Raw genomic sequence first — 72,089 nt, 5'->3', positions numbered from 1 at the left:
GGATTTTGAAGGATTTCAAGCATTATTAATAACTATGCCATTTATTTTGGGATTCACTCTGTGTGATTATTGTGTTTACTTCATGATAGTTTTTTCAGCAAGAAGGTTATTTTATTTATTTATTTATTTATTTATTTATTTATTATTATTATTATTATTATTATTATTATTATTATTATTATTATTATGTTGTAGGAGGAAGAGTGAGATGGAAGTTTTAAAATCTAAACCAAAAATGGATCTTGTTTAACATGTTTTCTACACTGGTGTCTAAGATGTTAACTAACACAGTTTTGGCACAATTTTGGAACCAACTGCACTATATTTTTGCTTGCAATTATCTTAACAGTAAATGTTGGCAAAAATGTAAGATGCATTAGAAGCTTTATCATTATGCCATGGGGGCAAATAAAGTTTTTAATTGGTATTTAAATTAGGATTTTTATTTTTTTATTTTTTTTTTAAAGTTTGGCTTGGTTATTTGTGATTATGGAGATCAATTTGATTTCTTTTTTTATGAAGACAATGAGAAGTAGAGAAGGAAGAATAAGGGTTTGTCTTTTTATCACTACCGTTAATGGAGTTAGTGTTGCAATTTAGTCTAAAATCACATGGAGGGACATGTGACTATTTTTAGAAGAAAAGGGAGTAAAAGTACTCTGGGCCGCTGCCACAAGTGATAAAATGGATTTTGCCCTATATATATATATATATATAATGAGACAAAGAATGACCTCATGAATGAATAATTAATCATCTACACGTCTTTTATTTATCTAGGTGAAGGAAAGGAGGCCCAGGCTCCCAGTTTCAGCAACTGTACAAGGACATATTGGACACTACCCATGGACCATTATCTTATTGACTTATTACTGGACCAGGTGCTAAGAGGGAATAAAATTGGGCATGCATTCATAACTCAGGCTTGGAATGTAATGGTGAAGTCATTCAATTCAAAATTTGGATCTTACTATGACAAAGAGGTCTTGAAAAGTCGCTATAAACATTTGAGGGAGCAATATAATGACTTAAAGATTCTTCTTGATCACAATGGGTTTTCTTGGGATGAAACCCAAGAAATGGTTACTGCTGAAGAGTATGTTTGGGACTCTTATACCAAGGTGAACCACCATTCACATGCTTCTTGTTACTGAGTTGTGTTTTGTTTGATAGTTCATTGCTTATGTTTTACAGTGCAGGCATATCCTGATGCTCAATTGTATAAATTTAAAACTGCCCCAAGCTTCCACAAATTATGTGTCATATATGGCGAGGAAGGTTCGAATGGAAAACCTAGCAATATGGCTCACAGTGAAGACCTCGATGGTATAGACCCAGTTTTGATGGTTGTTAATTGGCATCTTGTTTTGTGCCAACCTAGGATGGGCTGTTTTGTGCCAACCTAGTTGGATGATTCAGTCCACTGTGATGCTTTCGCACTTTCCTTGCTTTATTGATGTATTTTGTCTTGTACTTTGTACTCTTTCTTCATCAATGAAGTCTCTTTGTTTTGCCGATCAAAAAAAAAAAAATTGGCATCTTGTTATTCTCTGATACTGAACATATTGCTTATATCGTCTGAATTATTAACAAATCTCACAAAAGGCATTTTTTTGCGGGGTTCAGGAAAAAGAAGGAAATGTTGCCATAGTTTTTCCATACTTCTCAAACACTGGCTCCTCAACCACATCTAATGCTGAATTACCAATTTTTTAACTAAGTTGAAAATCTATTGGCTAAATGAAGCTAATTCATGTAACTTTGGCTTGGGTCCGTTAGGCAAGTTAGTTTCGGGCTATTTTAGCCACAAAATACAAAATATGCTATTTTAGCCATAACAAACAAAACATCACATCCAACCCATAATTATTACACTCTTCTCTCACAAAAAAAGTCAAAAAGCCAAAAAGCCCTTCCCAAAAGTTTTTTAGCCTAGGCTAAAATAGCCAAAAAAGCTAAAAAGCCAACCCACTTTCCAAACGGAAGCCTTGTATGATTGGCAGTAGGTGCATGCCTGCAATCATTGTGAATTAAATTGATCTATCATTGTATTTTCATATCAAAGTCTCTGATTCAAAAAGAAAGGACATTTTTGTAACGCAGATAGTGATTGTTCAAGGACAGGTTGGACACCTTCAATGGACCGCTGTCTCATTGACCTTCTGTTAAAACAAGTGCATAAAGGAGGGCAAATCATTAATCACATATTCGACGAACAAGTATGGATAGATATTGTGGCAGCATTCAATGATAGATTTGGATCACAGCATGACAAATATGTTTTGAAGGGTCAGTATAAAAGTTTGAAGAAGTTATATCAGATGTGAAGAATCTGCTTGAACTGGGTGAATTTTCTTGGGATGAATCAAGGCAAATGGTCACAGGACCTGATGATGTTTGGGATGCTTATACCAAGGTGAATTGCTTATTCCTTTGGGTCTTACTCTTACATGTGAGTTCCAATTGCTAGTGGCTTACATATGTTGTTTATAGGAGAACCCAGATGGAACATCATTCAGAACAAAAACAATGCCAAATTATAATGATTTATGCTTGGTTTACGGAAATTTGACTTCTGAAGGAAGATGGAACCAATTAGATCCGTATGTGGGCTTCAATGGTGATGGTTAGTTTGTATTCTGATGCGATTTAAGGATTATTATTATTATTATTATTATTATTATTATTATTATTATTATTATTATTTATCACTATTGTGTCAACATGATTTAGTGAAAAATGTTCTCAGGATTGGACAACTTTGGAACCTGTGAGTAATAATTTAAATTGCATAGATTGCCCTAAATGAATGATGCATGATGCATGTAGTTTTTCTTTGTGAAATAAAAGCTCAATGGGTTTTGATGAATATATTCTATTATTGTTATCTCATGTTCTTCTTTAATTTGTTGAAGGAAGGGATTTTCAAGCATCCCAAAACGGCAGTTGTCCGAGGTCTGGTTGGACAGTGCCTATGGACCGATATTTTATTGATTTAATGCTAGAGCAGATCCGTAAAGGGAATATGATTGATCAAAATTTCAACAAACAAGCTTGGGGTGATATGGTGGCAAAGTTTGTTGCAAAATTTGGGTCTCAACACCACAAAGATGTTCTAGAAAGTCGTTTTGAGAAAATGAGAAATCTATTCCATGATATGAGAACTATTATTGATCAGAGTGGGTTTGCATGGGATGAAATGCAACAGATGGTGACGGCTAGTGATGATATCTGGGATGCTTTTATCAAGGTGCATATTTCAGTATAGTTCTCTAATAACATTCATAACATGTAAGATTTTAGTGTGCAGTAGCTTACATTCTTCATAACCAGGAGTGTCCTGATGCACAATCATTCCGAAGTAGAACTCTCCCAAACTATAATGATTTGTTTCTGATATATGGAAATACAAGCACTAATGGAAGGAGTGACCATGCAAGTCATTGTACCAATCTTGATGATGGTGCCCTAAAAGTAAACATTTGTGAGCTGTCTCTCTCTCTCTCTCTCTCCTTGCTTGATTTGTGTGAACCACAGCTGTTGTCTTTGTATTGGTGAACCATGACGAGAATGGTGGCAATGATCATAAATATGGACTATAGCTCTGTCTTTATGCTTTAAGCACAAGTGTGATTATTGTTTATTTGCCAGTATGATTGATCTAATTGTTTATCTTGGAAGCTGCATGTGAATGATATATATATATAATATTGGTATCACAATGTCTTTCTAATCTTAGTAATGTGATTGGTTATGCTGTATTTATTTGGAATTTATTACATAGTTGAGTGATGAGCAAAGCGAATTGATCTCATCTAAGCAGCACAGACACGGGGCATGGTTATTTCAAAAAAATGGAGATACGGATACGGCAACAACACGACAATAAAATAATTTTTCATATATTTTAATTTCCTATGTAAATTAATATTACATCCACAAACTATTAAAATTAACAAAAATTAATTCTTTTTTATTGATGATCTATTAAGTATTTAAATCTAAGCAAAAAAAAAAAAAAAAATCCAACATCCATCAAAAGCACTAAAGAATGGGGAGAAAAAAACTAGTTGGTGTATCCCCGGCGTAATTCATGAAAAAAAAAGAATTAAAGGGACACGCCACGTGGCGTGTTCCATACATGTCCCCACCATGTCCCCGCCGTTTCCTCATGTCGGTTATGACTATGACACTTATTTTGAAGTGTTGGTACTTCATAATATCCCATCTAGACTTTTTTGGATTTCGTAAAGAATTTGGAATCTTTTAGCTCTATAGGCGCATAGAGTTTTGTTCTATAAATTGTGTGTACTCGAGTTGTTTCATCTTTTCATGATATTCTATTTACTGATATTCCCTCCCTTTCTTTCCGTGCATGGAAAAAAAAGAGGTTAAAACGAAAATAAAGAAAGAGACAAAGAATTCCGCAGGATGTAGGAAAAATGGACTTATCTATATTGCTATATTATGCATAATGCAAATATTCATGGTATCCAAGGCACCTATATGGCGTCTTGTGACTGATTGTTTTCTCAATGTGTAGATCAGGAAAATGACCAATCCTCTTCTGGTAGTGATACTTCGAGCATTGCTTGGACAAAGCCAGTGGACAGATATTTCATTGACCTCATGTTAGGACAGGTGTTTGAAGGGAATAGAGTTGAAAATACCTTCAATAAGCAAGCTTGGGTCTGCATGATCACATCATTCAATGAGAAATTTGGACTTCAGTTTGACAAATGTGTACTGGAAAATCGGTACCTAAGCTTGATGAAACAGTATGATGACATCAGCACTCTTCTCAACAAGAATGGTTTTGCATGGGACGAAATAGAACAAAAAGTCACAGCTGACGATGATTATTGGGAAGCTTATATTGAGGTGAATTTCTTTCTTGTGCATGACTGAATCGGCAAATCAAAGGCTGTTTCCTCGTTTTATTGTTCATGTAATTATTAATGACTTCAACTCAAAATAACATGGACCTTAGTTGCAGGAAGCGGTTTTGGGAGAGTTAGGGAATATAGTTTCTAAGGTTGGGAGTGCCTATGGGAGCATATATATTTTACATATTGAATAGATTTTAACAATTTTTTTTTTTTTTCTTTTTTTCCCTACATAGTTGTGATATGTGTTAAAATATGAATAAACATTAAAGATGGATGTCAACTACAAATTATCTTTGTTAAGTATAAGTAAATATCTAAATAGGAACTACTAAGCTTGAGTTGTTTTTCTTTTATTTATGTGAGATTTATATGTTTGAGAGGTTTTATCTTAGCTGGGTTCGAGTTTCTGACAAGTTTTTTACTTGGGGAGTGCGGAATCACGTTTGTAAGTATGAACGTAACCCAAGTACAACTTTCCTGCTACTATGACATGGACCTTGTATATTATTTGAAAAGTACCTTTATTCGATGAATTGCTGATAATGCACCATCTAACAAAGAGTGATTTACTGATGCCAGTTCTGTGAAGTAGGGTATTAGAAACACCATTCCAATTGCTTGGACTTTACGTTGTTAATTGATGGCTAATTTGTCACCGTGATGATTTGCAGAAGCATCCCGATGCTGTGGCATACAAAGATATAATATTGGAGAATTACTGTGATCTGAGCATTATTTTTGGAGATGAGATCCATGATGGAACGTCAAGTTATCTGTGCCCAGAAATGAATATTGATGATAATGCCCTGAAAATGGGGATGGATGGCATATTTGGAGCTCTAAAGTCCCCAGCTATTGATAATGAAGTGTCTACTGGGAGAAAAAGACGCCAATCCACCACACCATTAAGTTCAACACGTGGGAGAAAAATCAAGAAAACCAGGGAGGAGTTGCAAGAAGCAGGTAGAAGTAATAAAGTGGACAGGAACTATAGCTCAATAGAAAGCATTGTTGATGCACTTCAAGCTGTACCTGACATGGATGATGAACTCTTCTTGGATGCTTGTGATCTTTTGGAAGATGAGAAAAAAGCGAAGGCGTTTGTGAAGATGGACATCTTGCATCGAAAGAAGTGGTTATTGCGAAATTTCCGTGCATAATTTAGGTAACTGTTTTTGGTTATCTGAAGTGTAGATATGATCATCATAATGTGTATATGAAGTATTAAGACAGAATGTACAAGAGGAAACAGTTTTCAATCAGCTTCCCATTCCTTTCTATCCTCTTCGATATCCACAGTTTCACTTGATGTTCATCTTGGTAGAAGAAGAATGAGTGCATCTTCTTGTTGAGGGGCTTTTCCCAATATAAGCCATTTTTGTATTGTATTTCCAAAATTAGGCCAACTTCTGACGGAATTCCAAAACTAAGTTAAAGCGCCATTACTATTCGCGCTTTTACTGTTAGGAGCGCAAAAGTAGATGAACATGAAAATCGCTATTACAAATAGCGACTTTGATTAATAAGTCGCTGTTACGAATAGCGCTTATAGTCTTATTCTTTTCCCAATAAAAAACGCTGTTCTTAACAGCGCTTTTCATACAAAATTTTGTTGCCAAAAAACGCTATTTATAATAGCGATTTTAACAAAAAAAAATTTCCAAAAAAACGCTATTTATAATAGCGATTTTAACAAATTTTTTTTTGCATAAAAAACGCTATTCAGAATAGCGATTTCAATTCAAAATTTGTTCCAGAAAAACGCTATTTCTAATAGCGATTTTAACAGAAATTTTTTTCCCACCCAGCGTTTTTAACATAAACTTTGTTAGAATAAAACGTTATTTTCAAGATAAAACAAAAGAAAAAAACATAAAGCAATTATCATGTTAAAATATGTATTTTTTTTTTTCTTTTGTTTTTGTTTAGAATGTGTAATTCATAAATTTTACATAATATGAAAAAAAACCTCTTTTCATATATTAATTTTACATACTATTTTTCATATATATAATTTCAAAATCATATTCATGTAGATATTATTAAGCCAATCATGTTCATTTATTTGGCTTTACTGAAGCCGTTGTCATGTTACATTTTTCATTTTTTCTTTTGTCTTTGTTTTGTTTTAGAAAATGTAATTAAAAAAAAATTTTCGTCTTCACTGAAGTTGTTTTCATGTAAAAAAATTTTTTGCTTATTGTTTTGTGTAATTAATTATTTTTTTTTCCGCTTTACTAAAGTCGTTTTCATGTAATTTTGTTTTTTTTCTTTTGTCTTTGTTTTGGGTTGGAAGGTGTTATTTAAAAAATTATTTTGGCTTTACGAAAGCCGTTTTCATTTAAACATAAATATATATTTATTCTTTTGTTTTGGGTTAGAAGGTGAGAATGTAATTCAGAAAATCAGTTTAGTAAACCAGTTTAGTAAAACCGTTTTGTACCCGTTTTCATTTATAAAATTTATTTTTTTGTATCGTCTTTGTTATGGGTTAGAATGTGATATGCATGCTGTACAGTTCGAAGCACACCCACACATTGTGCAACTCGACGAGCAACGACGAAGGGTGAGACGCGAAGACCACCGCGGAGTAGGCCAAGAAGACAAAGGCCACAGCGAGAGCTCCTAAAATAAATTTTCTCAACATTTTTGTAATAATACTTAATACATAATATACGAAGTCAGTACTTTACAAAATACTCATACGGGTATGAAAACAACATAACTGAAGTTGCAAATGTAATAGTTTTCAGTTACGTAGGTAGTACAGACATAATTCTCCCACAGAAATACATTATGGACACCATGAACTGAACACACATTACATACATCCTGGACACTCTTAACTGAACACACAATACATAAACATAACAGTTACATAGAGAAACACCTAATTCATGACCTAATATTGCATATTAATAGCCGTAACATTTGACAGACACAATACATAAACATAAACATAACATAACATAACAGTTATACTTACTCTAACACAGACATTACATATTAATGGAAGTTGTTATATTGCCGAAGTGTAGACATTAACACCTAATTCGCGCTTAAATCGGCAGGTGGCTCAGAGTCTGAACAATCCGAAAGCTCAGCGTCAGAGACAAGTTCAGGATCCTCCATGATAGCCTTGATAGCCGCAACATTTGGTTCTGTTTTGTTCTTCTGGGCATCCTTCTTAAGTATGAGTAGCTGCATATCGCGGGCCAATCTACGACCCATTTGAGAAATCTCACGTTCTAGTGTTTGACATAGTCGATCAACATTATCAGGATCTTCCTTTTGGATCTCAACAGAACGTGCTTTTGGCACCTTCAGTCCTCTTTCCCGACATAATCTTTCGTTTTGCACTCGCTCTATAAATAGTGCGGGCCACTTAAGAAGTCTAGCCTTTGCATAACCATATCCTGTTTGATTTTCTGATGGATCCTCCACCAAACCACATGGATCTCGATAGTACTTGGGCATGACGAAATGTCGCTTCCCAAACATATCATGATAAGCACAAGAGGCATCCAAGAAAGGAAATGGTGTTTCATCTTCAGCATCGCCACTTCCCCTTCCCCCTCCTCGTCGTGAACTTTCACCCCTTTGCAAGTTCCTACCACCTCTGCGACCCCCACTCCCTCCTATGAACCATGTAGCCATGCTAATTTTTTAAAACAAATGAATAATAATTTCGTAGGGCGAAATGAGTTGTAAGGTTGTGTCTTCACCTTGAGTTGTAAGGTTGTGTCTTCACCTTTACTCGTTTATATAGTTGATTATGAACGGATAAATGAGAATCCCACATATATGCATGCTGACTGTAAGGTAAATGCATGCTGACTGTAAGGTAAATCAGTAGATTCACTGTTGCCATGTGACTTTCTAAATTGAGAATCCCACATATATCAATACGAGATGAGTTGTCACTGTAACAAAAAAGTCGAGCAAAAAATGGAGAAAACCAAAGCATGTGCACGAAGTCACATCACTTCACAATCCATCTGCATATACGAACAAAATAAGGGCATGGTCACTGTAAGGTAATTTAGTAAATTCACTGTTGCCATGTGACTTTCTAAGTTGAGAATCCCACATATATCAATAACAGATGAGTTGTCACTGTAATAAAAAAAATCGAGCAACAAATCGAGGAAACCAAAGCCTGTGCACCAATTCACATGACAAAGACCATCCATCTGCATATAAGGACAAAATAAAGGCATGCTGTTGTTAAGGTAAATCAGTGAATTCACTGTTGCCATGTGACTTTCTGAGTTGAAAATCTCACATATATCAATAACAGATGAGTTGTAATAAAAAAAATCGAGCAAAAAATCGAGAAAACCAAAGACTCTGCACCAAGTCACATGACTTCACAATCCATCTGCATATACAGACAAAATAAAGGCAGGTTGACAATAAGGTAAATCAATGAATTCACTGTTGCCATGTGACTTTCTGAGTTGAGAATCCCACATATGTAAATAAGAGATGAGTTGTGACTGTAATAAACAAATCAATAAAACCGAAGACTGTGCACCAGGTCACATGACTTCACAATCTATCTGCATATACTGACAAGTCTCTCCACGATTTGACTACTCAATGTGTGAAAAAATGAAGCTTATGAAGCTTACGACCCGCTATTTGTATTTCATTGAAAAGTATGACTATTTGAATTGTTCTTGTCATTTGGGAAGCTATTCACCGACCTACCTGTTATGTTTAATGTGTTGTTGAAGGCGGTAGTTCGATTCACCGAGTTTAGTTTTTTGTCAACCCCTCATTCATTACCGGAGTCATAATTTTTACTGGACTTTCAAGAATTGGAAGGTGACTCTTTCTTCTTTCCTGATGGAGATTGAAATTCGTTGTAATTTCATCCCTATTTCAGCAGCCCCAGTTAAGGGAACCTTTTCTCCGAGTTGCCTGATCTATTTTATGTGTTTTAAGTATTCACATAATTGAACATACATTAATCCATTAATTAATCCAGAACATTCATTAACAAATTGCAATTCAATAAAGAAAGTCATGAACTCATAAATGTGTACTTATAAATGTAGGTATTTCATAAACTTCAGGTTCATAACAAAAATACTTGAAATACATTCGTACGTTACACCAACAACAACGTTGTCTTACACTCCAGGAACGAACATATGAAAGATAACGGTGTTTGATTTCTTATTCGTCATCTGACATGTAGTAGTCAGAGAGATATTTTTCATTGTTGAAGACATTATTTCGCTCAACCATTGTCAAATCTCTTTTATTGTCATTACACAATCGTCCATCATATTTTTTTACCAACATAATAGCATTTCTGCTTCTTTTCACAGTCATAATAATGTGACTTAGATGAATTCTGAAATGTGCGGAAAAAACAAAGCATGTAAGTTGCACTGCATAATAATGTAACAGAACAGCTGAGATTTCATCTATACGTGGAGTTATATATTGTGTCTCATTTACTTCGTATGTGAAGACTCTTATCTTTTCAACGTGAATGTTCTTTGTTGTCATTGCTCTATTGTCTTCATCTAAAAAACACATAACAAGAAGTATAGTTGTTGTCTTAATTCTTTCGAATTAGTGGCGAAAAATAAAATAGGTTGAGAGATATTTAGTAGAGGGTGACGCGATTGATTTGGACAATATAAAATACAGGGTGCAAACATTGAGAGAGATTTTTTTAACCTGGTGATATAATTGTTCAGATTTATGGAAAATATAAGTTAATTTGATTTGCTCCAACTTGTGCCATTACGGACCTTAATGACAAAGTTATTTCCTATGTGAACTAGTAGCCCTCGTCCATTTTGTAGAGGGCATAGAGGCTTTCTTATAAAATTAAAACAACAAACTGATTTTGGATCATTTTGGATTGTTCTGAAAAGTAAAAAAAAAATTAAATTTATTTACTCCTTTTTTTTCTTACACATACAAAAACAAAAAAATTATTACACAGATAATTTATAATGGCCAAAAATTAGAGATAATTAAATTGAAGTTGGTGGTTAAATGTATGGACTACATTTTGGATAGTTATCCATGTGAATCTATCAGGCCATCCGTACCAATTATTTGGTATTACAAAATACATGCTTACCCATCAACGTGCCAATTTTTTTTTTCCCTTCTTACGTACGAAATTGCTATGGACTATTAATTAAAATAATTTATTACTCTTTTCATGCATATATGTCTGCACACCTCTATGGACAGAATAATTATGATATTTGCTTCCGCCAACCCCTAATTTTGTAAATCTATTTAAGTGGCCTTCGGTAATCTTAGGATTACTGGCCGGTCATACCTATAGTAGCGGGTTTGGGTCGTGATAGAGTGGTATCAGAGCACGAGTTATACCGTACACATGAGTCCATATAAGCTACTAGATGTCCTAGACAGAATTAGGGGCATTACATCAGCATGTGTTAGTGTATGTGAAATTATACGACATGTCTGAAACAATTAGACATGAAATGAAATTGAGCATTGTCAAAACTATAAACGAGCTATTTGCCTATGTTTATTAGTGCTCTATTTACCTATAGCAAATGGAGAGAACAAGAAGTGATGATGTGATTGAATCCTTTGATGGCAGAATGGAAAGAATGTTAGAAGCTTTAACCGAGTCCATGAGATAACAACAGAGACAACAACTACCTCTTTCGCCTTCTTCAGTGCAAGTGGAACTGATAATTAATGACATTATCGGGTTGACTCAGAAATTTAACAAGATGAAACCTCTGACTTTTCTAGGTGTTATTGAGCCACTGAAAGTTGAAACCTGGATACTAGAAACTGAAAAATTATTTGAAGTGTTTCCATGTTGGATCATTTTGGATCGTTCTGAAAAGTAAGAAAGCTTGATTTTGGATCATTTTGGATCGTTCTGAAAAGTAAGAAAAAAATTAAATTTATTTACTCATTTTTTTTCTTACACATACAAAAACAAAAAAATAATTACAGAAATAATTTATAATGGCAAAAAATTACAGATAATTAAATTGAAGTTGGTGGTTAAATGTATGGACTACATTTTGGATAGTTATCCATGTGAATCTATCGGGCCATCCGTACCAATTATTTGGTATTACAAAACACATGCTTACCCATCAAAGTGCCAATTTTTTTTTCCCCCTTCTTACGTACGAAATTGCTATGGACTATTAATTAAAATAATTTATTACTCTTGTCATGCATATATTGTAACTACTCTAAATTTATTACAAAGTAGATTTTCCTTTTCAATGGTAGTGGACAATCACAAAGTGAAAAAGACGATAAGTCAGTTCGTTCAATACCCATTTCAAAAACTTTCTCAAATTTTCTTCAGTTTTCTCATAAAATTTTAATTTGTACTAGAATACTATTATATGTATTACAAATTCAGCTCATTAAATGTTTTAATCATATTTTGGCTGCTTGACCCCAAATATAGTGAAATAAACCAAACGAAATTAAACCAAAATTTTTTTTTTAAAATCAAATACAGTCAAATTTAAATATTTTCAGAAACCAATAAAAATATTTCTTTTCAATAAAATAGAGTCAAAATTAAATATTTTGATAAACCAATAAAAATATTTCTTTTTAATAAAATAGAGTCAAAATTAAATATTTTGAGAAACCAATAAAAATATTTCTTTTTAATAAAATAGAGTCAAAATTAAATATATGAATTTCGGATTTTTTAATCGCAATTCTTAATTAAAAAAAATTACTTTTAAAACCCTAATTTCCTTTTAATTCCTCTTCACAAGCAAAAAAAAACAATTTCCAATTCAATAAATGTACGTTGGTTTATTCAATATTCAAAATATAGACATTTTCATTCACAAGCATAATTTCAAAATTCTAATTCCTGATTTCAAATTTAAAAATATAAACATTCAAAATATTCAAATTTATTCAATATTCAAAATATTTTTCTTTTGGGTCCAATGCCAGTGGTGCAATACATAGTAATTAATGGGTGGACATTGGAGATTCTTCTTTCTACTAATAAACCCACTTCGCAAATGTATGAAACAAAGAACTAGCTTGTTGGTCAAGAGTCTTGCACTTTGTTTGGAGCTCAAGGATGGACTCTCCCAATTCATGCGTGTGTCTTTCATCCTTGCATTTGTTGGTTTTATTATTGTATGTTTGTCATTGTGTGTTAGACTTTTATAGTTGAATGTTTAATTTAAGAGTAATATTAGAGATCTTAAAAGATTTATCAAAATTTCTACTAAATGTCTCACGTACGACCCATACCATGCAGGTCCCATGTAGATTCCACACCTACGTGAGACATTTAGTAGAAATTTTAATAAATTTTTTAGGGTCTTTAACATTTTGGTTAATTTAATTCAGTTTTTATGACAATTGGAATGAAAAAATTGGTGAAAAGTCTATTTTGATGGGTATATGCGGCATTAGGTCAATGATTAATTTATTTTATTGATAAGGACATAATAATAAAAGGTTTTGGTGGAAAAAAAAAAAAACAAATTATTGTTTTGAAGATTTATTTATTTATTTTTATTTTCACTCTTGTGTAGTTATACCCTTACACACCACAATCACTCGACTGTCGCTAGATAGTCACAGGACCATCATCGGAAAAGTCATCGACAGTTGTAAAATCCTATATTATCACATTTTAGTACCCTTTTGGGAACTTTATTTTTTTAGTAGCTTTTTAATGTTTTGGTCTTTTATAAGGTGAAAAAAATTAATGTGTTTGGAATTTTTTTTTAATTGAATAAATAGTTGTGAGGAAAAAAATGATTGATATATATGATGTGATCTTTTACTTAGACTTTGTTTGGGAAGTGGGTTGGTTTTTTTGGCTTTTTTAACTATTTTAGCCTGGGCTAAAAAGTTTGGTTTGGGAAGGACTTTTTGACTTTTTGACTTTTTTGACTTTTTTTGTGAGAGAAGAGTGTAAGGATTATGGGTTGAATGTGATATTTTGTTTATTGTGACTAAAATAGCTTATTTTATCTTTTGTGGCTATTTTAGCCAAAAAAAGCCCAAAAAGTCTCTTCCCAAATAGAGGCTAATAGGGTTGAATTTGTTAACTTTTTGATTTTTGATTTTTGATTTTTTTTAGTAGTCTTTTCAGCCAAATATTTTAGCCAATTCACCTCTGGTCAAACGGACCTTAATTAGCAAATCCCATGGGACTTCAAGGCTTAAGCACATTATGACAAGCGTCTTTTTAACATGTGCCCAATGTATTTAATTATTTTAACTATCTTCATTTGTATAGGAGAATGTAAAACATAAATAGAAATAAATATGATGAAACTCAGATATTTTTGTACATAGACAAAAATGTTCTCACATTCGAAATAATGAAATTAACTAATTTATAAAAAAAACATAACAAAATAAAATGATAGTACCCTCTTGAATAAAAAAACAAAAAACATTAATATTTCATTATAAATAAAATATAAATTTATAAATCATATAAATAATATTACTTTCTTTATTTGGAAGCTCATTTAACTTGAAACAATTCTTTGAAATAGATTGTTGAATTTCACTTACAATTAGATTTTAATCTATTAATTTTATAATATTAGAACCAAAAAAATAAAATCCATTGATGCTATAATATTACAAAAAAAATAAAACATTTCAATTTATTCCAAAAAATAAAAAACCAAATAAATAAAAATACTTTATTTAAAATTATATAATGACAGTATATGTTTCAAATTAAAAATACTTTATTTTGATAAACCAATAAAAATATTTCTTTTTAATAAAATAGAGTCAAAATTAAATATATGAATTTCGGATTTTTTAATCGCAATTTTTAATTAAAAAAAATTACTTTTAAAACCCTAATTTCCTTTTAATTCCTCTTCACAAGCAAAAAAAAAACAATTTCCAATTCAACAAATGTACGTTGGTTTATTCAATATTCAAAATATAGACATTTTCATTCACAAGCATAATTTCAAAATTCTAATTCCTGATTTCAAATTTCAAAATATAAACATTTCGTCATTTCAATTCTCAATTCTCAATTCTCAATTATATGCATTTCATAATATCACATTAACAATTATCAATTATATGAATTGATGATTTACGAATTTCATCATTCCAAATTTCAATTCTCAATTCTCAATTCTCATATTTATGATTTATTTAACAAATTCAAAAAATTAAAAAAATTCCAAACCCGATTTATGATTCAAAAGCATAAAAATTCAAATGCATTACAACACTTAATAATGTGAACCCTAAAATGACATCCTAATTTGAACATTCCTAATAATGTGAACAATCTAATATCGAACCCTAATTTCATCACCACAACCACACGGACAAAGCATAAACATTCATAACCATATTCAATTTCATAACCACAATGATAAAAACCCTAACATTGACAGAAAAATACATTTAATAATTCCAAAAAATTCAAAAACTAACCCTGATTCCAAAAAATTCAAATTCATTTAAAAACCCTAACATTGACAGAAAAACCCTAACCCGTATGCCAAAAAATTCCAAACCCTAATTTCATAACCACAATGATAAAAACCCTAACACATTTAATAATTCACAAGTAAAACCCTAACATTGACAGAAAAATACAACACATTTACAAACACAAAAACTAAATACATAAAATTAGGGTTAATGTCATACCACGGAGAGAGAGAGAGAGCAGAGACAGAGAGCGAGAGCGAGCTGAGATGGAGGAGCGAGAGCAGAGAGAGACAGAGCGAGCGAGAGCCAAAAACCTAAGTCTGAAAATCTGCAAAACGTATGCAAATGAGGGGGGGGTTTGTTCGTATATATGAGGACTTTGAAAACGCTGATACAAAAAGCGATTTCATTTAAATGAAATCGCTATTACAAATAGCATTTTTTTGGCAACAAAATTTGAACTGAAATCGCTATTAGAGATAGCGTTTTTTTCGGGGAAAATTTTTTCTTAAAATCGCTATTACAAATAGCGTTTTTTGGCAATTTTGAAACAAGCGCTGTTAGGAAAAGCGTTTTTATCCGCAGACAAACAAAGACTAGAAGCGCTATTTGTAATAGCGACTTATTAATCAAAGTCGCTATTTGTAATAGCGATTTTCCTGTTCATCTACTTTTGCGCTCCTAACAGTAAAAGCGCGAATAGTAATGGCGCTTTAACTTAGTTTTGGAATTCCGTCAGAAGTTGGCCTAGTTTTGGAAATACAATACAAAAATGGCTTATTTTGGGAAAAGCCCCTCTTGTTGATTCCTACTTTTTCTTCGCGTGTGTACTTTGTACAAGTGCACGTTGTTGTCAATTGGCAATGGGCTACACAACAATATGTGACTAACCTTCTGATCATAACTCTCCTAATCTGGATGAAGGAACTAGAATCCAGAAGAGGGATCTGTCTCAAATTCATCTGATCTTCTATTTCAAAACATTCATAACCATGAAATTATTTTTTGATATTCTTGTATTTTGAAATTTTTATATGATTTAACAGTTACGAGTATTTTGAAAGAGGAATTTTGGAACAAAACCATTAGCGTACTAGGGACTTTTTATTAGTTAGATTCATAATCATGAAATTATGTTTTGATAGTTTTGTGCTTTAAAATTTTTCTATGATTTAACAGTTAAGAATATTTTAAGACAGAAAAGAGAGATTTTGGGACAAAACTGTTTAAGGTTTTGTTTGGGAAGTTAGATATTTTAGTTGGCTATTTGATTTTTTAGTTTACTAAAATAGTTGGGTTTGAGAGGTTGATTTTTTTTTTTTTTTTTTATGTTTTTTGTTTAGTTGATTTGATAATTGTGAGAGAAAAGAAAAATGATTATGAGTTAAATGTGACATTTTTTTTTATTGATTATTTTAGCTTATTTTGTCTTTTAATAGATTGTTTTAGTCCATCTCTCTTCCCAAACACCCCTTAAGAGACTTTATTAGTTAGACTAATAATACCATCAATTTTCATAATTTTCTATAATAATGAATTAAAATTCTGAAAATATGTATATATATGTATATGTTGTTAGTAGTATGGTTTTAGTGAATTCCAAATTCATTTGTTAGAAGACGATGTACTATGATTAACAGTAAAAAAATGTGGAAGTAATCCTAATGAATACTGTCATAAATATGAAGTCAGACATAATAGTATATTTTGTAAGCCCAAATAATGGAAACATCTTAATTAATGTCATTCAAAAGTTTATTACATTAATTTGTCATTACAAAAGAACAAATAAATAAATAACTAAAAAATAATATTTTTATGTACTAGAAGAAATAAATGAAATGAAATGAATGATAAATTTTCTTAATCCATGCAGATGTTTAGCACTTCAGCTCACTCTAATCAAGTGCACTGTCACACTGTGAATTATGATGGTATTGTTTGGTAATGTTTAAAATTTACTGTGCAAATTACAAAAAAAAAAACTCAGGCTTTAGCGTGTTTTTCACATTAAATCTTAACATTTTAATTTTAATAATTTAAACCCTGAATTTTTAATCGTGCATCAATGTTGACCCTCCGTCTATTTCCGTTTGTTTCTGTTAATTTTTTACATTTATTTGATACACGTGTCACTTTTTAATTCGTCTATAATTATTATAATTATTTTATTTCTAAATCACTTCTTTTTTTCTTTCTTTTTTTTTCTGTCAACTCTCTCTCTCTCTTTCTCTTTTAGGATGAATGATTGCCGACCTCTGGATCGCTGATTTTTAAAAGGCAACCAAACCATTTGTCATGAAACCACCTCTCCTTCACTTTGGATCGCCGAAGGTCATGACGGCTGCGAATTTTTCCTAGGGTTCCGATGAGTTAGGGTTTGAATGGCCTCTGAAGATGTGGTAGTGAAGATGAGTGGGACTGCGGTGTCGACAATTGTCAATCTGGCTGAGGAAGCGAAGATTGCTAGAGAAGGAGTCAAGGCTCCAAGTCACGCGTTCTTAAGCATTTGCAAGTCTTTCGTCGCTAGCGGTGTCGTCGAAGGAGTGTCAGTTCTTACTCTCCTCTTTTCGAATTTTTTTCGTTTTCAATTTCATCGTAATGTAGTTAGGAGTGGTTGCGGATCAGATTTGTGCGGTTTGCAATTTGTGCGGATAGGGTTCGCAGATATGAGGGCGGTTTGCGGTTTGGACTTTTTTAAAAAAAAATTATTTTTGAGTTTTTTTTTCTTTCTATTTTGTAACTATTTATTTTGGGCCATTTTTTTCTAATTTTCTAAAATGCTCCAACATTAATAATTAATTAATTAAAATTTATAAAATTAAAAACACAACAAAATCAATTCCTAACACAAACAAATCATTCAAACTTATAAATTTATAAAATTCCAATTCCATGCATCACAGTTTTGTTCAATGACAGAAGCAAATGTTAGGCTAAGCAGTACTCATAATGCAGATCAAACAAAAAAAAGGCCGGGATTGAGATTTTAAGTATGGTTCTCTCAATGATATATACTTTCAAAACGAATGAACGAACAATTTTATAGGGGATGCTAAAAATTCCAACAGTATAGAAACTCAATCCAAAAATTTTTAGTTATAAATAAATACTAATACATTACATTTTTTTAATATTACACAAAATTTGCATGATTCATAAACTTGCTACCTGATTCATCGACAAGTTTAAGACATCTTTTTTTAACAAGATAACTTATATCTATATATACTTTCTAAAAAAAAACTTATGTGTATATATATCCAAGAGAAAAAATGGAAGGAAAAAAAAAAAGAAAGAAGAAGAAGAAGAAAATATTGCATTTCTTCATTAATTATGATTCTTAGCATTTTTGCTTATTTATGTTTCAGATAAGAGCTTATGAAAATTGTTTCCTAATGCATTAGGGTTTGGTTTGTTTGGTCAAAACAAAAATATCTAGGATAGATCATAGATGAACGGTCCAAGTTAAAAAAAAAAAATTTATATATTCTAAGTGCGGGAGGATTGTGACGGGTGCGGTTCAAACCCACAACCTGAAAACTTGCTATATTTCAAACCGCACCCTATCCTTTTGTATTTGCGACACCGTCCATACGTGTACGAATCGGGTCGGATAGAACAGATTGTGTGGATCCGATAACCCTATGCCCAACCCTAAATGTATTTGAAGAAGAATACTCCTCTGCACATTCCCTCCCAACAATTTTCCCATTTTAAAGTAATCCTCGATTATCTGCCTTCTACCCCAAAATTCCCCACGACCGTCCAATTCCATCACGGCACACAATCACCAAACTGTACGTGTTCTCTCCTAATTCGACTGTTCCAAACCAAATTTCTCATCCACACTGTCACTTTAACCTCCTAACCTCTTTCCGTAAAAAATATCTTACCTCAACATGTATCTTAGCGCAACAAATTTTGAAAAGTTTGTTTGTTTGGTTTTATCACATCACCGGCCGACTTGTCGGAGCTCCCCATTGATTCGCTCTTGCCCCCAACTTCTCAAAAATGTAATATAGTCGAATATGTATTTCGTTTTTATCAATTTGAATAGTTTACCATCTTTTCGATGTTGTTGTTGATTTGAGACTTGTTTGAATGATATATCATGTTAATTGCTGTGTGTGATTTATATTGGACAATCTTCACTGTATTTAAATTAATTAATTTTGTTTGGGTACTAAACGACAAACAAAATATAAAAGAAAAATAGGAAAGGAGAGTGAATGTTTTATTACAAAAATCAAACTAGAAATAAAAATAAATACATAAAAACAGATTTTATTTTGTTACAAAAACAAAATTAAAATCTGATTTAAATAAAAATAAAATCAGAAAAAGAATTAACTTAATTAATTTCTTCGAATAATAATCTGATCAAATCTAGTGTTCGACACTGTATCCTTAAGACATATTTGTCCTCTCCACGGTGCTTTCAGAATATGGACGTCTATCTCCCAAGATAAAATGATCAATCAACGAAAAATAGCAACACTACAAATTTTCGTACGACGAACACACTAAGTGTTTATACTCTCTCTCACAAAAAAATAATGCAGCAATATGAAGAGAATAGATGCAGAATTATTTTGGACAAAAATTAGTGAATGAATCATCAAATGAGGGCTGGTCTATTTATAGATGTAGTGCCACCCTTTTAACTTGAATTGAACAAGTACTGAACCTGTTGGTTTGAATTGGTACTGTTTGAGTTCAAATTCAAACAGATAAAACTGAATTGCATAGATTTAAATTTGTTCGGGGTTTTTGAAAATAAAACAGATTCAAATCTGTTCAGGTGGGAGAAAAACGGACCCAATTTTGAATTTTAATTTTCGAAAAAAAATTGGAAAATTTTGAATTTAATTTTAGAAAAATAAAATTCAAATGTTTTTGGCCCAAAAATATAGGTATTGGGCCGGACAAGCCCAACCCAAAAATCACCATGCGTGCGCGCGCCGCCGCCGCCGCCGTCCGTCCGTCCAGTCGGTTGGGCGAGCTAGGCTGGGCCTGGGCTCGGGCGCGGATGCGTGGTGTAAGGTTGGGTTGGGCTTGTCCAGCCCAATACCTATCTTTTTGAGCAAAAAACATTTGAATTTTATTTTTCTAAAATTAAATTCAAATTTTTCCAATTTGTTTTTCGGAAATTAAATTCAAAATTGGGTCCGTTTTTCTCCCACCCAAACAAATTTGAATCTGTTTAATTTTCAAAAAACCCGGACATATTTAAATTTGTGCAATTCGGTTTTATCTGTTTAAATTTGAACTCAAATAGTACCAATTCAAACTAACGAGTTCAGTACCTGTTCAAACAGGTATCTATCTGTTCAATTCAAATTAAAAGGGTGTCATTACATCTATAAATAGACCAGCCCTCATTTGATTATTCATTCAATAATTTTCGTCCAAAATAATTCTGCATCTATTCTCTTCATATTGCTGCATTATTTTCTTGTGAAATAGAGTATAAGCACTTAGAGTGTTCGTCGTACGGAAATTTTGTAGTGCTGCTATTTTTCGTTGATTGATCATTTTATCCTGGAAGATAGACGTCTATATTTCTGAAAGCACCGTGGAGAGAACGAATCTGTCTTAAGAATACAGGGTCGAACACTGGACTTGATCAGATTATTATCCGAAAAAATTAATCAAGTAAGTTAATTCTTTTTTTGATTTTATTTTTATTTAAATCAGATTTTAATTTTTTTTTTGTAAAAAAATAAAATCTGTTTTTATTTATTTATTTTTATTTCTAGTTTGATTTTTATAATCAAACATTCACTCCCCTTTCCTATTTTTCTTTTATATTATGTTTGTCGTTTAGTACCCAAACATATTTAATTAATTTAAATACAGTGAAACTTGTCCAACAATCTGAAGACATATTATCTTTGGTGTCTTCATTGTTTTTAATTTTCTGTGTTTTCAAAGTGATATTCTGGTTAGAAAATACAAATAGTAATTATAAATTATTTGACAGATTGTAGTAATATACTGTCTATTTTCTTTGACAACTAGTAGTAATATACTGGTGTTGCAAAATATTATTTGGTGTTACAAAAAATTATTGTGGTATTTATTTTTCTAGTTTTAGTAACAAGGAAAATAAAATTATTTTGTTTTATAATTTATTTTCTGGTTTTAGTAATTAGAAAATTAATTTGTGTTTTGGTTTTTTCTGATTTTTGTAATCAAATATTATGGCTACTACAACTAAAACTGCAACTAAAAGTGGTACTCCAATTGTTACACCAACACCGGTCCCTATCCAGAACCATGTTCAAGTACCGATAAATTATGGAGAAAAAGGGGAAAAATTTAACGGTACTGAGTTTAAAAGATGGTAGCAGAAGATGTTGTTTTATCTTGCAACTCTAAATTTGGCCCGGTATCTCCATGAAGAGGCTCTAGCACTTAAAGAGAGTGAAAGTGTTCGGCAAGTTATTGCCGCTGTAGATGCTTGGAAACATTTAAATTTCCTGTATAGAAACTACATCCTCAATAGCCTTGACAATATGTTGTATAATATTTACAACCCCCTAAAGTCAGCAAAATAATTATGGGATTCTTTGGAGAAGAAGTATAAGACAGAGGATGCCGGCACGAAGAAATTTGTTATCGGTAAATTTCTGGATTTTGTTATGGTAGACTCCTAAACGGTAGTTTCTCAAGTTCAAAATTTTCAAATAATTTTGCATGATATTCATTCAGAAGGTATGTCTCTTAGCGAGTCTTTCCAAGTCACTGCATTAGTGGAAAAGTTACCACCGGCTTGGAAAGATTTCAAAAATTATTTAAAACATAAACACAAGGAGATGACTATGGATGAATTGATTGTAAGATTGAGAATTGAGGAAGATAACCAAAAGGCTGAAAAGAGAAATGAGAAAAATCCCATTGAGTTCAAGGCTAATGTGATTGAACAAGTTCACAAACCACATAACAAAAGAGGAAGTTTACTGGAGATGGTCCTAAACAAGGTGACAAAAATGGCAACAAGAAGTTCAAAGGAAAATGCTATAACTGTAGCAAGACTGGACATGCAGCTTCTAACTGCCGCCGTCCTAAGAAGGATCGCGGAAGTACAAGCAAGAAGATTACCAATCAGGCCAATGTAACTAAACTAGATTACATCTCTGACGGAGTGAATGACATCAACCTCTCTGCTGTGGTGTCTGAGGCTAATTTAGTTGGAAATCCCAAGGAATGGTGGGTTGACATTGGGGCAACTCGTCATATTTGTGTGGACAAGAAGATGTTCACTACTTACAATAAGGCTGCAAATGGTGAACAACTTTTTATGGGAAATTTTTCTACTTCTACTGTGGTTGGACAAGGAAAGGTGATCTTGAAGATGACATCAGGAAAAGAACTGATCCTCAACAACGTACTGCATGTACCTAACATCTGGAAGAATTTGGTTTCTGGCTCTGTGTTAAGTAAAAATGGTTTTAGGCTTGTATTTGAGTCTGATAAATTTGTATTATCAAAGAGTGGTATGTATATTGGTAAAGGATATATGAGTGATGGTCTCTTCAAATTAAATGTAATGATAGTTGTACCAAAAGTTGCTATGAATAAGAATAACACATCTTTTGCTTATATTCTTGAGTCAAATTTATGGCATGATAGATTAGGACATGTGAATTTTGATGCTTTGCGTAGATTAATTGATTTGGATTATATACTAAAGTTTGAAATTAATCATAATCATAAATGTGAAATTTGTGTAGAAACGAAACTAACTAAGGCTCTATTTAAATCGATTGAAAGGAAAACCGAACCTCTGGAATTAATTCATACAGATGTATGTGATCTTAAATTTGTTCAACCTAGAGGAGGCAAAAAATATTTCATAACATTTATCGATAATTGCACAAGATATTGTTATGTTTATTTACCTAGAAGTAAAGATGAAACCTTAGAAATGTTTAAACTCTACAAAACAAAAGTTGAAAATCAACTTGGTAAAACCATTAAAATGGTTAAAAGTGATAGGGGATGGTGAATATGATACACCATTAAATGAATTTTGTGCACAACATGGCATTATTCACCAAACTACAACACCATATTCTCCCCAGCAAAATGGAATTGCTGAAAAGAAGAATAGAACTCTAAAAGAAATGATGAACGCCATGTTCCTAAGTTCAGGCTTACCACAGAACTTGTGGGGGGAAGCAATATTGTCTGTTAATTATGTTCTTAACAGAATACCCCACAGGAAAACCAACAGCACTCTTTATGAATTGTGGAAATGTCGACCACCTTCCTACAAATACTTAAAAGTGTAGGGGTGTTTGGCAAAAGTTGAAGTTCCTGTTCCTAAAAAGACTAAGATTGGACCAAAAACAGTAGATTGTGTGCTTATTGGTTATGCTTAGAATAGTAGTGCATATCGGTTTCTGACTTATAAATCAGAAATACCTGATATAAATGTGAACACTAGTATAAAGTCAAGGAATGCTGTGTTTTTTGAACATATCTTTCCGTACAAGAAAGGACAGGAATTAAGTTCACAAAAAAAAACTTATGATTGTACATAAAGTCAAGAGACTAATGACAATCAAACACAAGAAACTAGTAATGGTTTCGACCAACGGGATTTAACTGATGATGAAACAAGATGAAGTAAGAGAGCGAAAACATCAAAATCTTTTGGTCCAGATTTTCTTACTTACTTATTAGAAAATGAACCTCAAAGCTTTAAGGAAGCAATGACAGGTCCTGAAGCACCTTTGTGGAAAGAGGTTGTTAATAATGAAATTGAATCCATTATGCAAAATCATACTTGGGAATTGGTGGATCCTCCTCTTGGTTCTAAACCTCTTGGATATAAGTGGTTATTCAAGAGAAAAATGAAAGCAGATGGTTCAATAGACAAGTATAAAGCAAGACTTGTAGTAAAAAGTTACAGACAAAATGAAGGTCTGGACTATTTTGACACATATTCCCCTATGACAAGAATAACATCCATTCGCATGCTTATCGCTATAGCAGCGTTGTTTAATTTAAAAATACATCAAATGGATGTTAAGACAGCTTTCTTAAATAGTGATCTAAATGAAGAGATCTATATGGAGCAACCTGAAGGGTTTGCAGTACCGGGGTAAGAAAAGAAAGTTTGTCGACTTGTAAAATATCTTTATGGATTAAAACAAGCACCTAAGCAATGGTATGAAAAATTTGATCATCCAATGCTTACTAATGGGTTTAAGATAAACGAATGTGACAAATGCATCTATGTTAAAAACACTGACCAAGGATATGTCATAGTCTGTCTTTATATGGATGACATGCTTATCATTGGAAGCAGTCAAAACATGATCAAATCAACTAAGCAAATGCTTAACAAAAGATTTGATATAAAAGATATGAGATGTTATATTAGGAATGAAAATTACTAAAACGTCTGACGGATATGCATTATCTCAATATCATTATATTGAGAAAATTCTTGATAAATTTATCAAGGATGATTTGAATGTAGCTAGAACACCTGTTGACATCAGTCTTTATTTATCGAAAAATAAAGGCGATGCAGTGTCTTAGTTAAAATACTCCCAAATCATTGGAACCCTAATGTACCTAATGAATTGTACTCGTCCTGATATAGCTTATGCTGTCAGTAAATTGAGTAGGTACACTAGTAATCCCGGAGAAGACCATTGGAAAGCGATCATTCGAGTTCTTAGATATCTAAGATTTACTCGTGATCATGGTTTGAACTTTACTCGATATCTAGCAGTACTTGAAAGTTATTGTGATGCCAATTAGATATCAGATACTAAAGATTCAAAATCCACTAGTGAATATGTCTTTACTCTGGGAGGCGCTGCTGTTTCTTGAAAATCCACAAAACAAACATGCATTGCACGATCCACAATGGAATCCGAGTTCATTGCTTTAGACAAAGCAGGAGAAGAAGCAGAATGGCTTCGTCACTTCTTAGAAGACATTCCAATGTGGCGAAAACCTGTGCTAGCTATTTACATTCATTGTAATAGTCAATTTGCAATAGGCAGGGCACAAAATCATATGTATAACGGTAAGTCACGGCATATTCGTCGTCGACATAATACCGTAAGGCAATTGTTGTCAAATGGAATAATCTCAATAGATTATATAAAATCTAAAGAGAATATTGCGGATCCGTTAACAAAAGATTTGACTAAAGAGCAAGTGTATAGTTCATCGAAGGGGATGTGATTAAAGCCTATTACATAAGAGTCATCGTAATGATAACCCTACTTATATCACTGGAGATCCCAAGAACTAAGTTCAAAGGGACAACTAAGTTATGTGTGGCTCGCCAGAAATCACTAAGGGATTAAAATTCTTTACTCATTCCTACGGTGAGAGTGATATTAGCAACATATGTTGTATGCAGGAGTATAAGGATAAGTTTTGCTTTTAATGATTACTTATATCTTGATTTAGGCATAAAAATCAAGATGAGTATGAATAGATACTCACAATAAGAATCACCTATATGAGTGTCGAATTGGGGCCGATTTTATGAGAATGAAAGAGACTAAATTCTCTAGAAACACTCATGAAATCCAGGAGCGTTCAAGGTCAAAATGAATACGACAGTGAGAACCACGATGTGTTAGAAGATATTTTGTGTGAAATCTATTGTCTTGGCTTACACAAACAGCTGAACAATTCAAGGCATCGCGTCTATAGGCACCCCATTTTTGACCGACCTTAAGACTCAGACGTCACCGATTGAGCGCTTGGTGATGTTGCATAGTGTGCTTGTTCAGAAGCTTCAGAGTTGCGGCCGTGAGCCCTGCCTCCGGACTTCCGAACCCTCTTCTGTGCCTTGTCTCGGTTTGCGAACCAGACTCGGTTTTCTTTGTTTCTTTTCCTGAGGGAAGGGAGAGGTCCCGTAGACCATCTCTCAATGTCCGTAGGCTACATTTTGTGGTTGTAGGCCATTTTTCCCATTTCGGAGCCCGGTTCCCGATTTTCGGTTTTCGGAGCCGTCAGGCCGTGTGCCTCGGTTCGGGACCGCTTAACCATCTCCTATTGCTCCGGTTTTTGGCATACTTCTTATTTACTCCCTTTTGAGGGACACTGAGGTCTGAGAAGCCCACTTCGTGGCCGAGCGCCACTTTCGGTGCTTAACAGTCCATTTTCGGGACCTCGAACTGCGCGTTTTGGTTCCCGAGCATTCGTTTTGCAACGGTTTTCGTTCATTTTTGGTAGGTACCTCTGTTTTATCACCGGGAAGGTCACTGAAGGGTGGGAGGCCAGCAATTGTTGCAGCAACCAGTTATCTCTCCTCCGGAGCCTCCCGGCGCCCGTTTTTCCAACTTCCGGGCTAATGTTGAACACCCTAGGGTTAGTGTTGCCAACTTTCAACCACATACCTGTGATCTACACACCTTGGAGGACCCTAAAAGTTCATGGCCGGCCATTAATTCAACTTGACCCTTTTGACCCCCTCCTTCCGGGCTAATGTTGAACCCCTTGAACCCTTTTTCTCGAACTTTGAACCACATATCTGTGATGTACACACATGAGAGGACCCTAAAAGTTTATGGCCGGCCATTAATTCAAATTGACCCTTTTGAACCCCTCTTTCCGAGCTAATGTTGAACCCCTTGGACCCACTTTCTTGGACTTTTAACCACATGGTTGTGTTGTACACACATAGGAGTACCCCACCAGTTGGTGGCCGGCCAGAAAATCTCATTGAACCTTTTGACCCCTAGCCGGCCGGCTAGGGGGTGTGGCCGGCCGGCCACCTGCAACAAAAGTACCAGGCCGGCCTGCTTCCTTGCACTGTGCACTTTACAGCTGTGGGGCAATATCCCCCAGACAAGATCTTTATCCGGGGGATATTTTGTGGGGGAATTTTGCTCTCCTTTTCCCCCACCTTTACACCCCCTTGTTGGCCTATATAGCAAGCAAGCCTTGTAGTATTTTAGGGTTAGAAAAATTCTCCTTCAAGCTTCCATAGCCAACTCCATTTCTATACCTCTCAATTCTTTGAAAAACCCTAAGTCCCTAACCATCATTCCTTCTACACCACCAAGCTCTACCACCACCACCTCATTTCCAGCAACAAGGAAGGTTTCTCAAAGGCCAAAGAGGCTGCAAATTCATCCAAGAAGCAACAAAAGTTTGAGTCTTCAAGGGTGAGTAACACTTTTACCCTTTTGACCCTTTTTCTTGATCTATTTGTAAGTCTTCTATGCTTTTTGTTTCAAGCTCCGGCCCTAACTGAAAAGGGGCCTCTTTTGAGCTCATCTTCACTTTTCATTAAGGGCTCAACCCTGTTTGAGCCCTCCATGATACACTTGCTTCATTGATCCTCTTGTATGTCATAGTTTTGCATGCTATTTTTGGCCCATGAGCAATCTATTTTCAAGCATGTTGTAAACTGATATTAGGCTTATTTTGAGCCCCTCTTCAACATTGAAGAAGGGCTCAACACCATTTGGGACTTCCATGTTATACCTACCTTTATACTCCTCTTTTCTTCCCCATTCTTGCATGCAATGGCAGCCTACCATGCTTATGTTTTTGGCCATTTTACAGTTCTGAAAAAGTCCTTATTTTGGTCCATACGTCATGTTTCATTTAGGTCCTTTCATGTTTTGGGGCTTCCATAGGTCACTTCATGTTTTATCTCTCTTTTATTCCCCATTCTTGCATGTTTAGTTAGCCTACCATGCTTTTGTTTTTGGCCATTTTACAGTTCTGAAAAAGTGCTTATTTTAGCCCATTCTACATGTTTTATTAAGGGTCTTTGGCTGTTTGGTGATTATTTTGCATACCTCATGTTATAGCCACTTTTGAGCCTTATTTTGCATCACATTTCTACCATGTTTGTATACTGTTTTGGCCATTTTACAGTTCTACAAATATTCATATTTTTGGTCCCTCTTCAATGTTGTAGAAGGAAATTTTTCAGTTTGGGTTTTTTTTATGTCACTTGCTTCATTACCCCTGTCTTGGTCCCTATTCTTGCATGCTATTTTTGCCATATCTATGCTTGCTGTTTGGCCTTGTTTATAACTGTGAAAGTGCTAATTTTGGGACTGTCTAGCTTCTGTCTTTGCATTGCATGTCCATATTGTGCATGTTTAGCATAGCTATAGGCCATTTCGGATGCCTAGTGTTGCATTTCGGGACAATTTCTTGCATTTGGTGTCATTTCGCTTCATTTCGGGACTGTTTTCCCCCATATTTCAATGCTGAAATTCCATTAGAATGATTCCCATCCATTCCATGTCATTTCATCACATTCTGTCATCGCCTCGGTTTGCGTGCCCGTGTGCACGCATTTCGAGGCACTCATTTTTTATCCGCCGGCATCCTATGTGAGTGTGGCTGAGGCTCACTCATGTTGGTATAAGCCCATATCATGTTTCCATGTCATTTCATCACATTCTGTCATCGCCTCGGTTTGCGTGCCCGTGTGCACACATTTCGAGGCACTCATTTTTTATCCGCTGGCATCCTATGTGAGTGTGGCTGAGGCTCACTCATGTTGGTATAAGCCCATATCATGTTTCCATGTCATTTCATCACATTCTGTCATCGCCTCGGTTTGCGTGCTCGTGTGCACGCATTTCGAGGCACTCATTTTTTATCCGTCGGCATCCTATGTGAGTGTGGCTGAGGTTCACTCATGTTGGTATAAGCCCATATCATGTTTCCATGTCATTTCATCACATTCTGTCATCGCCTCGGTTTGCGCGCCCGTGTGCACGCATTTCGAGGCACTTCTTTTTTATCCGCCGGCATCCTATGTGAGTGTGGCTGAGGCTCACTCATGTTGGTATAAGCCCATATCATGTTGCCATGTCATTTGCATTGCGTATGCCATTGCCTCGGTTTGCGTGCCCGTGTGCACGCATTTCGAGGCACTTCATTTTCATCAATCGGCTTCTTATGTGAGTGTGGCTGAGGCTCACTCATATTAGTATAAGTCCATGTTACATTTTCCATGCCATTTTAGTCACTTGCATTGCATATACCATCGCCTCGGTTTGCGTGCCTGTGTGCACGCATTTCGAGGCATCTCATTTGAATGGCATAGTGCATACTAGGTTGTATCTTAGATCACATTCTGCCATTTTCTCGGTTTGCGTGCCTGTGTGCACGCATTTCGAGGCATGTCATTCCATAGCATTGTGTATGTTAGAACTGTATCTTAGTTGCATTTCATGCATATCATGCATATTGCATCGTGTTCGGAATAGGAGTTAGCCCAGGCACGGGAAACGAGGTACATTTCGTACTCCGAGTGACGGAATGTGTCTCAATTCCCCAGTCACCGACACTCCGGATTATCCATGATGGAGTTAGGTTTTAGCTGTATTTTTATGTGCATTCATTTTATACTGAGTTGTGCATTTTGACTCCTCGGCCATCATGCCTCGATATGCGTGATTGGTGGCACGAGGATCGAGACATGCATATATCTGTGTAAATACATTGCTATGCCCCTTTCCTGCTCTCTGTTGCAGCAAAACGAAGAATCAGCAACTTTTTGAGGATTGGCACGCATTTCAAGAACAGGTGTAAACAGAGACTAATTGGGGCATTCCGGTGGATTTCTGTGCAAGATAACCCGGACATGCATCATCCATCAGAAGCAAGACAGTCCCTGGCTTGCGCGCCAGTTTTACTTGTTTTCTTAGTTAATTCATTAATTAATTAGGATTCTGTAATATTTTGGACTGTAATATTCGGGACTGTAATATTTGGACTGTATATTTATTCGGACCCTCTCTGCGAGGGCACAACTGTAATAAGTGTGGGTGAGTGTGATGTATGTCTTCCAACCCCACGTCTTTCTTCCCTTTTATTTATCCGCTTATGATGGTTAGATTAGGGCATATTTCAATTAGCATACAGTATGACAGCATGTTTGCATCATTCATCTGTATTGCATGCACCGGGCTCGGCACATCATACTAACTGCATTTGTATTTCAATTCCAAATTGGATACATGATAGTGTTGTAGCATTTCATATGCCATGTTTAGAACAGCCGAGCCTGCTATAGTTGCATTTTTGCATGTGTTGCATTAGGCATTTCTGTATAATTAGGATCATGCATGATTTCTAATATAGTTTCTATTTTGGCTTGGAGTACTCGGTAAGCTTTATGCTTTAGCATCCTTGCATGCGTGTGAGTGCTGCCATGAATAGCATGCTTACCATGAGGCTATGTGCTTATATGATATAACTGCCTGAATGCCTGTGGGTGAAGGTTGGGTTATCTGAATTGGAGTAAATCATCAAATGTTTCAAGCCTACCTGTGGGTAGCAAACCATTTTAAAAAACAAACATGAAATGTTTCGTTCCAATTCAGGCGACCCGGTCTATATTTGTATGCTGTGCGCATCACATAGTAACCTAGGCTAATAAACCGGAATAAGAACTCACAATGTTTTCAAAAATTGATATCATGGTTAGTAGAGGCCAGTCTATGACCGGGCGAGCGGGGGTGCTCACGAAGTGACCTTCCCCAATCGTACCCAAGTTCCCGAGCCGAGGCAACTTTGGTGATGACGGACACGTGGCCTTTTGGCACCGAGTCAGGGTTTCCTAAATTTCCCAAAATAAAATATTTAGGTGGTGACTCTGTATCTGGCAAAGCAGTCCATGTTCGGCACTTCTTTCAAAAATCAGTTTTCTCAAAAAACGATTTGCCGAATTTGGACTCTTTGGTTCAGACTTAGAACCGTGACTGACAAAAGTCGAGTCCGAGCTGTGGCGAGGTCCCCCGCGAGCTTGTTACAGCGTCCATTGGTTAGCTAGTAAGTCTGATAGGTTATCACTAAGGAAGGGTCAAGGCTGAAAGCTACCTATCCTGATGCAAGATATTTTCGACTTATACTCTTTCGACAAATTCTGCATATTGTTGCATTATTTTCTTGTGAGAGAGAGTATAAATACTTAGTGTGTTCATCGTACGAAAAATTTGTAGTGCTACTATTTTTCGTTGATTGATCATTTTATCCTGAGAGATAGACGTCCATATTTTGAAAGCACCGTAGAGAAGACGAATCTGTCTTAAGAACACAGTGTCGAACACTAGACTTGATCAGATTATTATTCGAAGAAATTAATCAATCAAGTTAATTCTTTTTCTGATTTTATTTTTATTTAAATCAGATTTTAATTTTGTTTTTGTAACAAAATAAAATCTGTTTTTATTTATTTATTTTTATTTCTAGTTTGATTTTTGTAATCAAACATTCACTCTCCTTTCCTATTTTTCTTTTATATTATGCTTGTCGTTTAGTACCCAAACAGAATTAATTAATTTAAATACAGTGAAGATTGTCTAACAATTTACAGGCTTAAAATTGTTCATATACACAATACATATACTTTATATTGATAGTTAGGTGTTGTGAAAGTGTAATCTTCGCTCATAAAATAATTAGAGAGAGAGAGAGAGTTGATAAAAAAAAATTAGAAATAAAATAATTATAATAATTATGGATGAATCAAAAAGTAATATGTGTATCAAATAAGTATAAAAAGTTAACAGAGAAACAGAGAGAGGGTCAATATTGGGACACGGTTAAAAATTCAAGATTTAAATTGTTAAAATTAAAATATTAAGATTTAATGTGAAAAACACGCTAAACCCTGGTTTTTCATTTATTTATAATTTGTCCAAATTTATTATTATTTTTTTTTAAAGATACTGATAATATATTTTAATGAAAGAATTTAAAAAATTATTATAAATTATTATATTAACCTCTTTACTTTTCTATATATCTTTTTATAAAATGTTAAAAAATTATTAAAATACGCTGTTTTCAAATGAAAATAATTTAAGATAGTTACTAGTTAAAAATGATGGTCCAATGTAATGGTTAAACACCAAAAATAGTTTTTAATGATTTTCAATAATTGGTGGTGGTTGATGACCAATAGCGTCATAAGGTGGATGTGTTAGTGAGGATGAGTGACAGTGGCTAGAGAAAATTGCCAACGATTACAATTAGAGATAGGGGTGGCCAGCAGTGGCGATGAGAGATTGGTAATACATATATATTTTGGAAACAAATAAAACTAACCCCTGTTTTTTTTTTAATTACAAAAAATACATAAAAAAAAATAGAAGTTATTAATAATTTTCTTAAAATAAAATTAACAAAAATGTTAGAGATTTTAAAAATTCAGTTAAATTTTTTACTAAAGGTCTCATATGATGTGTGATTCACATAGAACTCATATAATATGGATCTCACATGATATTTGATAAAAGTTTTAATAAAATTTTTAAAATCTGTAGCATTACTCCAAAATTAAACACCTAGCAAATTTTTATTTACACTTTTCTAAAAAGCCCCGAACTCTCATGTTTTTTAATAGAAAGAATAAGAATAATGTTATATGTATTAACTAGTATACTAACTAGTGTATTAATTGATGATGTGACGTAATTTAAAAAGTTTTTGGTATTTGTAATGTGATTAATAAATGAAGTCAATGATAATGTCATAATTAGTGTTGGTACACTAATTGGTGCATGTAGCACCCCCGAAAAAATAAACAATGGTGCTACATATATTAATTAATGTACTAATTAGTGTATAAATATTATTTATGACATTATTATTGACTCTACTTATTATATAAATTGTAAATATTAAAAATCTTTTAAATTATACTACATCATTGATATATTAATTAAGAAAAATGATTCGTAGCTCGAATTTCGTCCGAGTTGAATGGCCTGGCAATGTTTTTTTTTTTTTTTCTTCTTTCTTTCTTTCCTTTTCATTCTTTCGAACACAGAGGGAAGAGAAGAGGAGAGAGAGAGAGAAAAGAGAGGAGAGAAGAGAAGAGGCGATCGACGGTGATGGTCGGTGATGGTGGCGGCGATCGACGGCCTGATCTCCTCTTTCAAACTTTTTTTTTTTTTTCTAAGTAGATCTGGATCTGAAAAAAAAAATTTATTGATGATGATAATGTTGATTCGGATCTGCAGACCCAGGGAATTTTTTTTTTATTAATGTTTTTGATGTTGATGATGTTGATCCGGATCTCCTGACCCAAGGAATTTTTTATTTTTTGTTGTTGATGAAGATGATGATGATGTTGAAGATGATGATGATGTTGTTTCAATTTGTTGATGTTGATGTTAATGAAGATGATGAACAAGATCTGCAGACCCAGCACAGCAGACCCTTCTTCTTCTTCGTCTTCAGAAAAACAACGAAAAAAAAAAAAATCGTTTTGGTGTCGGGCCATTCAAGCCACGCATTTTTTGAGCTACCAATCGGAGTTGTAATTAATACTAATTGATACATATATTATTATTCAAAAAAAAATTCATATATTATTATTCAAAAAAATAAAACTTCAATTACAGGTTGCAGGTGTTGAGAAAGCGACGAAAACTCGTCAAAGATTCAAGAGAGAAAAAAGGGACACAGACTCACACCAGCCAATACTCATCACTCTCCAATCTCACCCAAGAAAGAGAGAGAGAGAGCTTAAACCTTGTTTGGATTGGAGTGGCATGGGGGCTTTTCCCATATTAAGCCTCTTTTGCATCTTATTTCTCAAACTAGGCCTAGTTTAGATGGATTTTTCAAACTAGGCTAAAGCGTTATTACAAATCGCGTTTTCATTGTTTGGAGCCCAAAATTTGATGAATAGTGAAAGCGCTATTGTAAAACGTGCTTTTAATTAAGAAATCGTTGTTTCAAATCGCGCTTTTAATATAAAATTTTTTTGTGAAGAAAACGCTATTTGAAATTCCGCTTTCACTGTGCATATAAATTTTTTTTTTTTTTTTTTAGAAAACGTTATTGCAAATAGCATTTCTACTGTTGAAACACAAACTAAAACCAACCCACACTCTGACACACCCACACCCACACACACGCACAACACTGAAGCATTGAAATAATATAATTTTTATATATAATAATAATTTATAATAATCAATTATATAATTTTTATAATTTTCGTAAATATAAATCATTTTTAGGTTATAGATGGTTTGATTTATAATACGTATGTAAGGGTAAAAAATTTTATAATCAAAAATAATTTTTACAATTTTTATAATAAAAAATAATTTATAAATTATCAAAAATAACTAATAAATTTTTTTATAATAATTTATAATACGTATGTATTTACTTTAAATAAATTATATATAATACGTATGTATTATATATATAATTTTTATATATTTACTTTAAATAAATTATTTTTGATACGTATGCATGTATATATATAATTTATTTAAAGAAAATAATTTATATAAAAATTATTTATTTAAAGTATCAAAAATAATTTATTTAAAGTATTTATGTATCAAAAATAATTTATTTAAAGTAAATATATAAAAATTATATATATCATACATACGTATTATATATAATTTATTTAAAGTAAATACATACGTATTATAAATTATTTTTGATAATTTATAAATTATTTTTGATTATAAAAATTGCAAAAATTATTTTTGATTATAAAAATTTTTACTCTTACATACGTATTATAAATCAAACCATCTATAACCTAAAAATGATTTATATTTACGAAAATTATAAAAATTATATAATTGATTATTATAAATTATTATTATATATATAAATTATATTATTTCAATGCTTTAGTGTTGTGGGTGTGTGTGTGTCAGAGTGTGGGTTGGTTTTGGTTTGTGTTTCAACAGTAGAAACGCTATTTGCAATAACGTTTTCTAAAAAAAAAAAATTATATGCATAGTAAAAGCGCGATTTCAAATAGCATTTTTTTCACAAAATTTTTTTTATGTTATAAGCGCGATTTGAAACAGCGATTTCTTAATTAAAAGTGCGTTTTACAATAGCGCTTTCACTATTCATCAAATTTTGGGTTCCAACCAGTGAAAGCGTAATTTATAATAGCGCTTTAGCCTAATTTAAAAAATTTGTCCAAACTACGCCTAATTTAAGAAATAAGATGGAAAAGAGATGGAAAAAGCTCCAATGGCATGGCCTTCTCTCTTCCCTTCTTCCCCCAAAACCCCAACAATCTCACTCATCCTTCTCTCCACTCTCCTCTTCTGGGAGCTTCTATATACACACACCTAATCCCCTCTTTGCACATCCTTCTCAAAACACACACCAAAAAAATTAATTCCTAATTAATTTCCTCACTACACACACGGTGAGTTCCAAATGTACCCTCACACACACACACACACACACAAACACACACCCGACCCCAAATACACACACCAATTGAATCTGAAGCACATCTTCAACCTTGAAGCATTCCATCACCGCTGAAGCACCTATTAAAGCATTGAAGCACATCTGCAAACACATTGAAGCATTCCATCTCCTTACCGTGTGCAACCCAGGTGTGCAAATATATTGAAGCATTTCATCCACGAAGCTGCATCCCATTGAAGCATTCCATCAGATTTTCAATCCTCGTTAGGTGAGTTTACTTTTGAATCATCATCCTATTCAATCCTCATTTTCATCTGTAATGTAGAGTTTTTCAGTTGGAATGTAGAGTTTGTGATTTGGAACCGTGGTTCGGAACTGGTTATCCGAAACATAACAATGTATTCGGACGTAGGAATCCGAAAAAATTCAATATTTTCATCAGTAGATTTCCGAAAGTTTTACATTCATTCGATAGTCAACTTCTGAAAAAATTGAATTTGGACAACAGTTAACCTCCGAAATTATGTTTTTATTTCGGACAACAACTTCCGAACAGAATAGATATTTTCGGTTGTGAACTTCCGAACAAGTTTTTTTTTTTAAAAAAAAAAAAAAATTAATTATAACACTTATTATAATTTAAAACACTTATTATTTACACACACACTCATTACACACACTCTCATTAATTTTACACACACTCTCTCATTATAATTTAAAACACTTATTATTTACACACACACTCTCATTAATTTTACACACACACTCATTACATACATACTTATAATTTAAAACACTCTCATTAATTTTACACACACTCTGTTTATTTACACACACACTTAGTATTTTTTGCAGATAATATGGATTCTGAATATCAACAACGTGTCCCACCTACTGCTTCAAATAGACGACGTCGTGAATTGGATGTAGACCATGAACGGGGACGAGGACGTGGTCGAGGTCGTGATCCAGTTTCGGTAGAATATAATATTCCCAGTGCCAATCAAAGTGGGGGCCAAAGCCAAAAACGAGTTGAAGGTTATGATATGCCTGACATTGCTATGGAGGATACCTCTTTACCTGATTCTCCTCTTGTCCAGGAAGAGTACCTTACTCATGCTTTTCCAAGTGGACCGACTGATCCGTCAATACTGCAGAGTTTCAATAGTCATGTGGCTGCAGCTATTTGGCACGGGGAGGTAAACATTCCTCAGTAAAATTGAAATTCATTTGTATATGAGTTTTTTTTTGTGTGTGTGTGTGTTATATGGTAGTTTGTAATGAGATATCATTTGTGTTGTAGGAACGAGGGCCCCTAAAGTGTCATAATCACTCTTCCAAGATCCTTGCATGGCCATGGTGATTAGTCGAGAACAACACCAAATTCAAAGCCATTATTGAGCAGTCTAGACTGTCACAGTTAGCTCGTTCCACTTATCGATTCGTCAACAAGCTTCTAATCTCCAGTTTTGTTGAGAGATGGCAACCTGAGACGAACACATTTCACATGACAGTTGGTGAGATGACCTTGACCCTGGATGATGTTGGCACTATTCTTGGCCTTCCCATTGTAGGCAAATCAGTCAGCATACTAGATGTGACAGATCATCATGGAGTTACATTACTTGTTTATGGCTTGGGCATTACTGAACGTGCAGCACATGAAGAGGTTTCTTCTACTGGTGGCAATTCAGTCAGGCTTGAATGGTTGTGAAGTCAGTTTGCTGGTGTCACAGATTCAGACCCCGAGGAGGCTATACAGTGCGCTGCAAGAGCTTATTTGTTGTTTCTGTTGGGATGTACACTCTTCAGAGACAAGAGTGGCGGCAGGGTTCCCGTAGTTTACCTCGGCTTGTTGATGGATTAGGGATCCATACATACTTATGCCTGGGGTGTTGCTGCATTAGCATTTTTATATAGATAGTTGGGGTTTGCTAGCCGGTCGGGGGTTAAGCAGATGGGTGGTTATATGACTCTTTTGGAGGCGTGGATTTATGAGCACTTCCAAGCATTCTGACCTCATCAGAACATGGGCTACAATGAAGACATGCCACACGTGTACCATTGGGCATCTAGGAGAGAGGCGGGTTCCTCCATTGACCATTTCAAATCTTTTCGAGCCGAGCTTGACAGTTTAGTAGCTACTGATGTAAGTTTACTCATCCTGCGATAATTTTAACACTTCCATTTATCTTACCCTTTATGTACTTTAATGCAAAAACACTTTACATTTACAGGTTATTTGGGATCTATACCACAACTGCAGAGACTGGCATCCATGTAACCCGGTTATGTTCTACCATGGATGCTTAAAGTGCTTAGACATTGTCGAACCCTATCATCCAGATAGAGTTTTGAGGCAGTTTGGCAGGGTTCAAACCATCCCAGATGCACCGCTAGCTCCCAGTCGTGGTGCGCGAGGCAACATATCTGCACGATATACAGTCATGTACAGATACTTGGATAGGATCTGGGAGGCTTGGGATAACCACGTGTTATCTGAGCAACGAAGGAGCACACCAGTTCGTCAGCCTTGGCAATGTGTACCGGGTTACATGGATTGGTATAAGAATATCACGCACCTATATATCGAGCACACTGATGAACCGCGTGTCTATGGCCATCAGGATTTCAGCGAACATGCAGATGTAATCTATTATCCTCTCTTATGCATATGTAACTTACTTTTTTTTTTCTAATATGTTCCCTAAAATGTGATATTCTTTTCAAATGCAGCGTATCGCACATGCACTGCAGATTTCACATCCTATTATTGACGCTGGTTATCAGGAGGGGATTCGACATCCTTATCGACTTTACCAGGCTATCGAGACTATGACGCATGTCCTTGAAGGTCAGCACATTAACGAAGCTGGACCTAGTTCTGCTGGAGGTCGCTTTCCATCTTCGACATTGACATACAGTTGTAGGCCTAGGCGTAGGCATACAGCTGATTCGTGACATGTTATTTTGTTACATGTTATTTTGTTAGTTGATGAATTTTTTTTGGTGTTTTTTGTAAGATGACATTGTTGTAATGGTAACAGTGGTTAATATTTTCTTATTAGAATGGAATGGCAACAATGGTATTGTAATGACATTGTAATGACATTTTATTATTAGAATGGAATGGTAACAATGGTTGTTGATTTTCTAAATGATATTTTCTTATTACAATGGAATGGTAACAATTGTCGATAACATTCAATCCACATTGCAAAACATAACACATCAACATGAAAAACACATCCATTAATTTCTTCCATAATTCTAACATTGTCAAATGCATACATGTGTCATGCGACATCAACAACATCAAAAGTCTCTCGAGTAGCTACATTATCATGAATAATGTCCTTGAAATGTTGAATGCGACACACATATGCATCATCCCAGTCGACAGCGCAAGGGTGACGGTATTTTCTCCAATTAGTGGCAGTAGGAGGAACTGGATGGCCTGGCTGCAACAAAACCTGCACCAAATATCAATTGACTTAGTGGTCATACCTCATAACTTCTTGTACATGCACTAACCCAATTGATAAGTTTCTGTTATACCTGGACGAAATGATTTCTGTTGACAAACCCAATGGCAATCTCACGTCTACCAAGTTGAGGTATTGGCACTGTTCTAAGAGGTAAAAAGGTGAGACATTGTTGTAAAGACAAGTGGTATAACACAAGATTGTAGCACGATGCAACAAGATGCCCCATGTCTGGCATAGTCATCCAATGTGAGTATCCAGGACTGTCTTCAAAGTATGACAATATGCTTGTCAATTCTTCAAACCTTTTATAGGACCCATAAAGTGTAATGTATTCCTGTTTGTATGTGTGCAGCTCACCCAATAGGTCACGCCTAACCTGAGCCCAATCATCTTCTGTATGACCAATTGAAGCAGCTATAGCCCTAAAACCATAATTCCCATCTGCAGCTACATCCTTGACAAACTTATGTATGGTTTCAACCCAGCAGGGAAAGCATCAACATATGCACCAGGTTTCACTGTTCTAGTAATGTATGCCTTCCCTTTCGGATTCACCTTCTCATTTCCCTTAACAGGTCGCTTCTTCTTGGTTTGCAGAGTAGAAGCTAATGTAGTGATTTGAGTGTCCCTAGGTGAGAAGGAATCATGTCCAGATTGCACTAACTCAAATGCACACGGGTTACGACGAGTAGAAACATTGATCTTCTTATGATCCCGAGGATGTGTTTTGGGCTTCACCTCCGGCTCAACAAGAAAAGTGCTTCCCGGATATACAATCTCTTTCAACTTCTTCAAAAACTCCAACCGCATGGTTCTATCACTTTCATTAAACTTGTTCACAAACAACTCTACTTCTGCATGATAAGTCACCTCCGTTTCCTCTTCTTTCTGGCATATGGAGATATGAAGTTGCCTCCACTGTGAATGTATGGTAGCAAGTGGTATAGGACGATCTTGTCTGATGTAGTCAGCAATCTCATGGGCGCAAGGTAAACCATGAGTGTGGCGAATGACGCATCCACAAGCTTCAACATCAATACCAATAGAATTGGCTCTCTTACTCTTGACAAGCAAATACTCCAATGCAGAGATAGACACATTACCCCGTAGCTCCCTGAATTGAGAATGTTTAAATTGATGTTGCACAACAGTTAGACTTTTCTCAAATGAAGCCTTGATATCAGTGTGTTGCAACTCAAGCAGATTGCGTATTTTCTCAAATGATGCCTGAAATGAGACTTGACATGAACCCAATTGTTTTTTAAGTTTTGCATGTGCACTCTCAGCCCTGTTCAATTCAATGTAAGTCAAGTTAAAATCAAGTACATGACACTTATTAATAACATATTGAAGAAAAGTAATCTTACCGGTTCGTTGTGACATTGCCACAATGCATACACGTGTTTGTCCATGCCGCCACAAATTTGTCCCTGTAAGGAACCAACCAAGTATCCATGACATATTTGACTGCATCAGGATAATTACCAAATTCCTTAAGTAATGATTTAAGATGCTCCTCGTATTGAATTTCAGAAGATGAATACACTACAGAATTCCACTCATGGTTGAACTTCTCCCATTTTTGCTGTGTCTCAAACATTTTCTTGCATTTGGTCAGCACATTCTCACTGATATGCCAATGACATAATAAATGTCTGGCACTCGGGAATATCTTCTGTATGGCATTCATCAAGGCTAGCTCTCTGTCAGTAACAATAACTGTTGGCACAACAAACCCATCAATGACATCACGCAATGTAGCTAACACCCACGCATAGTTATCGACCCTCTCATACTGTAAGTATGCGAAAGCTACAGAGAATGTCATTTCAATTGATGTCACTCCCACAATTTCAAGAAGAGGAAGCCGATATCTGTTGGTTTTATATGTGCAATCCATAATTAATATACATGGGAAAGACCGAAATAAGTCCAAACTGGTAGGATGTGCCCAAAACAAGTCTGTCACAGTCATCATGGACTCTTCAGACCGATGGCGCTCAATGTAATTATACTTGGCCAATTCACCCAATAAATGTTGCATCTGTGATCTTCCAGCTCGCTGTACCACCCTGTTTCGATGGTGTACATTGTAAATGGTTTTAAGTGTACTTACATTGAGGGCATCTCGCTGTTTCAAGGTTACTAGGATTTCTTTTGGCCGAACCATGCTCTTTGACATATCCATTAACAATGCTTTCTCATCCTTTGATAGCCTTTCCTCATATGAATGTCCCTCGAGGTGCTCCGCAGGTGGATGATTATGCAATCCGCATACTACGGTCAATGTCCATTCATCATGTGTGGTAAACCTATGAGCCCTCATATCAAAAGGACAACCACACTTCTTCGTACCAGTTATTCTTGATGTATTGTTGCCATCACATTTTAACTTGTTTGTTGCTCTATATTGGCCACTCCTCTCACAAGCAAGATACATCCTGGGCCTTTTTTTCCCTCCACCATAGTCTGATGTTTTGATTACAATGATCAAACCATTTCTCTTTCCAACTTCACGTACCCAGTTGAGCAATTCATCCTTACTTTTGAATACCTACAAAGTTAAATAAATATTATCAAACATTTACATTTGGTGAGCAATTCGAAACATAATCGTTATAATTTCGTAGATTGAACCTGTTTAGTTGTGAATTGAGTGGTATAATCTAACACAAAATCCGCGCAAACCTGACTTCCTTGAGTTGACACATATTCCTGCATGTTTTGTATAATATTACAAATTTTTAATGGCATTATAAAGATTAATTTGCAATTTGAAACTGTAAATTTGGTATGTAGTTTGCAAATTTGGAATATAAAATGGAAAAAAAAAATTACTTCATTCGGAAGTAGTTGTCCGAATTTTTTTTCAAATTTCAGAAGTTGAATGTTGTAAAAGTTAACTTTGTTCGGACAACAACTTCCGAATTTAAATACATTGTTTGGACAACAACTTCCGAAATTTATTACTTTATTCGGACATCAACTTCCGAAAATAAATAATTATTTCGGTAGTAGATTTCCGAACCAAATAACACAATTCGGCTTTGGTTATCCGAACGACGCTGGGAAAAAAAAAAATTAAACTCACATTTCCTTCGCTCTGCTTCACATGAACACTTATTTGTTGATTTTCAGAAGGCAAATCCTCCATAACAATGATGTTTTCCCTACAAATGACGAGGGTTGATGAATGAGTGCATTAAGAAGCTGCAGTGCATGTGCAATACGGAAATGCCAAAGCCCTTTGGTTTCACTTCTAGCTCAATGAACTTGGAAGAAGCTATGAATGACACTACATCCAGAAGCTACACATACGATGCAACAGATGTGAACTCTGAGATGTGCATTGAGATGTTTTCAATTAACAATGGTATCTAAAATAATAAATTTATTTAGAGATAAAATTGTAATAAAATTAAATATCATTAAGTGTTTGTATTGAGGGAATGAGGTGTGTCTATATAGAAGCTCCCCTCCTCTTCTTCCTCTTCCTCACCCCCTCCCCAAACTACCCCTCCACAAACCCATTAATCCCCCACAGGTCCCTCCTTAACACCGCCACCACCACCACTACTTCCCTCTCCTGCTCCTCCATCCTCCAAACCCCACCTCACAATCGCTGCTCTTTCTCTCTCCTCCACTGCACTGGCGACTCTAACAGCCTCATCAACTACTTCTCTCTCCATTTCTGCCTCTTCCACCAAAACCCATTTGCCTCTGTGCCCTTTCTCTTCCTCACTATCCTCTTCCAATTCTATGTCCTCGTCAAGACCGCTCAGGATCAATTCTCTGTTGTGGTCACCAAGCTCGTTGCCCACCTCAATTTGTCACCCAGTATTGGGGCTGTGACTCTTCTTGCACTCGGCAATGGTGCCCCCGATGTGTTCGCATCGGTCGCTGCGGTCCGCGGAGGCCATCCGAGGACTGGGTTCGGCGCGATTTTGTCGGCCGGGACGTTTGTTTCGGCATTGGTTGTTGGGTTTGTGGCGATTTATGCAGCACCCTTTTCGGTCGACCCTGTGCCTTTTGTGCGGGACGTGTTGTTTTACTTGACTGCAGCTTTGTTCTTGTTCTATGTGTATCTTAGTGCTGAGATTTTTCTATGGCAGGCTATTGGGTTTGTTGGGTTTTAGCTTTTCTTTGTTGGGTTTGTGTTTTGGATGGATTTGGGAAGGGATGGTGGGAAAAGAAAAGGTGGGGTTGGTGTGGGTGGTGGTTTTGTTGGGGATGTTGACGTTCAGAAAGATTTGATTGCGCTGTATTATGAAAATGAAGAATTGTTGGGGAAAGTAGAGGGAGGGAAGCCGGGATTTCATTTTTGACAAGTTGGTAGGCAGGTATGTTTTGGGTTACAAGTTTACAATTCTGATATCTTGCATTGTTTATGATCTATCTGTGTATTATCTCATGGTATTAATAGTGTGAAAGTTGTGATTGCCTGGTTAGTATTGCAATTGGTTTAACTAAGTACAGCTATCATGTATCAATAATAATGTGTGATTGAAACTTAGATCTAATTCTGCAGTCTGAGTAGGGATCTAATACTTGAAATGTTGATTACTGGACCAGTAGGGACTATTAGAGATAGTAAAAATTTGCTTGACATGAAATGACTAAGAATGTAATGGATGCCTTCTTTCCCAATGTAATATCTTGTTACAAGCTACAGTTCCGATGATATGTTTGGATTCTCTATGGCACTACTACTCACCTCTGCACCTTAACTATTTGTTGGAGCATCATCATGCTTAGTTTTTTCGACTAATGCAGTTGCATAAGTCACTGAATATTCATTTATACTCAATTGAATGTGCACACTATGAGAATGAATAGGAAACCATTATAGAAATATATATACTACTATCATTCCTCTTTTGCGCATCCTAGACATGACACCATACATGCTTGCCTAATACTTCAGTTTTGGGATCACCATGTGTTTGCTATCATGGGACACTTGTTCGGTCTCATTGAGCTGTCTCAAGACGATAGAACTTAGTACATGCCTCAATCTCACTCTATGAAAGAGATGCAACGAGTCACCTTCCTAGCATTCTGTGTGAGCTAAGTAAGAGTCTAGGTAATATCTTCTGTCTCTTCACCAAGGCCAAGAGGTGAGGCCTACACATGCTGAACAACTTAGCATGCACTACGACGCTTTGGGGTCTATTGGCTGGAGATGAAGGTTCACTGCAATGTGTTACTTTGTGTGGCTCTAGCTACCTTAGGTAGGTCAATTAAGAGAGAGACTTCTCCAGACCCAGGCTTCTCCTAAAATCTTCTAGATGCTTGGTTTATCTGCCTCAAAGATATGGTTTCTTGCAAAAAGTAAGCACATGGAGTCTAATTTATTTCCTTAGTAAACTCCTAAATTCATGTGTGACGTATTGTGCAAACAAACACTCTACCCTTGGGTACAGGTATAAGATATTTGTCTGTCATGTCTAGTTGAGCATGTGCCAGTAGTAACCATGTCTAGTAATTGAGTTTACTGTTTGATGGTACATAAAACTCTCACTCTATGCATAAAATGCTGTGTGTTACTTTTGAGAAACCATTTAACCCCAGAAAATTGAAGAAGAATATTATGAAATATGAATGTCTAGTTGTATATTCGTGCTTTTAGACACAAGAATTTGAAGAATCTGGCTTAGACTCATGTTTGTTCGCACTTGAAACCAATACACTAGTCCATGAAACATAGCTTATTACATGATGTTATTCAATATAAAACTCTCACTTTATGCATAAAATGCTCTATGTTACTTTTGAGAAACCATTTTACCCCAGAAAACTGAATATTATGAAATATGAATGTCTAGCCATGTCTTTGTACTTTTAGACGTAGGAATTTGAAGAATCTGGCTTAGATTCTAAATCGCACCTGACACCCATACATGAGTCCGTGAAACATAGCTTATGACCTGATGCAATTCAACAATGGATTTGCAACATATAGCTGATTTATAATTTTGTACACAACTTAGGTTTCAGCACTGGACTCAGCACTGACCACTTGCATGAGTGTGGAACAAAAAACATAATTATTAACATGGGCAGAATTGAAGAAACTAAATTTTTTTGCTAAAAACTGGCTTGAGGAATAGTCAGTTGTTAGCAAATTGGAAGGCACCTAAAGAAAATGATAATAAATTTCAGCTCAATTTGTTTTAAAGTTATTGAGTATCAGGAGCCAACTAAATAAGGGGCACAACCCTATACGCATAATTATACAACAATAACAGAACTATGAATCTCATACACTTTTCCAACATGTCGACGTGGATATACATTTCCTTCAAAAAGTCAACAAAAGAAAGGAAGAAAAAAAATTTCTTTCCAAGCCAGAATTTTATAGAGATAAGCATGGTTCTTTTTAAACAAATAATCAATCTGTACGCTTCCAAAAGTTCCCATATTTCTCTCTCTATATGCGCCATTTACTTTTTATATTTTCCCCTATGACATCCCATTCCCAATAATTTTTATATTTTCCCCTACGACATCCCTTTCCCCTCCTTAACTGACTCTGACATCATGCACTCGACTCCAAACACAGAGTACAATTGAAGATAAATCATACTCTTCCTCGTGTTCCAGAGCACATGCAAGACCAATGTAACACAAATTGGCACCTCTTCCTCAGATTATTCGTCATTAGGATAACTTCTTGACTTGCCATCTAAGGAGCTTTTGAGTGTTGAATCACTTTCTAAGGAAAGCCTTCATCCCCTACCCCAACCAACTTTCGATAAAAAGGAAACCACTTAAAAAATTGTTGTTCTTGGACTCTCTTCATACCAAAGGATCTTCCATTTGTGCTTGCACCCTCTTGACCGGAAACATCCATCCTGAGAAGGTCTCTAGAAGATCGGATTCTGTAGCACTCCCATGGTAGATAAGGTCCAACAATCCTTCATTCAGATTTAAGAATTAACCACAATTTCATAAAGGTCTAGAAAACCTTATTTAACAGCCTTTTGACCACACTAGGGATCCTACCACAATTGCACTCTACGACCTTCCCCAACACTGAAGCCCTTCAAAAGAAAAAATATTCCTTTTACGATTTTTCAAGTTCCCACATCACATGACCCCTTATATTAAGTGTACCAATCCCCCAACCATGACCATATTTTCCACTAATCATTGTTCACATCTCTTCCTCTCCCGTGTAAAGCTCCACATCCATTTCCTCTAACCAGGCTTTGTTGAACACCTCTAACCTACAAATCCTCAAGCCTCCCTCTTTCAAAGGTAAACAACCTTGTCCTAGTGTACAAGATGATACTTCAACTTCGCTTCAATCCCTTTCCCCATCCCCCCGAGAAAGTTCCTCATCAATTTCTCCAACCTTTTCACAACTTTGATAGGGATAGTGAAAATAGACCACAAACATAGAAAGGCTGGAAATGGTGCTTTTGATGAGAGTAGAGGGGCATTGTCTCTTCAATTTAGCTAACCACTTCTCAAATCTTTCCACCACTACATCCTTAGAAGCTTTATTTTTGAAGGACAAGTCAATGGAAACTCCAGGTTGGTTGAAGACAGAGATACAACCTAAGTTCCAAATCAGTTGCCAAAATATCCACATCATCTACCTCACCTATCATAATGATGTCACTCCTTTTCATGTGAACCCTAGGGCCCAACACTATTTCAAAACAAAGTAATACACATCTCAAAGTTCTCATTTTTTTTTTCTTTTCTTTTCTTTTCTTTTTTGTCGCAAAACAAAATAGTATCATTAGCAAATAGAAAATGAAACTCTAATACGATCTCATCACCTCCATTACCCACCTTGTGTCCGCATATCTCACTATCAAAACCACCTTCTGAATCATACGATTAAGCACCTCTAAAAGGATGAAAAAGAGTAGCAGTTGAGCGTCACAACCCCTGGAGCTCTAGAATAGCTCTTATCTTCCCCATTTACTATCAGAAAAAAACTTTACAGAAGAGATGCGAAGCTTATCTACCTACAACACCTCACCCCAAAGCCCATCCTCTCTGGTAAATGGATTAAGAAATCTCAGCATACATGATCATATGCCTTCTCAGTATCTAGCTTGCAAAAAATGTTTTTCTCTATTCTAGAGCTCACACACTTTTTAGCCACCAATAGTACATCAAGGAGTTGTCTTCCTTCCACATAGGCATTATAGACTTTATAAACACTGCTGGTCAAGCTAGTCGAATTATAATCTTTGATATCATCCATAGCACAATCCGTTGGCACTGGAACAATAAAGGAGGCATTTAGGTTCCTCTCAAACTCTTTAGTCTCATAGGAGTGTATGTGATGGCTTGACCTTTGACTGAATGGAAGCTCATTATCATCTTTGGAAGTTCGGGGCGAAGCCTGTGGGTCCATTACATGGACCAAAGATGTTTTGATCCCACAAATGTAATTGATAAATTATTATTATTAGTTATACTTAAATCCATAAATTTAGTAAGATATTTTTGATTTAATTAGGATTATTAGCCTATAAATAATGCGTTTCTCAGTGTATTAGGGAGTTTCTGGTTTAATAATATTGTGAGTGTGTTAGGGATGTAGCCTTTTCAGTGATTCTGTCTCTTTCCCTTTTGTACATCAATATGACTGCTATCATAACACTACAATGGGTTCAGTTGTTAGCGTAACTAGTTTGCAATTTCAGGCCTCCTCTTGCTATTGAAAAGTCGTTGCTTGCTTTTGAAAGCCTACCATAAACAAGTGAAGTATTCTCATGTACTCGCAATTGCAGTCCTCCTTTTGCCATTGAAAAACCGTTGCTTGCATTTGAAAGCTTACCATAAACAACTGAAGTCTTGTCCTGTACTTGCTCAAGGAAGGGGTCCATATAGCTACATGCCCAAACAAATGAAACCTACCTACAATGTCTCACATTCAGATGTGGCATTGAGTTTTTCAACCTTTAAACTTATGATTAGTTAAACCTATTTCTGATGGAGAGTTAGAAAAGGGATAAAACTTAGCAGTAGAGTGTGACCTTGACATGGTGGTATTTTATATTTTTCTTTAAATTTAACAAAACTGTTGGAAGAAAATTATAGAGGATCCACAAGTCCATAAGCCTTATCTCCATTGAGACTATTCGAGGCCCTAATCACTTCCTCCATAGAGCATTGTCTCTAGCCAAGTTCTTTCCTCATCTTGAATAGAATTCAACTCCAAGACATCAATAAATGTCTTCTCAATTCTGACTCAAAGTATAATCTGTCACACCCTAACTCCAGGCATGACCGGCCGTGGCCCACAGAGACTTAGCCCAAGGCACACGTAAACCTAAACATGAACCCAAAATCACAAAGAATATATGTGACGATAGCCCAAAAATAAATAAATCAAACCCCAAACCAGTGACAAGTCACAAGTATAAATGGTAAAACCAACCATAACCAATTTCCAAAAATATATACTAAATAGAACACAAACCGCTCATAAAATAAAATAATTCTAAATAAAATCCAACCACAATTATGTACAAAACCGACTTAACAAGCTAAAACAAAATAATGAATGTCCTAGAGGTCCATACAATTGAGTCCCCGTTACGCCATGAGTCCACAGTCCTAACATTTGGAAGTGATAAACAACTAAGTCAGCTGATAGCTTAGTGTGTAGCAACATGGATAGTAAATACAGTTTTGACAATAGGATTTAATTCCAAAATAAGATATATATCACAAAAACTAGATTGGAATACAGTTTTGATAAAGATAATTTGTTTCAAAAAGAAAGTTTCATAGTTCAACAGTTAAAATATTCATGTCTCTAAGAACATGATAAATGACATTTTCACTTAAAACAGATTACAATATGAACACCAATAATTTTCTTGGTACCAAGAATAACAAGTAACATACCACAAAGTTCTCAATGCAATAAGCCTGTTGGATCTAATATCGAACCAAAAGTCATTCTCGGGATGGCAACCCGGGCCTTTTCTCTAAGACGATCTGATGGAAGGTCACCTAGCCTAGCCTAGCCTAGGTCTTTTTCTTACAATCGTTGAGCACTAGAGTCATCACGGCCCAACCTGGATCTGTTCCTTAGTGGCTGGAGTTACTACACAATGGAATAATTTCTCTGGACTAAAATATACAGATGGTCCTGATAATCAATACAACCCAATTTCGCAAAATATGGTATTTCACTATTATAAACATGAGACCATAATAAATAGTTTACAGTATGCCAAGTTTACACATATTTCAGAAATAATTTAATTTTATTGATAATATAATAATTTATCAAAACAGTTTAGTTCTGAAACAACAATTAAATTTTCCAACAGTTCAGGATAGGGGAACAATTATAAAAATATGTAACACGCAACTACTCACCTGAAAACGAAATAATATAATCCTCGAATAGAGTATAAAAGTCCAATTAGTGTCCTGAACCAAGTATGGAAACTACACGTCACTGCTAATTCAAAAATATTAAAAAGAATAATAAACTAAGTATCCCATACTAAGGTGCACTAACACAGGTCAACCCCACTCACCGTTACTCGTAAATAATACCTAAGTTCATGTTCTTCAAGGTCTAAAATTATCCAAGACATGGGTTCAGATCGAAACTTAATTAAAAGCAACTTTAAGATAAAACCGAGTTTTAAACAAGTTTCTCCAATCTATTCGCTAACTTTGAAAATTAAAAACTCATTCCACGTTATTAGAAAAATTTCAAAACCCTCTAGATATCAATTAATATATCCTAAGTTTCAAACCCAATTGGTTTTACTTAATTTGCTTATCAAAATAATTATTTACAATTAATTATGTCCAAACAGATTGTTTTCTGCAGCACTTAAAAGAAATTAATGGTTCTTAGTATACACGAGCAATCAACGCAATGCCAAAAATTTAAGAAATTAGACGCGTAACCGGTTCTAATGACGCTGATTTGATAATTTTTGGATTTATACCCAAAGAGAACGACACTTTTGAAGTTACTATTTTACACCAGTTTTTTAGATAGATTTGAACGCACCAGTTAATATAGATTTTGACTCCAAAAAATTATGAGAAAATTCTGATATGCAATTCAATACGTAATTAACCTACTGTAAAAATTTCAGTTCAAAATTCATCCGTTTGATATGATTCCTTGATTTTTAAAGTTTGTGGTTCTGTACAGAATTTTGAAACTAAGAATTACACCAATTTTTTACACAATTTATTTCCTCAGGTTTCTTAACAGTGTATATATATATGCAAAATACATAAACCTACAACCTCTCTATCAATGAACTAAATAATAATAGAATAAGGATAAAGAAGAAAGAAAGAAGAAAACTTAGGAGAGCTATCATTTGATGATCACACACAGCTCAACACACCCAATCCTTGCTTTGTTGCAACCTCTTTTTTTTTTTTTTTTTTCTTTTTCCCCAATCTCTCTCTCCCATGGCTGCTGCTGTTGCTAGGAACACTAGGGTTATTTTTTATATATCTAAACAAAAGGTTTTAAATTATTATCTCTTTATATTATTTTATTTTCTATCTCCATTAATTTAAATAAAATATAACTGTTATTATATCAAAATATACTTACTAACTTGCCCCCTATTTTTTTTTTAAAATAATAAATCTTGCCTCTAAATTAAAGACTTTCACCATAAATTTATTTTAGATTTTAATATTAATTAAAAGACACTCCAATAATATTTAATTTGCACTTAAAGATTCACAAGCAAAATATTTGAGATTGTAAAATAATTATTACTTAATTATTTATTTGAGTATATTCGGGTTCTCACATAATCTCTTGTAGAAGTCCACAATGTCCATGGAAGTAGCCTCCTGTTGCGTCAAATCCTCACCATTAATCTTCATCTAGCCTATATGATTAACTCTGCTATGAGCAGTGGCCATCCTAAGCAAGAATCTGTTGTTCTCTCTCTCTCTCTCTCTCTCTCTCTCTCTCTCTCTCTCTCTCTCTCTCTCTCTCTCTCTCTCTCTCTCTTCTAAGGCCAATTTACTTCTTCAGAAATCATGAGCCCTCCCACCTTACCTTTTGATGGGTCATTAAGCACACCAAAAATAAAGAGTAAACTATACCTAATTTTCGTAGAATAATGGCAAGTGTAGGTATCGATCCATAGGGACTAATGTGAAATTTAGCTATTTTAAATGCGAGATTCCTAAGTTAATTTGATGAGAATGGTTGATGGATAAAATATTGAAATGAGAATTAAACTAAAAATGAGAAATTAAATTAACAATAAATAATAGGGTTTGAGAAATTGAGTTGGGAAAAATCCTAGGGCGATGAATTCACCACTAGATACATAAAGAGGGTTTAAAGTTGAAAATTGTTTGCGTTACAGTTTGAACTACCTAATGCTTCACAACTACAAGCTTGAAGCATTGATCAAGAGACTTGTCGCGTTTAACGTATAGGCATGAATCATCCCAAGTAGTACGAGTCGTTTGCTTAACACTAAGGTAGCAACATGACTTGTGTTTTGTAGCATGACTCGTCCCTTGTAGCATGACTCGTCTCATACTTTGAGGTCTTGTTTGGGAACCCTCATTTTTAGCCAAAAAGTCAAAAAGTTACTAAATTAGCCAAAAAGCCAACAACCCATACCCAAAAGTCAAAGATTCTCTTCTCTCTATTTTTTGCACATCTTTTCGTAAAAAGCCAAAAAGTCATCCCAAACATACTAGTTTTTTTTAGCTCATATTTTAGCCAAATAGCCAAAAAGTTACTAAATTAGCCTGTTCCCAAATGAGGCCTCAATGAAATGATAACAGTTGTATGTAAAGCATTCAACAATCACAGAAAGAAGAACACTTTAAGAAAATAATAAAATATGTATTGAAAAACTTCTAAACAACCATACAATACAACTCATTCAAACCAGTACACAAGTCAAAAACCCAAGAAAACCTATTTACATGGCTAGGGTTTCATCAAAACCCTAGAAATTGGAGAACTGGCCACTCATGGAGGAGTGGGAAGATGAAGAGGATGAAGCCACCATGAAAGAGCACCGTCAACCTTGAAGTCCCAAGCTTTATATCTTCCAAAACCCTAGCCTCTCTTTTTCTTTACAAAAATAATCGAACCCTTCTTTAGCCTTTCTTCCCCTTTTTATACTTTTCCAACAAAACAGGTGACTTTCAGAATTTTGGCATGCATCTTGAGTCACACTGCACGTGCGGGAATGGTGCCACACGTGCAGGAAATACCCTCTGCACGTGCGGATTACTGCAGCTGTTTTTTCCCTTGAGAAAGGGGACTGCACATGCGGGAATGGCCCTCCGCATGTGTGGCACATGCTGCTTGGTTAACGTTCCACTTTTTGACTCGTTTTGCACTTTAGGCGCATCCAACCTAATTTGTATTAGACATTTGTGAAATATACCAAGTTATGCTTCTACTAGCTAGTGTAGTTGCAAGTGGAGAGGATCACTTTACATCGTGCCATGTGTGCCTTGATGTTGTAACCTTAAACCGCGTCTTCTTGCCCAAGTTGGAACGATGAATTGCCTTGATGAGCTTGTTGGATATAAGATTATATTGTTAAAGATTTCAGAAGATATGGAAGATATCGGAATATATGGAGATCTCATGATCCCATATATTCTGATGTGTTTAACAATAATCTTATCTTCAAAAGAGCTAACCATGAGATTGGGCTAGGTTTGGAATGGGTTTTCCTGACCAACTTAGTGCTCTCCCAATCAGCTTGCCAAGATGAGCCCTCTAACCCCCAAGGTGGGTCACTAAGCCTGACATAGATCATTGGGCTTGACCATTGACCTTACCTACCATCGATTGGGCTTCCTGAGTCATGGGCTTGGGTCCAACAGGCTAATAAATGGTTCTAATTTGATGCATTGATTTTTATAGCAACAAATGAGTGCACTGAAACAACAAAACAATTATTGAGATTTCATAATCAATTTGTTGATTTTGTGTACTTAACATGACATGAAATATAGGTAATCACCATTATTATCCATTAATGACAGTGTGATATGAGTTAGAAGATACCATGATATGAGATAGAAGATACCTGTGTCTAGCAGTGTGGAGGACTATGAAGCACATATACTTTTAAAAAGTCAACGTATTCATATCGTATCTATATCGGATGTCGATACTCCTTGGATACTTGCAAATACGTATCGGATACTTCTTAATTAATTTTTCATTAATTTTGAAGTATCGGATACTCCAATTCACATATTACCTTTACAAAATTAGAATTGCAGCATTTATTGTATAGCATTATAATATAATATAGGGTAAATTACAAACGCACCTCTTGAGTTTTACTTAAATTACAAATTACTCCCTGTGGTTCTAGAAATTACATTATGCCTTTTAAGGTTTCTAATTTCATAACAAATAGGTCATTTTATTAATAAATCATCAAGTTAATTAACAATTTTTAATAATGTTAAAATTTTATTTCAATTAATAATTCAGATAATTTTATGATTGTATAGGTGAACAGTTAGAAATTTTAAATAAAATTTTTTGATAGGGAGGTATTTGTAATTTTTTAAACAAAGGGGGCAATTCGTATTTTAGCAAACCTCAGAGGATATATTTGTAATTTATCCTATAATATAATATAATTGTGAGGATAAATACAAGAATATTTTTTCAATACTTTGCGTAGTTTTTTGATAAGAAGAACATAGCGAGTTAAAGTAATATAATTTGTTAAATTAAATATTGTTGGTTATATTGAAATGAAATATTTATAAGACCTATTAAAAATTAAAGAAGTAAACTAGCTACCAACTTAAATCAATACCTAATTATTAAAGATTAGTATTTTGCATTATAAAATAACAATATGGTTTCTCAACATTCTTGAGCTCATATGTACCTGACTAATAATTTTTAAAAATATCTTTTTTACAAACTGCATCCTAGTTGTATCCGTATTATATTTTTTTAGATTTTGTCGTATTGCTGTATTTGTATTGTATCGTCTCCGTATCTCGTATCCATATCCTTGCTTCCTAGGTCGAGAATAAAATGTCTTTAAGTTGTATAAATAAATTTATGTATGTAGAAAGTACATTTCTTATGAAAATATATATAATGCCTTCCAACTATATAGAAGCATTTATAAATGTCTTGTACTGGTGAAGTGGCAAGGAGATATAGTATATCAAAATGTGCAGTACATAAGTACATAATGTGGTTAATTTTCAATGCTCTATGACATGATCAAATTTCCAATTACTATGAATAGAATTGTAACCCATCTTGTTCATAACATGGTAATATCTTGGGGTAAGGGGAATGGTGAACTCAGGTCATCCACTTCCTGAGGGAGATTCCTCCGGATGTCATATGGTCTTTGGGGTTTGGTAAGGTTATTCAAATTGGGAACTTTTTAGATTTTTATACGCCTCCCTTCCAACTTGACCTTTACAACTTTTCTTTGGATTTCTTGCTAAACCTATTAATGTTTCTGTTGTCTTTACCTGCCCAGAACAAGAACAGGAAATTGTAGTTCTAAAATCACTAATTTGAATCATAAAGTTTTCCCTTAGTTCATTTCTGAAAATGATGTTCCTCATTTTGGGTAGAGTAATTGGATTTTTATAATGTGAAATATCAGAGGCATATAGCAGAAAGATATGATGAACGATATTGTTGTCTTCACTTTTAGGCATGGTTATCAGAATCCCGATCCGGATCTTACGATCCTACGATCTTACGATTCATTTGAGTACAATCGATCCAGATCGTGTAAAAAATTCCTTATAGGTAGGATCTTTCGATCCTGGTAATGGGATCTTATAGGATCGTAGAATCTCGATCCGAATCCGATCCTATCCGATCTAATTTACAAGCCTTGTTTTGCATTGTATGACATATTTTATTGTAAATTTTATGTTTGTTGTCTAAATACCAATTTATGTGGTCAAAATAAATAATAAAAATTAAGTAGTATTGAATCAAATAGACTAAAAAAAACAAATTAGGAAACAAACATTCAAATATTGTGGTAATTTAAGAAAATTAAATAGTCGGAAAAACAAACTTAGCTTTTGCGGAGTCTAAGGAGGGTAAAATGATTACAACTTTATCCCAATTTTTGGAGAGATTGTTTTTGTGACTCGAATCTACTCCACCAAGGATGCTAACGACAAACCTTATCATTCGACTAAGCTACTCTTTTGAGTTCTTAATCTATTTTCTTATCCAACTTTGTTAAATATTTTTTCTTTACTTTTTATGCATTATTGTAGATTGTAAAGTATTTTGTTATAGAATTATTCTTCTTCTGTACCTTCTTTTTTGATGAAATACAAAACTTTTACTATCGAGTTTTCTATTGTATAATATTATATGTACATTTTACATGGAGTATTGTATTTTTCACAATATCTTCACTTCTTTTTAATAGAATATAGGCTTATTTTGTGTATACTTTATAAGAAATAGTTATTTAAATTAAATTATTATGTAATTTGTTTTTTTCGGTAGGATCTTACGATCCTCGATCCGATTCTACGATCCGATCCTATAAACACTTCTAAAGATCCAACGTAGGATCCCGATTTTAACAACCTTGCTTTTAGGCAGTTGATTAGGACAATTGCAAATGAAAATGCTTCCAGATGTCCCTAAGTTGCTTTAAAGGGAAGCACTAAGGAATTTGTGCTTGGAAATTTTTCTGGCAGCCACTGTGCAGAAGGGGACTGAATCCGGATGTAGTCAAATTTTATGAAATGAAGCATTTGATTTTTTGAGTGTTAATTGGAAATAAAAAATGCCATTTTTGATATTTTATTATTATTATTATTTTTTTTAAGGGTTATTGATGCAGTCAAAATCTTAAGAAAATTATATTTATATTTTATTATTTTAAAATAATATTTAATTAGAAATATTCTACTATAGAATAGATTTGAATTATTTATTTTCCTGATTTGGGATTATTTAGTTTTCCGATTCTATTAGTTTTTATTTTATTTCTTATTTTATTAGTTTCTTGTTCTATATGAATTAGGCGTATTATAACTAAAGATGCAAGTCTCGGGGCAACACAGTTTTGATGATTAATATAATTCAAGTTCATACTCTTTTGTTATAACCTTGGGTATATTTTTTAGAATCAACCATTATTGAGCCTTTTACTCCCAATATTCTATGTGAATCAACATGTTTAGAGAAGGATCTTAGGTCATGTTTGATTCACTTCACTATTAGTGAAGTATTAATAATCCTATCAAATTAGTGTGGTGTTAACTATCCCACCCCTACCCCATTACTAATAATCCTACAAATTTGTTGGATTAATTATCCATTGGATTAATAATCCTAAACCAAAGTGTCAAAACAAACATAGGATGATTGGGCCCACGGATTAATAATCTCAATCCCATGCTTTAATCCTTCCAATCAAACATACCCTTAGGATCTTGTTTGCAGGTATTCATTTTTGAATCAATGGACCCTAAAATCATCACTATCACACGTTTCCACTACATCAAGTATGAATGTGTGAAATTGAGTATATTGCTTATATTTGGGCTACACATGCTTTAAGGTATAGAATGTTGGGATAAATAGGGGTTAGGTTGTATTTTTTGATAATTGGATGTCCGGGCCAGCTTACACACATCTTTACTAATCCAAGGGCCTTGAAATTACCTCCAGTGACCCCTTGGTGTGCCTTGAACCCGACATCTTGTATTTTGTCCTTAAATATTTACTACTTGGCCAACCCCTTGGAGTTGGGGTTAGGTTGTATTTGATCTTAACTTGTAGCAGTGAACAAAAACTCGATGCATATAAGTGAAGAAGCTATGATCATCAATAGAGCTTAATGGTGAATGTTTTTGTGTCCTTGCAAAACTAGTGTGTTAGGTTATGTTGAGTTCACTTTGTTTCTCAGTAATACATAAATACGTTTTCAGTGATTCCATATATAGAGTCCAAATCACCCATTAGCATTAAATCTCACATAGTTGTGTCTTACATTGTATATGATAATGGGCATATTATGATTTCATGAAGTGACATGTTTCCTGTTGATGAACCTTTGCTTGTAGCTCGAGTGTTCCATTTACTGGAATGGCTCTAAGGGATGGACTTAGCCTTTAAATGCTATAGAGAACAATATTGCGATCTTTGGGTTCATGTGGCAGCCTCTCTTTATAGAGAGGAACAAAGAGGGACAAATAATGACTCCTTCACACACCCTGATGTATTCTGAGCTAGAGGTTCCTGGCTTTAGTTGCAGGAACCTTCTATTCAAGTGGCGTTTCTTACTAAGAACTGCGATTCCGTGTTTTCAAGTAACCCAACCAGGGCCGGCCCTGAGTTCGTCGGGGCCTAAGGCGAATTTCGGAAATGGGGGCCCTTCTATATTGAAAAAAAATTTATGAATAAAACGATAAGTTACAATTTTTTTATTTGTTTGTAACCATAAAAAAATTTACGTACACATATAATCATTAAAATTATAAATAAAACAATTTAATAAAACAAAATTAGAACAAAAAAATTAAGAAATTAAAATTGATAAAGACCTAGGTAAAAAAATTTGAGCAAAATTATTTATTCCACTAAAATCTAATAGATAAAGAAGGTAAAAATAAAAAATAAAAAAAATAGGACCCATATATTGTATGTATTATTTTTCTTGAACCCAAACACTTTTTTTTTAATATATATTTTCATTTTAATAAATATGGACCAAACTACACTTATAAATAAATATGGAGTAAATCATACATGGACCCAAAAAAATATTTTGGGGCCCTTTAAATTGATCCTAAAACAAAAAAAAAAAAAACATTGAGCCTATAATATTTTATCAAATTTAGGGGCCCTATTTTTGGGCCAAATTTAGGGCCCTATGTTATATATGTTTATATGTTTTACCAAATTTAGGGGCCCTATTGTTTTTTATTTATTTATTTATATATTTTCATTTTAATAAATATGGGCCAAACACATTTATAAATAAATATGGGCTAAATTATACATGGGCCCAATAAAACATTTGGGGCCCTTTAAATTGATCTTAAAACCCAAAAAAAAAAAGTTGAACCTATAACAATTTTTTAAATTTAGGGGCCCTATTTTTTGGCCAAAATATGGGGCCTAAGGCACAAACCTTACCTGCCTTAGGGCAGGGCCGGCCCTGAACCCAACTGAGATAGAAACCTCTCAAACATATAAACCTTATAGAATCAAAAGAAAAACAATTCAAACTTATTCTAGTAGTTTCTATTTATATAGTATTTATTTATACTTAATAAAGATAATCTGTAATAGACATAAATCTCTAATATTTATTAATATTTTAATGCATATATTACAACTAAACAATAAAAATACTTGTTAGAATATTTTTATATATTTAATAAATAAATATATACATGCTCCCATAAGTGCTCCCAACCTAAGAAACTTTTATATGTGCCCTCGCTCCTCAGCTCCCACCCCCATCCCCACCCCGGTTTCTGCAACTGAGTTCCCAGCTGCTAATTCAGGTTTTAGTCAGTTAGGTTCGCCAGGAAACAGCTTGGCAAAGGGGGAATGCCTATTTTTACCATTTTCAGAGGGCTTCCCTGATTATCAATCCAGCATATTGCTCTCATCTTTGGTTTCACTAATGTATATTGTAAAAGGGAAAAAAGTTGCATTAATTTTAATGATGTCATGAAACTTAATGCTGTTGATTAGAAGTAATTTTAGAAGTAGCCCATTTGGAGTTGAACTATATGCATGATGTGACTTTGCTTTGTACTTGCTTCAACTGTAATGTTTCTTTAGAATGTGCATCAGCAGCTCATCTGTCTACTGTAATAGGAAAGATGAGTACTACTCTTACCTAATTCTCTTTTTCTTTGTCTGCAGATCTCAAAAGTGTGGGAGCTTCCAGTCTCAATTATTCTAAAACTCACCATCCCCCAGACTTCTTCTCAATGGAACAGATTCTATCGATCTGCCAACATTGTTCTTTGCCCGCTTGCCCTTCTATACTCTTGTGACTCATTCATGCCACTAAATCATGCCATCAGTTTTCTCCTTCCGAATTCCCTTTTTCCTTTCTGGCTAGTAGTACTCTTTGCATGCTCCTCTCTAGCAGTTCTTCACTACATAGTCCAAAAAGAGCCCCCAAAAACCGAGGAAATGCCCGTAGTGCTCATAGCATTTGTAATGAGCGTATTTTGGATCTCCATCGTGGCCGGGGAACTCCTAAACTGCCTTGCAGCTCTCGGAGCACTTCTTAAGTTGCCTCCTGCACTACTTGGGCTGACAGTACTTGCATGGGGAAACTCAGTGGGTGATCTTGTTGCTGATGTGGCAGTCGCTAAAGCGGGCCAGCCAGCGCTGGCCATGGCTGATTGCTTTGCTGGGCCTATGTTTAACATGCTTTTTGGGCTTGGCACGGCTTTGGTAATACAGACTGCCACGTGTATCCAAAAGCTTACGTACTCCATTTCCATGTCAGTATTGTGGTTGCGTTTGTGTTCTTGCTTCTAAGCCTGATGGGTTCTCTATTAGTAATAACTTGGTATAGGTTTGGGGTACCTAGATTTTGGGGATTTTGCCTTGTTGGTCTCTATGTTTCTTTTATAGCAGTGAGCTTAGTTATTGCCAAGTTTACTCTCTGATTTTTTCCACATGCCTGGAGAGCATTTTATCTGATAATTGCTGAACCAGCATTGGTGATCACGAGAAGATTACATGGCAAATTCAGTGTTTAGGGTTATATCTGCTCATGAAATGCTTATATCATTCATCATAAGAAGATAGTTTGCTGTATTGACTATGGTTTGTCTGAGAAAGAAAGTGTTGATCTTCCCTTGTCTGCCCAAAGTTGAGGTCATGGATACATCCCATTTTCAGTTTGAAGACCTGGAGCATACATCTTGTATCATTTTTTTTATTCCTTTAGAAAATATACATCTGTTCAGTTTTCCTGCTTTATTCACACGGGGCAAGATATTTATTATTTAGCTGATAATCACCAAATATTAGGAGTGATTTAATTTGTCATGGACATGTAGTCATGGCAAGAAGATTTAGTATTTTATATTTGACCGGTCTATTATCATGATTTTGTTACACTTTGTGGGAATTTTACTGGTTTCTGTAGGCATTTTGAGCTGATTGCTCGTTAAAATCTGATTTTGATTGAGTGAATGCCTTTCCTAGTTTCTGTGATATAGTGGACCCTCGTTAGACCAAGCTTTTGCGTGCGTCCATGGCGTTGTTCGGGAACATAAATTGGTTACAAAACTAAAAAAAAACAAATCTAAACAAAATATCACATCAAATCCCATAGTCATTTCATTTTTTCTCTCACAAACATCATATCCAATTACAAAAAAATCAAACTATCTTTCCAAACACAAATTTTTTTTTCTCCAATAATATTCTATAACTAAAAAAACCTACTTCGCAAACACCCACCATGATTCTCCCTCCCCTTCTCCCCGAACCATTATACTTATGATAACTAGTCCTTGCTCAGGCTGGCATGACAGTGACATTCTGTTGGGCTTTGTCATGACCAATCTTTGAAATGTGTTTGTATTCTCAGTCAAGCTGGAAGAATGCATGATGTCAATTTATTAAAATTTTTAGTTAATACTATTTTTTTTTTATTGGTTTGGATATTAATTATCGAACAAAAATCAATGATTCAGATATCGATTATTAAAAAAAAAAAAAAAAAAAAAGAAAGAAAGAAAGAAAGAAAGGAAAAAAAAACCAGTTCTATACTAATATCCACAAATAAAATGGTGTGAACTAAAAAAAAGATTGGTATGCAAATAGGTCCGTACTTCACATTTTAATTGAAGGAAGAGAGGTATATCAAACGTTAAATTAGATAACCAATTGGGTTAGTTCAGTTGATTAGTCAGGTACATTGTCAATTGAATTTTAAGTGATTAATTATTGTCATAGACAAAAATTAATTACTTACTTTCTTTTATAGCACTTTTATTTAGTTGTTTATTTCTTTCTTATTATCGGTTCTTTCTTATATTGGTTATTGGTATTATTATTATAAAAATAATAATATTAAATTAGATAATTAATTTTATAAAAAAATTCAACAAGACAAACAGTAAGTCTATATGGTTAAGATTTGTTTGTCGAAGTGAGAAATCTAGTGTTATAAGAGAATGGGTATTTGGTCAAAATAATAAATGGGTTGAGTTAATGTTGAAATAATTCTGACACAAATCTAAAATAACACAACCTAACATGATACAATGCCCACCCTTAATAGATAAAATGTTTGAATTAGTGATCATGGGCAAATTTTTCAGAGCATTTTCTTGTGCTGAAGCACTCCTTATTGCATAGTAAAGGACAACAAAACAGAACATTTTGAATCTACAATCAGTTTAGAGCTGTAATCTAAATTGAAACTTTTACGAATCTCCTATTTTTCTTTATTCAAACTATGCAAGTGAATTTATCTTTATTAATTTTCAAATTATTTATTTGAATTTTTGACAAGTAATGTCAAAATTTCAACTTAATCATATTGGGGGAAAATGAACTTTCATCCCCAAATTTGTTTAGTATTTTTAAAATTACAAGGTAGAAAGACTTGAGCATCATAGAGAAAATGTATGCTCTTAGAATTACAAGAGGTCACAACCTATATCAACAACAACATCACAAATCCTAGTTGGTTAGAATACCAAATTCAAAACAAGAAAAATAGTCAGACAGAATCTAAAAAACCAGCAGAAAAAGATCATATACTCTCCAAAGGTTCACTGGTATTGCAAAGGAAGCCTTCAATGGTGACAAACACACTCAGATTTTGCCTTTACCCATGACGCTACTCACTTTCACTAATTTGATTATATTCTCCCAATCAATTTCCTCATTGTTAAATGTCAGACTATTCCTGCTTGACCATAGAGACCACATGATTGGGAAAAATATTGTCTCCCAAATTAATTTTTTCAGATCACAATACCTTGAAGTAATCAAGCCAGCTCAACAGTATAGGCAACTTAGCAGTTTGCCCAAGCTGCACCAATAAATTCTTTCTTGCCAAAGGCCCCAACTGTCCAAGGCCATAGAGGGTAAGGCCTCATTTTGATGTTTGGCCTAGGGCTCAAAAAACTTTAGGCAACTACTGTGAAGTAAACCACCAATTCATCAAGCTTTGTAAGTATCCTGGGAAAACTTGCATGACTGATTGCACAGTAATAACAAATGAACTATTGTTTCAACCTCTGCATCACCCAAAAAAAAAAAAAAAAAATTACTACTAACAGACAATGGTAAGATATCTTAATTAATTAAAAGATCCTTAGTAGATGTGCTTGCCACCAAAAAATTTGGATCCTTGGAGGAGCTAGACTTGTTCTGATTGTCCTAATAGGGTCAAAGCTCAATCCCAAAGCTCTTCTAATAACAAATGCAAAAAGAGTTTACTGAAAATTAATAGCCCATTCTTTTCAGCTTTTCAGTGAATACCATCCTCCTTATGAATGTCTTTTTCACATTGTCTAAAATTCTCTGCGGCTCTTTTAAACAATCCTCCTCCCATACAAATTGCTGTCTCCTAAATTCCAATCTCCACCTCTTACTTTCACAGTCATGAATAAACACTCCAGCTACACTGTCAAGTTTTCCATTGAAAGTGAAAAATAACCTACGAAAATTCTGCTTTAATGATTTGTCACCAGCCCAAATGTTAGTCCAGAACTTCCAATTTAATCCATCTCCTATCTTCAACAGCATATTACTCATATATTCTATGGTAACCATAACTTTCCATCTCTGCTGTACTAATAAATTTTAGTATCTTTAGTACTAATAATGATTTCTTTTCTTTCCCAAACCTCCACCACCATTATGACAGCAAGGCAACATTTTTTATTCTGATGCCACCACTAGCCCCCAAACTCCATTATAGTAGAAATCTTTTTCCAATTCACCAAGTGAACTTTCCTTTTTTCAGAATAAAGGAAAGTTATGGTTTGTTAATCAAATGCTTGGGTTCATTTACTTTTTAATGCACCGGACAGTAGAGATGGATGCGAAGACAATGTATCAAACTTTTGACTCCTTAGAAATAGAAATCTAAATCAACAACACGTTGTACATGCCTTACTAGCTGAGCTATATCAGCTTCATTTAGTTTTCAAACTATAGTGAAACAATTCTTTGTTTATTGTATTGTGACTATAAACTATAATTTTAATAGAATTATGTAATCTATAATTCATAATGATTGTTGCACTGAACTAAAATCCTCCGTGCTGTACTGTACAGGTGACTAAACAAGGGAAAACGACTTATTTTACACTTTTCTATTGAAAAATAAATAAATAAATAAATAGAATTATTCAGTAAGATAAACTGAAAATGATCAACATAAAACAGGCTTATGCATTGGTGGTACTTCCCACTATTCCCTAATCAAATGAATTAAAAAGACAAAAAAAGAAAAAAAAGAGAAGAAAACTCTTATTGACAATTGATATGCAGAAGTAATGTGGATGATCAGAGTTAAGCTCTTATCAAGGTTGAAATAAATGAAACATTAACGACAAAACAAAGCCAATTAAATCTACTGTTGAAACATTATCAACAACATTATCGGTTATAGTAGTAAAGAAAACGACCACATCACTCCACAATAACAAATAAATACTTATTAATTATGTTATAGAACACCAAATGTTCTTTTTTTTAAAGGCAAAATAAAATATTTTATTGATGAATAATGTAGTACAAGCAGTACAACAAAATTATATCAATAAAAGATGCACATTCCAACTAGAACGGCATACGCATCAAGCAAAACATAAAACCAAACTCAGGCCAAGCCAAACAAACTTGGCAAGACACAACACCAAACAACCCTTTTAAAGACAAGGTGAATCACCAAACAAAATCAACCCCACTCCAACAGTAGGCCACAACACTGCAAAAAAAACACAACTACAAAGAAGAAAATTCCAGCAATTCCAAACAACACTTGAGCAACTCTGACCATCACTCAAGACAACAATGAAGCACCACCATAAAGCTCAGAAAACTCCGAACTACACGAATTTGACAGCAAATATCCGACACAACTACAAAGAAGAAAATATCAGCAATTCCAAACAACACTCGAGCAACTCTAACCATCACTCAAGACAACAATGAGGCACCACCATATATAAAGCTCAGAAAACTCCGAACTGCACGAATTTGACACCAAAAATCCGTCAGCAACACCACAACCACAACACTAAAACCGAAAATCATTCACCACCACAACACTAAATGTTCTGTCTGAACTCTCTACATATAGCCACAAGCTAATTAAAGTTGCTGGTTGCCTGAAGAAATCTTCATCTCATACACATGAAATTACAAAGCTAAACATTCACCATGTCCTCATTGATGGAAAGCAAGCAAGCATGTAAGATAGATGACTGGGGCACTTGTCATTTTGTTAATCAAGTGAACTGGTCACTATGTTTAGTTCTTCATACTCTTTAGCAAGCTAGAAACCTTGAAAGCAACATTGAAAAGCAGAGAAGATCAGAAAAACAAAAATATAGTAAACTAAAATTATAAAACATAAAAACTAGTAGATTTGGGGAAACAAAACTGATGCAAAAAAAAAAAAATTCAGGATTGAAGTAGCAGAAATTTAGGTAAATTACAAATACACCTCTCGAGGTTTACTTAAACACGAATTGTTCTTTATGGTTCTGAAAATTATATCTCGCCCCGTCAAGTTTTAAATAGTGTAACAAATGACCCCTTTCATTAATAAGACATCAAGCTAATAAACAATTTCTAATGATGTCAGAAATATAGTTCAATTAATAATCAATTAATAATTCAGACAATTTTTTTATTGTATAAAACCGTAATTAGAAATTTTATTTTTTCTATTAATTATGTTAAATAAAAAAAATGATAATAAGAAAAAAATCTATTTTAAGCAAATCTTATAGATGTATTTATAAGTCATCCTAAAAATTTTAACCGCGTGGCTGAAGAGATGCAAAAAGCAATTTTACCTTCACACTAGGGAATCAGAGGCAGATAGTTCCTTATGCTACATTTGGTTGAGAGATTTAGAGAAGGGTTTTGAAAAAAGAAAAGAAAAATGTGTGTGAAATAAGGTAAAATGTAGATATATTTTATTAATATTTCAGATACATTTTCCTTTTCTTTTTTCAAATCTCTTCTAAGCAAATACAGCATTAGTGAACAATGAGAACAAATAACAAACTACCCCCAAGGCTTCCGTTTCTTCTTGTCTATTTTCAAAATGTCTATTTTTTATTTTTGAAAATTGGAAGGCATTACTTGTTTGCGAATTGTTTTTATTTTTACATAAAAATAATGTTAATTCTAAAATTTTCAAAATTTTAAAAAATGTATCCTCTAATAATATACATCTACATAAAAAAAAAAAAAAAACTTACATCATATACAAGTTTTGATACTTTGTGATAGTCATTTTGTAGTGTTAATACCATAAAGTGTCGTAACAAAATTACTTTTAGTCATAACTAAAGAAACCAAAATAAATCATAACCAAACGTCATTTGAGTTATAAGCAAAGATTTTTTTAGTCATAACTAAAATAACAATTATAATAGCTTATAACTAAATCGTAACCAATACCATAATGAGTCATGACCAATCAAGTCACCACCAAAACAACAATAAGTTATAATCAAACACCACTATACTTATACATATACCCAAAGATTTTTTTGATCATAAGCAAAAATAACAACTATAATAAGTCATAATTAATTCATAACCAACCACGAATAGTTAAGTCAATCCTAGAATTAGTGTTAATCAAATACCACAAAGAAATATATGGTATATATATATATATATATATATTTTAAAGTGTGTATTATAGAATTTGCAGATATAAGCGGATATACTTTCAAAGTAAAAAGTATAATAAAAAAATAAAATAAAAAGTGTGTCGTTGCACCTGTGGAACGAGATAATAGTTCGTATTTCGGTTCATCTGGTGTTTGCTTCCGAAGGAGTATGCGCGGAATATGCCGAACCTTTTGGTGATCCTTGCTCCCTTCTCCACGTATGCATTCTATGAGCTCATTCGCTACAAACATCAAATCCAATTCTTGGAGATCTTCGAGATACTCGATGCCATGAGGTAGTATCTTCAACTGCATACATCTCCAAATATTAAATTCTTGGAGACCTGGCATCACCCCCATCTCTATAATAATCTCATTTAACTGAGGGAAAGTCCACAAGCACAATATTCTAAGTTTATGGAACCCTTCACTAAAGCATAATTGTCCTCCTCCTTCATATGCATTACAAAGGGCTAACCGTCTCAAATTCGGAAGTGCTTGAATGTATGGAATAGGGTCTTCTGTTAGTCTGGACCATCCCAATGACAAAGCAGTAAGGTTTTGAAGTGAGTGAAACCAACAAGGCACTTTCTCCAATTTTCCAACTAAAGCGAGCTTCGTGAGGTAGCGAGGAGTTGAGGAGAGTGCATCCATTCGTAGGTATTCATTCTCATCAATCATCCTCACAGACAAGCGATGAAGGAGACTCATATTTTGGATTGCAGTACACAAGTCCTCCTCGTCTACTTCTCTCACCTTTGTGATTCCAATCCTTTTAAGTTGTGTCATGCTCTTGATTTGCTTCATCAAGTCTGCTCGTGCTTCTACACCTGTCAAAACTTGCAAGTTTTTTAGCTTGCAAATATTAGATGGTGTTGTCGTCCCACGATTAAAATGAAAGTCATCCAAAATTCCATAGTCAAAGTGGTACATCATTAGATGTCGCAAATTTCGCAACTCTGTGATTCCAGCTGGAAGCACTTCTATTTTGGAGTCAGTAATGTCTAGAGTGTTTAGGTTGTAGAGTCTTCCCATGGATTTTGGAAGTTCCTTCACCCTAGTTCTTTTCAAGTTCAAGTACCTTAAATTGAATAGCTCCACTAGTTCTTCGGGCAATACTTCGATCGGTGCATTCTCAAGATCCAATACTCTTAACAATCGTAAGCCTGGTGGCGATGCTATCTCCTTAACACCAAATACAAGAAGAGACCGAAGCTTCAACATGCCCTTCCAGTTCAACGATTGTAATTCTCTACCAATTGATTGAATAGATATGCGACGATTTGTTGCACTTTCTACTTCATCATTTGCCTGTCGCCCATCATATGCAACACAAAACTTCTCTGTTTCAGATGTTGAAATTGCGAGCTCACGCATAAGATCATGCATCTTACATGTTCTTGGCCTTCCTGATCCATTTCTCTTTACGACTTGAAGCATGCTTCGGCAAATAAGCTCCATAAGGTAGCTTTCTGCTACCTCCTCTGGTGTTCTCCCCCTCACCTTTTCTACGAACCCTTCTGCCATCCAAAGTCTAATGAGCCTCTTTCGTTTAATCTTATAATCTTCCGGGAAAAGACAACAATATAAGAAGCAACACTTTAGTCGGTATGGCAAATCATTGAAGCTAAGCAACAATATATTTTTCACAACTTGTAGCCCAGGGTTGTTGCTCAATTCCCAGCTCAAGCTATTATAAATATTTCTCCATTCCGACTCCAGATATTTAGAAGACATGACACCCCCCAAAGCTACAATTGCAAGAGGAAGCCCTTTACATTTTGCAACTAGGTCTTGAGCTAAGGTTTTGAGATGTTGAGGACAACCTCTATTTGGATTGCTTGAAAAAGCTTTCATACCAAAGAGGTTCCACGCATCAATTGCACCCAACAATTTGATATAATGGACATGACTTTTTACCCCAAAAGAAGATGAAGCTACGTCTTCTTTTCGGGTTGTAAGTATGACCCGACTTCCTAGTCCTTCATCAAGAAGTGATACATGTATATCCCTCCAGAGGTTACTACTCCATACATCATCAAAGACAATTACGTACCTTTTCAACCGTAAGAAGTTCGTAATCATCTCTATGAGCTCTCTATAGCTCAGACTGCTTAAATCCACTGGAATTGCTTCCTTGGCACCACCGTAGAATTCTTTAATCATGCTTCTAAGTAAGTCGTCAACTACAAATGTTTGAGATACAGTTATCCATGCAATACAATCGAATTGTCTCTTGACAATTCGGCTGTTGTAGGCCTGGGCAACCAGAGTGGTCTTACCTGAACCACCCATCCCCACCACAGAAATAACCGTGCGTTGTGATTCTTCTTTGTCCACCAACCAGTCCAATAGTTGTTTCTTTCCATCTTCGATCCCCACTAGATCATCATCTTTAAAAAATAGAGAAGACTCGCTGAGGTTTGGCAGCCGCCTCTGATGGTCTTGGGAGCTTGAGCTTGCTTCTCCTACACGATCGACCCCATAACGTCGGTTTCTTTCTGGGATGGCTTTGATCATGCTGTTGATTTTCTGTAACTTTGTGGCTATTCGATGCCTCACCCATAGATTCTTTGGGGCGTAGACTATCTGACGGAGGAACCTTGTGAATTTACCATATACTTTTTGCTTGTTCATGTAATACATGTATTCGTCTATGATATCTTCAACCTCGTAGGCCAAGTCTCTAACATTGGCCACCCAAGTCTTCTCTCCTTCAGTTTGGATTGTTGTTTTATCGGCATCCTCCAGAAAAGCTCTCATGCTTGTTAATTCATGGTTGAGTTGGATGAGTTCATCTTGTACTCCTCCAATCAACGATGCTTCGTTCTCAAGGGCGGAAACTATCCTGCCAATCAAAAGTCCCACGGCAGCCAAGGCCATCTTAGCTTTCTACCTCCCTCCCCTCTTACTTCTTAGCACCCTGCCCTCTCTTGTCTTGAAGAGGAATAGTTTGTAATATGTACCTTGGTTCACTTTGTTTCTTATATTTTTTTTGGCCTTGGTTCATTTGTCACATCATTACATATGGGGACCTACGCAACATTATATGGACCAAACCTGCCAAACATTGTTGACAATTGTGTATATATCATTTAGTTTTATATTATCATATTACTTTATAGGGTAAGATACTATTTACTTTTTTTTAATTACTTATTAATTATTTTAATACAAGAAACTCAATTATACATAAAAAGTGATATAAAACAGTAATAATAATAATAAATAAATAAAAGCTGAAATACACCATTTTTCTACATTATTTTGGTGTCATATATGCATATATTTATATATATATATATATATATGTGGAGAAATCATAAAAAATCATCACCTTTATTCTTTTCTTTTCTTTTCTTTTTCTAGTTTTCTGTATACCTGGGCCACTTGTTCAAGTCTATGCCTCTGAAGCTTTTGCTTTAATGTGTGGAAGATATGTATAAAGTACCTGGGCCACTTGTTTGTTTGGTTTTTTTGAACATAGTCCTTGGACTTACACAACGTTATTTGGAAAAATTCTACTAATACTGAAAAATTGTTAAAGAAAATTATCGTCATAGGTTAATTGTGGTTGAATTGAATTTAAACTATACATTGATATTTTCAAAAAAAATTAAATGCATTATTAGAGTTGAAATATTTACAAGCCTAGCAACGGATCCACGTGACGCACATTGTATTTTTTTTAAAACTTTATTTCAGGTGATAAAAAGTTAAAAAAAAAAAAGAGAATTAAAAAATTGCATATATAATTTTCATAGTAAAAATCATATTAAATGATGTGTGTGTGTGACAATGTTGCCGATGTAAGACACAACGATAGTTGTTTTGTCTTAAACTGAAAAGTATGACAAAAAATCACATTATTCTTTATTTTTTTTATCAACAGGATTTGACTTTTTGGAGACTCAAAATGAACTTTTAACATAGGAGTTTCATACATATATTTTTTTAAATAATTATGTGTCTAATTTTTTTTTTGATATTTGACAGTACTAGTAAAAAAGTTACTTTTAATATATATATATATATATTAAAATTTGAGCAAAATATACATTAAAGTTTACAATAAGGAAAATGTAGGAACCCACATTTTATGTCTTCGTCATGTTCATGAGCATCTGTATGATTATGGCTTGTTAAGCTTGCATGTGTATGTTTGTGACTTGTTTCGCTTTAGCGAGTGAGATCTATGCCTTGTTTTGAAGCCTTGTGATTTGTCTAAGTGTTGTATGCTTGTCTTGTTCCTTCCTTGATGTGAAACTTAGGTCACGCCTTGCCTGAGTTATGTTAGCCGATGTTATTCCAAGCCTAGGTTACGTTATGCCTAGATCATTCCAAGCCGAGGTCATCCTCAGTCTAGAAGTATCTTGGAACCCCTTGTTGACCTCCGTCCTTGCCTTGACACATTAGCCGAGATGTTACCTTGCACCCAAGTGATCTCGTCCTGGAGTGGTATGACCTAGACCGAGGTGTGGCGCATCTAGGCCAAGATGTGGCACAGCTTAGTCAAGTGTTGTCCTTCCTAGCCGAGGTCATTGTCACCTTAGTTGCCGAAGTCCTTTTGTTAGCCGATGTCACCCCTTGCCGGAGTGCCATTCCATGTAGCTTGTTAGATACGCTTTGTTATTAGCCGATGTCATTGCCTCGTCAGAGAGCCCATACCGCTTTACTTGTTGAACACCCTTCCACCATGCTTTGTCTGGTCTGTCAGCCACCTTTTCAGGGAAAACCCAACCAGTCGCCGCCACGTGTCTCAGCAGAGGGTTAACCCCAGAACCGGGTAAAGAAAACTATCATTTGGTATCATAACCTTGCCTTGTAGAGAGAGAAACTCTAGGAGGAAGAAGGAGTTTTAGAGTGAGAAAGTAAGTCTTCAAGCTTGATTCCTTGAGATCAAACCGTTAGATTCGTGTTCTAAGGTTAGATTCTTGATCTGCTCATGATGTTCTTTATGTTCATGTTATTGCATTGCATGATCGGATATGATTTGTAAGCCATGCATCGTCTTGAAATTCGGTTTTTAGAAAGAGAAAATGACATTCATGTGTTCTTCAAGAAAGTCATGTTTTGATCCGAAAGCTTTTTGCCTAGACTCATGTTTTGTGTTTGTTCTTGCATGATTTTCAACTATGGGTACCCAGGTCCATGTTTTCGAACTCGTAGCATGAAAATCCCAGATTTGTGATAACAGATTGTGATCGAACATTCATATTTTTCATGTTTTCATACTCATGTTCTCCACGATTCATCAGCAGGGGGAAACCTGGATTTTCCCCGATCTCTTGTCCTTAAGTGTGGCCCTCGGGAACACACCTCGGCGGGAAGGTGTGGAACCTCGGCCTAGACCTGGTTGGTGCCCAGCATGTTTTCCGAGATCATTTGTGTACATACGAAACTTGTTTGAAGGTGCATTCAATGGGCTTTGCCATGTGTTTGTAGGACTTGGGCTTGTCTCGACCCCCGACGTGTGAAGAACTATGTGAGTGGTATTTTTAATAAAGCTATGTTACACTTGCTTTCATAAATCTCGTCTTGCCTTGTTTTGAAAAGTATTTGATCTAGCATGAATGACTATCCCTACTTGTATATTAAGCACTATCTTGTTTCGATGACATTTCTTGAAAGTCCTTAGCTGCAGGGGACTATAATGCAACTGCACTCTTGTCTTGAAAGTCCTTAGCTGCAGGGGACTATAATGCAACTGCACTCTTGTCTTGAAAGTCCTTAGCTGCAGGGGACTATAATGCAACTGCACTCTTGTCTTGGAATGTCATCACCCCCTTGTATTAAGTAGATGTAATAACATCCAAGGAACTTGAAAGGCCGGCAATGAACTTGATTTTCCCCCTTGATTGTAAAGTATGCTATGTATTGTTTTGAAAGGAATCTTGGATATCAATCATGCAAAACCTTTATTTCTAATATCATTCACTGAGTATCCAAGCTCACCCTCTCTATATATATGTAGGTGATGAGTAAGAAGGCAATGAGGCCTAGACGTGTAGCCGATGTGTTTTTGGGTGCATTGCCGACGTGTTTTGGATTAGCATTTTGTGCCATCTTGAAGATTATGCTTCTTAGCTTATATTTCATGTGCACTTGTATATGTCGGCTTGAGAAGCCTTTTGGTCAAGATGTATTTTGTATCTCATTTCTTTATTGTATCTAAGTTGTAAGACTTTGTACAGATGTATGTCATTTCATTGGACTTAAGCACGGCTCT

General features: G+C 34.7%; 4 protein-coding genes and 1 long non-coding RNA gene across 8 annotated transcripts in view; 3 read left to right on the top strand and 2 right to left on the bottom strand.

The window, feature by feature from the left end:
• LOC114274770 (L10-interacting MYB domain-containing protein) overlaps nucleotides 1–2,290 on the top strand; it is a 9,510-nt gene extending 7,220 nt beyond the window's left edge. The window contains exons 4-6 of one of the 3 annotated variants that reach the window (XM_082915027.1): nucleotides 781–1,121; nucleotides 1,195–1,326; nucleotides 2,125–2,290. In XM_082915027.1, the coding sequence (XP_082771153.1) occupies nucleotides 781–1,121; nucleotides 1,195–1,326; nucleotides 2,125–2,169 (518 nt within the window). In that variant the 3' untranslated portion in view covers nucleotides 2,170–2,290. Of the gene's footprint in view, nucleotides 1–780; nucleotides 1,122–1,194; nucleotides 1,327–2,103 lie in introns of those variants that run through there. The other 2 variants (XM_082915026.1, XM_082915028.1) reach the window with 2 other exon arrangements.
• Nucleotides 2,276–6,169, top strand: LOC114311242 (L10-interacting MYB domain-containing protein). 2 transcript variants are annotated; one of them, XM_082915024.1, is made up of 6 exons: nucleotides 2,276–2,416; nucleotides 2,494–2,626; nucleotides 2,916–3,250; nucleotides 3,334–3,484; nucleotides 4,544–4,881; nucleotides 5,561–6,169. In XM_082915024.1, exons 1-6 carry the CDS (start codon nucleotides 2,375–2,377, stop codon nucleotides 6,047–6,049), a joined length of 1,488 nt encoding a protein of 495 aa, XP_082771150.1. In that variant the 5' UTR covers nucleotides 2,276–2,374; the 3' UTR covers nucleotides 6,050–6,169. The 2 variants fall into 2 exon arrangements, with proteins under 2 accessions (XP_082771150.1, XP_082771151.1); XM_082915025.1 differs by lacking the exon at nucleotides 2,494–2,626 and having other exon boundaries at nucleotides 2,299–2,416.
• A 32,640-nt stretch (nucleotides 6,170–38,809) lies between these two features.
• LOC145815076 (PKS-NRPS hybrid synthetase cheA-like) lies at nucleotides 38,810–41,441 on the bottom strand. Its single transcript, XM_082911963.1, has 4 exons — nucleotides 40,369–41,441; nucleotides 39,557–40,289; nucleotides 39,072–39,464; nucleotides 38,810–38,986 (listed from the first exon to the last, which is right to left on the bottom strand). The coding sequence occupies exons 1-4, from the start codon at nucleotides 41,439–41,441 to the stop codon at nucleotides 38,810–38,812; spliced, it is 2,376 nt and encodes a 791-aa protein (XP_082768089.1).
• A 1,042-nt stretch (nucleotides 41,442–42,483) lies between these two features.
• LOC114314165 (uncharacterized) lies at nucleotides 42,484–60,150 on the top strand. The gene is made up of 2 exons (XR_014361263.1): nucleotides 42,484–43,341; nucleotides 58,878–60,150. It is a non-coding gene; the product is annotated as an uncharacterized LOC114314165 (long non-coding RNA).
• Nucleotides 60,151–63,687: 3,537 nt separating this feature from the next.
• LOC114314176 (disease resistance protein RPM1-like) lies at nucleotides 63,688–68,916 on the bottom strand. Its single transcript, XM_082915023.1, has 2 exons — nucleotides 65,971–68,916; nucleotides 63,688–64,511 (listed from the first exon to the last, which is right to left on the bottom strand). Exons 1-2 carry the CDS (start codon nucleotides 68,741–68,743, stop codon nucleotides 64,504–64,506), a joined length of 2,781 nt encoding a protein of 926 aa, XP_082771149.1. The 5' UTR covers nucleotides 68,744–68,916; the 3' UTR covers nucleotides 63,688–64,503.
• Between the last annotated feature and the right edge of the window lie 3,173 nt (nucleotides 68,917–72,089).

The sequence above is a fragment of the Camellia sinensis genome, chromosome 2 (assembly GCF_055761805.1).
Source record: "Camellia sinensis isolate YWXY chromosome 2, ASM5576180v1, whole genome shotgun sequence".
NCBI lineage: Eukaryota > Viridiplantae > Streptophyta > Magnoliopsida > Ericales > Theaceae > Camellia > Camellia sinensis.
This window is presented reverse-complemented; position numbering and strand designations above follow the sequence as displayed.

Coding starts and splice junctions, on each gene's coding strand:
- LOC145815076 (XM_082911963.1), bottom strand. CDS start 41,441: ATGTATCTTGCTTGTGAGAGGAGTGGCCAATATAGAGCAACAAACAAG. Junction 40,290..40,368: donor GGCAATGTCACAACGAACCG/GTAAGATTACTT, acceptor TGAATTGAACAG/GGCTGAGAGTGCACATGCAA. Junction 39,465..39,556: donor CTGTTAAGGGAAATGAGAAG/GTGAATCCGAAA, acceptor ACCATACATAAG/TTTGTCAAGGATGTAGCTGC.
- LOC114314176 (XM_082915023.1), bottom strand. CDS start 68,743: ATGGCCTTGGCTGCCGTGGGACTTTTGATTGGCAGGATAGTTTCCGCC.
- LOC114311242 (XM_082915024.1), top strand. CDS start 2,375: ATGGTCACAGGACCTGATGATGTTTGGGATGCTTATACCAAG. Junction 2,627..2,915: donor TGTGGGCTTCAATGGTGATG/GTTAGTTTGTAT, acceptor AATTTGTTGAAG/GAAGGGATTTTCAAGCATCC. Junction 3,251..3,333: donor TCTGGGATGCTTTTATCAAG/GTGCATATTTCA, acceptor CTTCATAACCAG/GAGTGTCCTGATGCACAATC.